We start from the raw sequence: 72,089 nt of genomic DNA, 5'->3' as shown, positions 1-72,089 counted from the left end.
TCCCCACCTAACTGGGTCAGAGATTTGAGAGCAGGGGCTGGAGGGAAGAGCTCCAAGGACATTTTTGTATACATGCTGATACCTTGCACGGGAACACTCTTCCCACACTTCCTGTGGCTAGCTCCTTTGTGTCATTTGGATTCAACTCATTGTTCTATATTTCCTGGTTCATCCAAGTTAAAATACATTCCATTTGTCACTCAACCTTTACTGTGTCCTGTTTTCTTTTTAGCTGTGATCACTATTCATTAATCACTATTTGATCACTGTTCATTAATATAATGTTTGTTTACATATTTATTTTCTCATTTCTGCATTCGAATATCTGCTCCTTAAAAGCAGAGACCTTGTCTTTTCTTTTCATGAATGTGTCCCCAGATCTTAGAGCAGAGCTGGAGTTGCATGATAAATATTTGAGGAATATTTATGGGTTATAAAGGAACATTTATTCATCTCTGTTGTCCATTGTTTTCAAGAATGGTTGGAAACAGACACATACGTGAGCTCACACAAACTTTCTATGTCTTTCAACCCCTATGTAGTGTGCAGATTAGTGCTTAACTATTTTGGTTTTTTGTCTCGATGAAATGGGACATATTTCAGGGCAGAGCTCATAAATTTCATATGCCCTCTTAGTACTTCTCATCATTACAGAGTGATGCTTCTGGGGGATTCTGCTTCGCGTGGAGATAGTATATAGTGATTTTATAAGTCCATGTATCTGGGAAGGAGTGTTTTACTTCTTGGCAGCTTAGAGAACTTCAATCTTTCCAAATTTCATGTAATTTTCATAGCATTAAAGCTACTAATTTCAGATTATTGTCAAGTTTTAAATGATTAATTCCCAGGTTACTTTGAATTAGTCTTTGTTTGCCATCCCTGATTACAGCTAGTTAGTAAAGTAGCTAAACTTTTAAACTCTACTTGGTTTTAATTTTGAGTGATGTCACTGCTTCTCTCATGGTTAGTTGTTCTTAATTACCTGCAGCTTGTCTGGTTTGCTCATTTATTTTCCTGTGTTCCAACACCTCATGTGATCTCCCAACTTCTGGCATTTTGGGGGATTTTTACTTGAACTGGGTTCAGATAGGAAATACCCCTGAGTACAAAGAGAAGATATTTTTCTTCTAACTTCACTATCTCCTATTATTAATGTATTACATTGTTGTGGTACATGTGTTACAACTGATTAACCAGCATTGATACAGTATTAATTAATAATCCATGGTTTACATTAGGGTTCACTCCTCTTTCTATAGTTCTGTGGGTTTTGACAAATGTATAATGTTATTTACCTATGATTGGTATCTTTCAGCCTAGTTTCATTGCCTTGAAAACCCATGTACCTCATCTATTTGTTTCTTCTCCTCTCTCTGCACCCTCCTCGCTCACCCCTCAGCCCGGGATCTTTTGACTGTCTAGAGTTTTACCTTTTCAGAGGCACCTGGCTGGCTTAGTTGCTAGGGCATCTGACTCTTGATCTCGGGGTTGTGAGTTCTAGCCACCACATTGGGTATAGAGATGACCTAAAAAATAAATAAAAATAAAAATGTTGGTTAATTTTTACCTTTTCCAGAATGCCATAGAGTTGGAATCATATAGTATTTAGCCTTTGAGACTGGTCTTTCACTTAGCAATATGCACTTAAGGTTCTTCGAAGTCTTGTGGCTTAATAATTCATCTTTTAATTGTCGAATAATCCGTTGTGTGGGTGTGGCACAGTGTACCTGTTCACCTACTGAAGGAGATTGGATTGCTTCCAAGTTTTGGCACTTCAGAGAATAAAGCTGCTATAAATATCCGTGTGCAGGTTTTTGTGTGGACACTAGTTTTAAGTTCTTTTGGGTAAATACAAAGGAGCACAATTACTGATCTTATAGTGAGAATGTGTTTAGTTCTGTGAGAAACTGCCAAGCTGTCTCACACAGTGCCTCCCATTTTGCATTCTGACCAAACAGTGAATGAGAGTTCGGTTGTCCCACATCCTTGCTAGCATTTGGTATTACTAGTGCTTTGGATTTTTTATATTCTACGTGATATGTAATAGCACCTTGTTTAAATTTGCAATTTCTTAATGACATACAAAGTTGAGCATCTTTACAGATCCTTTTTTTTTTTTCGTTTTTAAAGATTCTATTTATTTATTAACAGCACAAGCTCACGGAGAGGTAGCAGCAGGCAGCGGGAGAGGGAAAAAAGCAGGCTCCTCGCTGAGCCGGGGGCCCAGTGTGGATTTCAGTCCCAGGACCTGAGCTAAAGGCAGATGCTTAACTGACTGGGTTTCCCAGCCACCGCTCTTTTCACATTTTTAAATTAGGTTTGATTTCTTGTTGCTACTAAGACATCTTTAGATTATATTTCTTATTTTATGTCCTTTACCATGGATGTGTTTTGCAGATATTTTCTCTACTCTGTGACTGGTCTTTTCATTCTCTCTCTCTTTTTTTTTAAAGAATTTATTTATTTATTTGTCAGAGAAAGAGCGAGCGAGAGTGAGCACAGACAGACAGAGTGGAAGGCAGAGTCAGAGGGTGAAGCAGGCTCCCTGCGGAGCAAGGATCCCAATGTGGGACTCGATCCCAGGACGCTGGGATCATGACCTGAGCCGAAGGCAGATGCTTAACCAACTGAGCCACCCAGGTGTCCCGTCTTTTCATTCTCTTAACAGTGTCTTTTACAGAGAAGTTTAATTTTAACAAAGTCCCTCTCATCAATTTTTTTCTTTCGTAGATCATGCTTTTGGTTTTATATCTGAAAAGTCATTTCCAAATCCAAGGATCCCTACTTTTTTTCTTATGTCATCTTTAAGAAGTTTTGCATTTCACTTTTAGGTTTTGTGAAAGGTGTGAAGAGTTTGTTTTTATTTTTTTCATTTGTTTGTTTTTTCTTATCAATGTCCCATTGTTCGGTTCCATTTGTTGAAGACTGTCCTTGCCATTGAGTTGCCTTTGCCTGTGTGTGTGGATGTTGTTCTGGGCTCGACACTCTGTTCCAAGCACCTGTCTCTTTTGCCAGGCAACTTCTGTCTTAATCACTATAGCTTTAATAGTAAGTCTTGAGATTGGGTGGTGGCAATCCTCAATTTCCTTTTTTTCCCCGCTCTTTAATATTTTGTTGACTACTCTGGGACTCTTGGTTTTCCAGTTTTCCATCCAAATTTTAGAGTCAACATGTTGGTATCCACAGAATAACTTCCTGGCATTTTGATTGGGATTGCATTGAGTCTGTCGATCAGTTTGGGAAGAACTGACCTCTTAACAGTATTGAGTGTTCTTACCCAAGATTATAGACTTTCTTTCCACTTCACATCTTACCTTGCTTGTTATCTTTCATCAGAATTTTATACTTTTTCTCATATAGACCTTGTGCATATTTCGTTAGATTTGCACCTAAGTATTAATTTTTTTTTGGTATGCTAATGTAAATGGTCTTGTGTTTTTAACTTCAAATTCCACTTGTACATTGCTGGTATATACGAAAGCAATTGACTTTTTAAAATTTTTAATTAAAATTCAATCTCCTTAACATATAGTGTACTTTTAGTTTCATGGTTAGAATTTCGTGATTCATTGGTTGCATAAAAAACCCACAGCTCATCCCAACAAGTGCCCTCCTGACCCCGACCCAAGCAAAGACCCTAACCCTGACCCTCACAGTGACCCTGACACAGACCATGACCATAATAAACCTAACCCTGACCCTAAGAGTGACCCCAACCCTCACCAAAACACTCAACCTGACCCTGACTGTGAGCCTGACCCTAACTCTAACACTAAATGTAAACCTGACGCTGACACTAACACTGGCCCTCCCTCGAATCCTATCGCTGAACCTAACCTTAAACTAACCCCTAACCCTACCACGGACCCTGACCCTAACAAGTTCTAACCCAAACCATAAAACTAACGCTAACCCTAACACTAAGCCTAAACTTTAACAATAACCCTGACCCTAAACCGGACTATGACCATACACCAACCCCTGAAATTTGCCTACACCAGACCCTGAGACTAAACCTGACCCTGGACCTGACCCTAAACCTAACCATGACCCTAACAATGACCACTACATAACTCTGTCCCTGACACGAATGTGGAATTTAAACCAATACCTGATCCTGCCCGTAAACCTGACACTGGCCCTAGACTTCACCCTGACCCCGACCCAGGCAAAGACCCTAACCCTGACCCTCATAGTGACCCTGACCCTGACCCTAACATTAACTGTTACACTGAATGTGAGCCTGACCCTAACTCTATCCCTAAATGTAACCCTGACCGTGACACTAACACGGGCCCTGACTTGAAACCTAACGCTGAACCTAACCCTAAAACTAACCCCTAACATTATCCCTGACACTGACCCTAACATGGTCTAACCCTAAACCGCAACCTACCTCTAACCCTAACCCTAACCCTAACCCCACTTTAACAATAATCCTGCCCTCTACGGGACCCTGATCATAACCCTAACTCTGAACTTTGCCTATGTCAGACCTTAACCTTAAACCAGACCCTGGCCTTGACCTTAACACTGACCCTAACCCTGACTGTAAACCTAAATCTGACCCAATCCCTGATCATGAACAGAATCGTTACCCTAAAACTAATCCTGTTGCTGAACCTACTCATAAAACAGAGCCTAAACCTAAAGTTGACCTTACCATAACAATGAACCTAAACCTGACCCTGACCCTAACGCTGACACTAAACTTGTGCCAAACCATTCCTGAGCCTGACATGAACCTTGCCCCCAAACCAAAACATGAACCAGACCCTAAATCTGACCATGACCCTGCCTGACCCTAAATATAACCGTTACCGTAACACTGACCCTGACCCTGACTCTGACCGTAACGTTAACCGTGACCCTACTGTGAGCCTGACCCTAAACCTAACCATGAACCTAACACTAACCCTGACCCCTACCCTAAGCCTAAACCTAACCCTGACCCAAAGACGTCTAAACCTAACCGTGACCCTAAGTTTTTCTTAAACCTAACCCAAACACTAACCTGGTCTAAAGCCAGCTCTGTGCACTCTGGCAGGGACAACAGCTGCATCCAGGCCTCCCAGGGGTTTGGGGGAGGCTATATGGGGGTCACTGGATGGGCACTGCATTGAGTGGAGTGTAAGCCTTGAGCAGCTTGGATACCAGCGGCACAGCCAGCTCTGGTGGAACAGGAAGTTTGGTAAGGTGCCCCCAGGCTGAGGTGACCTCACTTCCCTGAAGACAGAGCCCAACGGATTTGGAACCCACGAATCCAGGCACCCCATAACAGAGAAAACACCCCTGCCCAGCTCATTTCCAGGCACATCCTAAAGGAAGCAACATGTTCTTCTGCTGTACTGAAGCAGAAAGGATGCAGGGAGAAGAGAGCTCGCCCACCAGACACGTCCCCTCCCTGGGTGGTCATATCTGGTTTCCCCAACGCCTCAGGCCCTTTGGCTAATAAAATCAAAAGGTGACACCAGGGGGCTCAGAGTCAGAGAGTCCCACACCTTCTGTTCCACTGGTGTAGCCCTAGGTGTCTTCCCAGTCTTTGTGTGTGTTTGTGTGTGTGTGTGTCTGTGTGTGTGTGTGTGTGCCTCTGGTGTCTGTGTCTCTGTGTGTAAAGAGGACCTGGCCATTCCATCGTGGGTGACATGCCCCAAGCAGGATCAGGCTGATGAGCGCTTAGACGTCTGGTGTGCAAGTCATGTTCACACCCCAATTTAAGTGTGGTTAAGTGGGATCGGGTGTAGGGTCTAAACCCTTCTGCCCAGGGTTTATCCTGAGACCCTGAAGGGATGGATCCATGACCGAAGTGAGGGGCTAACCCTAACAGTAACCACTAACACTGATCCTGACACTGACTGTGAAACATCCCCAAACCCTAACCCAAGCCATGAACCTGACCCTGATCCTGACCCTGTCTGTGATCCTGACCTTAACCGTAAACTTAAACCTAATCCTGACACTGACCCTGATGTGGACCCTGAACCTAAACTTAACTCTGACATTACCGTCACCATGACTCATACGTAAACATGACCCTGATCCTGAGCCTAATCCTAACCCTGACGCTGACCTAACCCTGAGCCTAACCATCATCCTGACCGTGACTGTGAGCCTGACCGTAACTTTAAACCTAATGGTAACTCTAACCATGAGCCTTATACAGACCCTGAATCTTCACCTCATGCTGACCCTGACCCTAACACTAACCCCTACCCTAAACCAAACAGTAACCCTGACCTTACGCTGTCTAACCCAAACCCTAGCCATAACCCTACTTCTAAATCTAACCCTAACCCTAATCCCAAACCCTACGGCCAAAACCTAACTGTGACACTGAACCGAACATTGACCCTAAAACAACGCCTGACCCTAAACCTGACCCTGGCCCTGAACTTCACCTGACCCTGACTCTGACCCTAATCCTAACCATGACACTAACACTGACCACTACAGAACCCTATCCCTGACCTGAATGTGGACTTTAAACCAATACCTGAACCTGACCCTAAACCGGACATTGGCGCTAAACTTCACCCTGACCCTGACCCAGACCATGACCATAATAAACCTAACCCTGACCCTAAGAGTGACCCCAACCCTCACCTGAACACTCAAACTGACCGTGACTGTGAGCCTGACCCTAAATCTAACACTAAATGTAACCCTGACCCTGACACTAACACGGGCCATCACCCGAATCCTATCGCTGAACCTCACCTTAACACTAACCCTTAACCCTACCACGGACCCTGACCCTAGTAAGTACTAACCCTAACCATCAACCTAACGCTAACCCTAACACTAAGCCTAAACTTTAACAATAACCGTGATTCTATACCTGACTATGACCATAACCCTAACCCTGAAATTTGCCTACACCAGACCCTGAGCCTAAACCTGACCCTGGCCCAACCCTAAACCTAACCATGACCCTAACAATGACCACTACATAACCCTGTCCCTGACACGAATGTGGACTTTAAACAAATACCTGATCCTGCCCGTAAACCTTACAAGGGCCCTAGACACCACCTTGACCCCGACCCAGGCAAAGACCCTATCCTGACCCAAACAGTGATCCTGATCCTGACTCTAACATTAACCGTTACACTGAATGTGAGCCTGACCCTAACTCTATCCCTAAACGTAATATGACCGTGAGACTAAAACGGGCCGTGACTAGAAACCTAATGATGAACCTAACCCTAAAACTAACCCCTAACATTATCCCTGACACTGACCCTAACCCGGTCTAACCCTAACCCGCAACCTACCTCTAACCCTAACCCTATCCCCACTTTAACAATAATCCTGCCCTCTATGGGACCCTGATCATAACCCTAACTCTGAACTTTGCCTATGTCAGACTTTAACCTTAAACCAGACCCTGGCCTTGACCTTAACACTGACCCTAACCCTGACTGTAAACCTCAATCTGACCCAATCCGTGATCATAAACACAATCGTAACCCTAAAGCTAACCCTGTTCCTGAACCTACTCATAAAACAGAACCTAAACCTAAAGGTTACCTTACCATAACCATGAACCTAACCCTGACCCTGACCCTAACCCTGACACTAAACCTGTGCCACACCTATCCCTGACCCTGACATGAAACTTGCCCCCAAACCAAAATTTGAACCTGACCCTAAATCTGGCCATGATCTTGCCTGACCATAAACCTAACCGTTACCCTAACACTGACCCTGACCCTGACTCTGACCGTTAGCTACCCGTGACCCTACTGTGAGCCTGACCCTAAAACTAACCATGAACCTAACCCCAAACCTGACCCCTACCTTAAGCCTAACGCTAACCCTGATCCAAAGACGTCTAACCCTAACCGTGACCCTAAGTCTTCTTAAACCTAACCCTAACACTAACCTGTTTTAAACCCAGCTCTGTTCCCTCTGGTGGGGACAACAGCTGCACCCAGGCCTCCCAGGGATTTGGGGGAGCTATATGGGGGTCACTGGATGGGCACGCATTGAGTGGAGTGTGATCCTTGAGAAGCTTGGGGACTAGCGGCTCAGGGAGCTCTGGAGAAACAGGAAGTTTGTTAAGGAGTCCCCAGGAAGTGGTGACCTCACTTCCCTGAAGACAGAGCCCAACGGAATTGGAAACCACGTATCCAGGCACCCCATAACAGAGAAAACACCCCTGCCCAGCTCATTTCCAGGCACATCCTAAAGGAAGCGACATTTTCTTCTGCTTTACTGAAGCCAAAAGGATGTAGGGAGAAGAGAGCTCGCCCGCAAGACACGTCCCCTCCCTGGCAGGTCATATCTGTTTTCCCCAAGCCTCAGGCCCTTTGGCTAATAAAATCAAAAGGTGAGACCAGGGGGCTCAGATCCAGAGAGCCCCACACCTTCTGAACAACTGGTGTAGCCCTAGGTGTCTTCCCAGGCTGTGTGTGTGTGTTTGTGTGTGTGTGTGTGCCTCTGGGTGTCTGTGTCTCTGTGTGTAAAGAGGACCTGGCCATGCCATCGTGGGTGGAGATGCCCCAAGCAGGATCAGGCTGATGAGGGGTTAGACGTCTGGTGCGCAAGTCATGTTCACACTCCAGTTTAAGTGTGGTTAATAGGGATCGCGTGTAGGTTCTACACCCTTCTGCCCAGCGTTTATCCTGAGACCCTGAAGGGATTGTTCCATGACCCAAGCGCGGGGCTAACCCTAACAGTAACCACTAACCCTGACACTGACACTGACTGTGAAACATCCCCAAAACCTAACCCAAGCCATGAACCTGACCCTGAGCCTGACTGTGATCCTGACCTTAACCCTAAACCTAAACCTAAGCCTGACACTGACCCTGATGTGGACCCTGAATCTAAACTTGACTCTGACATTACCGTCAGCATGACTCATACCTAAACATGACCCTGATCCTGAGCCTTTACCTAACCCTGACGCTGACCTAACCCTGACCCTAACCATCACCCTGACCGTGACTGTGAGCATGACCTTAACCTTAAAAATAATGGTAACTCTAACCATGACCCTTATACAGACCCTGAATCTTCACCTCATGCTGACCCTGACCCTAACACTAACCCCTACCCTAAACCAAACAGTAACCCTGACTTTACGCTGTCTAACCCTAACCCTAACCATAACCCTACTTCTATATCTAACCCTAACCCTAATCCCAAATGCTACCGCCAAAACCTAACTGTGACACTGAACCGAACATTGACCCTAAACCAAAGCCTGACCCTAAACCTGTCCCTGGCCCTGAACTTCACCTGACCCTGACTCTGACCCTAACCCTAACCATGACACTAACACTGACCACTACATAAACCTATCCCTGACCTGAATATGGACTTTAAACCAATACCTGAACCTGACCCTAAACAGGACATTGGCGCTAAATTTCACCCTGACCCTGACCCAGACCATGACCATAACCCTGACCCTACGAGTGTCCAGAACCTTCACCTAAACACTCAACCTGACCCTGTTAGCCTGACCCTAACTCTAACCCTAAATGTAACCCTGACCATGACACTAACACGGGCCCTCCCCCGATCCTATCGCTGAAACTAACCTTAACACTAACCCCTAACCCTACCACTGACCCTGACCCTAACAAGTTCTAACCCAAACCGTAAACCTAACGCTAACCCTAACACTAAGCCTAAACTTTACAATAACCCTGACCCTATACCTGACTATGACCATAACCCTAACCCTGAAATTTACCTACATCAGACCCTGAGCCTAAACCTGATCCTGGACCTGACCCTAAACCTAACCATGACCCTAACAATGACCACTACATAACTCTGTCCCTGACACGAATGTGGACTTTAAACCAATACCTGATCCTTCCCGTAAACCTGACACTGGCCCTAGAATTCACCGTGACCCCTACCCAGGCAAAGACCCTAACCCAGACCCTCACAGTGACCCTGACCTTGTCCCTATCATTAACCGTTACACTGAATGAGAGCCTGACCCTAACTCTATCCCTAAACGTAACCCTGTTCGTGACACTAATATGGGCCCTGACTCAAAACCTAACGCTGAACCTAACCCTAACACTAACCCCTTACATTATCCTTGACACTGACCCTAACCCGGTCTAACCCTATCCCGCAACCTACCTCTAACACTAACCGTAACCATAACCCCACTTTAACAATAATCCTGCCCTCTACGGGACCCTGATCATAACCCTAACTCTGAACTTTGCCTATGTCAGATCTTAACCTTAAACCAGACCCTGGCCTTGACCTTAACACTGACCCTAACCCTGACTGTAAACCTAAATCTGACCCAATCCGTGATCATAAACACAATCGTAACCCTAAAGCTAACCCTGTTCCTGAACCTACTCATAAAACAGAACCTAAACCTAGAGCCGACCTTACCATAACCATGAACCTAACCCTGACCCTGACCCAAGCCCTGACACTCAGCCTGTGCCAAACCTATCCGTGACCCTGACATGAACCTTGTCCTCAAACCAAAACATGAACCTGACCCTAAATCTGACCATGACCCTTCCTGACCCTGAACTTAACAGTTACCCTAACACTGATCCTGACCCTGACTATGACTGTAACGCTAACCGTGACCCTACTGTGAGCCTGATCCTAAACCTAACCATGAACCTAACCCTAACACTGACCCCTATCCTAAGCCTAAAGCTAACCCTGATCCAAATACGTCTAACCCTAACCATGACTGTAAGTCTTTCTTAAACCTATCCCTAACACTAACCTGGTCTAAACCAAGCTCTGTTGCCACTGATGGTGACAAAAGCTGCACCCAGGCCTCCCAGGGGTTTGGGGGAGGCTAAATGGGGGTCACTGGATGGGCACTGCATTGAGTGGAGTGTGAGCCTTGAGCAGCTTGGGGAACAGCGGCTCAGGGAGCTCTGGTGGAAAAGGAAGTTTGGTAAGGAGCCCCCAGGCTGTGGTGACCTCATTTCCTTGAAGACAGAGCCCAAAGGAATTGGAACCCACGTATCCAGGCACCCGATAACAGAGAAAACACACCTGCCCAGCTCATTTCCAGGCACATCCTAAAGGAAGCGACATGTCCTTCAGCTGTACTGAAACCGAAAGGATGCAGGGAGAAGAGAGCTCGCCCACAAGACACGTCCCCTCCCTGGCAGGTCATATCTGGTTTCCCCAACGCCTCAGGCCCTTTGGCTAATAAAATCAAAAGGTGACACCAGGGGGCTCAGAGTCAGAGTTTCCCTCACCTCCTGATCCACTGGTGTAGCCCTAGGTGTCTTCCCAGTCTCTGTGTATGTGTGTGTGTGTGTGTGCGTGTGTGTGTGTGTCCCTCTGGGTGTCTGTGTCTCTGTGTGTAAAGAGGACCTGGCCATGCCATCGTGGGTGGAGATGCCCCAAGCAGGATCAGGCTGATGAGGGGTTAGACGTCTGGTACGCAAGTCTTGTTCACACACCACTTTAAGTGTGGTTAAGTGGGATCGGGTGTAGGGTCTACACGCTTCTGCCCAGGGTTTATCCTGAGACCCTGAAGGGATGAGTCTATGACCCAAGCGCGGGGATAACACTAACAGTAACCACTAACCTGACCCTGACACTGACTGTGAAACATCACCAAACCCTAACCCAAGCCATGAACCTGACCCTGACCCTGACTGTGGTCCTGACCTAAACCCTAAAACTAAACCTAAGCCTGACTCTCACCATGATGTGGACCCTGAACCTAAACTTGACTCTGTCATTACCGTCACCATGACTAATACCTAAACATGACCCTGATCTTAAGCCTAATCCTAACCCTGCCACTGACTTAACCCTGACCCAAACCATCACCCTGACCGTGACTGTGAGCCTGACCGTAATCTTAAACCTAATGGTAACTCTAACCATGACCCTTAGACAGACCCTGAATCTTCACCTCATGCTGACCCTGACTCTAACACTAATCCCTACCCTAAACCAAACATTAATCCTGACCTAACGCTGTCTAACCCTAACACTAACCATAACCCTACTTCTAAATCTAACCCTAACCCTAATCCCAAACCCTACCGCCAAAACCTAACTGTGACACTGAAACGAACATTGACCCTAAACCAAAGCCTGACCCTAAACCTGACCCTGGCCCTGAACTTCACCTGACCCTGACTCTGACCCTAATCCTAACCATGACACTAACAGTGACCACTACATAAACCTATCCCTGACCTGAATGTGGACTTTAAAACAATACCTGAACCAGACCCTTAACCGGACATTGGGGCTAAACTTCACTTTGACCCTGACCGAGACCATGACCATAATAAACCTAACCCTGACCCTAAGAGTGATCCCAAACCTCACCTGAACACTCAACCTGACCCTGATTGTGAGCCTGACCCTAACTATAAACCTAAATGTAACCCTGACCTTGACACTAACACGTTCCCTCCCCCGAATCCTATCGCTGAAACTAACCTTAACACTAACCCCTAACCCTACCACGGACACTGACCCTAACAAATTCTAAACCAAGCCGTCAACCTAACGCTAACCCTAACTTAAGCCTAAACTTTAACAATAACTCTGACCCTATACCTGACTATGACCATAACCCTAACCCTGAAATTTGCCTAAACCTGACCCTGAGCCAACCTTGACACTGGCCCTGACCCTAAACCTAACCATGACCCTATCAATGACCACTACATAACACTGTCCCTGACACGAATGTGGACTTTAAACCAATACCTGATCCTGCCCGTAAATCTGACACTGGCCCTAGACTTCACCCTGACCCCGACCCAGGCAAAGACCCTACCCTGACCCTCACAGTGACCCTCACCCTGACCCTAACATTAACCGTTACTCTGAAAGTGAGCCTGACCCTAACTCTTTCCCTAAACGTAAACCTGACCCTGACACTAACACGGGCCCTGACTTGATACCTAACGCTGAACCTAACCCTAAAACTAACCCCTAGCATTATCCCTGTCACTGAACCTAACCAGGTCTAATCCTAACCCGCAACCTACCTCTAAGCCTAACACTAACTCCACTTTAACAATAATCCTGCCCTCTACGGGACCCTGATCATAACCCTAACTCTGAACTTTGCCTATGTCAGACCTTAACCTTAAACCAGACCCTGGCCTTGACCTTAACACTGACCCTAACGCTGACTGTAAACCTCAATCGGACCAAATACGTGATCATGAACAGAATCGTAACCCTAAAGCTAACCCTGTTCCTGAACCTACTCATAAAACAGAACCTAAACCTAGAGCTGACCTTACCATAACCATGAACCTAACCCTGACCCTGACCCTAGCCCTGACCCTCAGCCTGTGCCAAACCTATCCGTGACCCTGACATGAACCTTGCCCCCAAACCAAAACTTAAACCTGACCCTAAATCTGACCATGACCCTTCCTGACCCTGAACCTAACAGTTACCCTAACACTGATCCTGACCCTGACTCTGACCGTAACGCTAACCGTGACCCTACTGTGAGCCTGACCCTAAACCTAACCATGAACCTAACCCTAACCCTGACCCTACCCTAAGCCTAACGCTAACCTGACCCAAATACGTCTAACCCTAACCGTGACTGTAAGTCTTTCTTAAACCTAACCCTAACACTAACCTGGTCTAAAACCAGCTCTGTTGCCACTGATGGTGACAACACCTGGACCCAGGCCTCCCAGGGGTTTGGTGGAGGCTATATGGGGGTCACTGGATGGGCACTGCATTGAGTGGAGTGTGAGCCTTGAGCATCTTGGGGACCTGCGTCTCAGGGAGCTCTGGTGGAACAGGAAGTTTGGTAAGGAGCCGCCATGCAGTGGTGACTTTACTTCCCTGAAGACAGAGCCCAACGCAATTGGAACCCAAGTATCCAGGCACCCCATAACTGAGGAAACACCCCTGCCTAGCTCATTTCCAGACACATCCTAAAGGAAGCGACATATTCTTCTGCTCTACTGAAGCCGAAAGGATGCAGGGAGAAGAGAGCTCGCCCGCCAGACACGTCCCCTCCCAGGGTGGTTATATCTGGTTTCCCCAATGCCTCAGGCCCTTTGGCTAATAAAATCAAATGTTGAAACCAGAGGGCTCAGAGTCAGAGAATCCCACACCCTCTGATCCACTGGTGTAGCCCTAGGTGTCTTCCCAGTCTGTGTGTGTGTGTGTGTGTGAATGTGCGTGTGTGTGTGCCTCTGGGTGTCTGTGTCTCTGTGTGTAACGAGGACCTGGCCATGCCATCATGGTTGGAGATGCCCCAAGCATGATCAGGCTGATGAGGGGTTAGACGTCTGGTGCGCAAGTCATGATCACACCCCAGTTTAAGTGTGGTTAAGTGGGATCGGTTCAGGGTCTACACCCTCCTGCCCAGGATTTATCATGACACCCTGAAGGGATGCGTCCATGACTCAAGCGCGGGGCTAACCCTAACAGTAACCACTAACCTGACCCTGACACTGACTGTGAAACATCACCAAACCCTAACCCAAGCCATGAACCTGACCCAGACCCTGACTGTGATCCTGAACTTAACCCTAAAACTAAACCTAAGCCTCACTCTGACCATGATGTGGACCCTGAACCTAAACTTAACTCTGACATTACCGTCACCATGACTCATACCTAAACATGACCCTGATCCTAAGCCTAATCCTAACCCTGCCGCTGACTTAACCCTGACCCAAACCATCACCATGACCGCGACTGTGAGCCTGACCGTAACCTTAAACCTAATGGTAACACTAACCATGACCCTTACACAGACCCTGAATCTTCACCTCATGCTGACCCTGACCCTAACACTAACCCCTACCCTAAACCAAACAGTTACCCTGACCTTACGCTGTCTAACCCTAACACTAACCATAACCCTACTTTAAATCTAACCCTAACCCTAATCCCAAACCCTACCGCCAAAACCTAACTGTGACACTGAACCGAGCATTGACCCTAAAACAAAGCATGACCCTAAACATGACCCTCGCCCTGAACTTCACCTGACCCTGACTCTGACCCTAATCCTAACCATGACACTAACACTGACCACTACATAACCCTACCCTGACCTGAATGTGGACCTCAAAATAATACCTGAACCTGACCCTAAACCGGACATTGGTGCTAAACTTCACCCTGACGCTGACCGAGACCATGACCATAATAAACCTAACCCTGACCCTAAGCTAGACCCCAACCCTCACCTGAACACTCAACCTGACCCTGACTGTGAGCCTGACCCTAACTCTAACCCTAAATGTAACCCTGACCCTGACACTAACACGGGCCCTCCCCCGAATCCTATCGCTGAACCTAACCTTAACACTAACCACTAACCCTACCACGGACCCTGACCCTAACAAGTTCTAACCCAAACCGTCAAAATAACGCTAACCCTAACTTAAGCCTAAACTTTAACAATAACTCTGACCCTATACCTGACTATGACCATAACCCTAACCCTGAAAGTTGCCTACACCAGACCCTGAGCCTACCTTGACCTGGCCCTGACCCTAAACCTAACCATGACCCTAACAATGACCACTACATAACTCTGTCCCTTACACGAAGGTAGACTTTAAACCAATACCTGATCCTGCCCCGTAAACCTGACACTGGCCCTAGACTTCACCCTGACCCCAACCCAGGCAAAGACACAACCCTGACCCTCACAGTGACCCTGACACTGACCCTAACATTAACCGTTACTCTGAATGTGAGCCTGACCCTAACTCTATCCCTAAACGTAACCCTGACCCTGACACTAACACGGGCCCTGAATCGAAACTTAACGCTGAACCTAACCATAAAACTAACCCCTAATATTATCCCTGACACCGACCCTAACCCGGTCTAATGCTAACGCGCAACCTACCTCTAACCCTAACCCTAACCCCACTTTAACAATAATCCTGCCCTCTACGGGACCCTGATCATAACCCTAACTCTGAACTTTGCCTATGTCAGACTTAAACTTAAACCAGACCCTGGCCTTGACCTTAACACTGAAGCTAACCCTGACTGTAAACCTCAATCTGACTCAATCCGTGATCATGAACATAATCGTAACCCTAAAGCTAACACAGTTCCTGAACCTACACATAAAACAGAACCTAAACCTAAGCTGACCTTACCATAACCATGAACCCCACCCTGACCCTGACCCTAACCCTGACACTAAACCTGTGCCAAACCTATCCCTGACAATGACATGAACCTTGCCCCCAAACCAAAACTAGAACCTGACCCTAAATCTGACCATGATCCTGCCTGACCCTATACCTATGAGTTACCCTAACACTGACCCTGACCATGACTCTGACCGTAATGCTAACCGTGACCCTACTGTGAGCCTGACCCTAAACCTAACCATGAACCTAACCCTAATCCTTACCCCTACCCTAAGCCTTACGCTAACCCTGACCCAAAGACGTCTAAACATAACCGTGACCCTAAGTCTTTCTTAAACCTAACCCTAACATTAACCTGGTCTAAACCCAGCTCTGTTCCCTCTGGCAAGGACAACAGCTGCACCCAGGCCTCCCAGGGATTTGGGGGAGGCTATATGGGGGTCACTGGATTGGCACTGCATTGAGTGGAGTGTGAGCCCTGAGCAGCTTGCGAACAGGGGCTCAGGGAGCTCTGGTGGAAAAGGAAGTTCGGTAAGGAGCACCCAGGCTGTGGTGACCTCATTTCCCTGAAGAAAGAGCCTAACGGAATTGGAACCCACGTATCCAGGCTCCCCATAACAGAGAAAACAGCCCGGCCCAGCTCATTTCCAGGCACATCCTAAAGGAAGCGACATGTCCTTCAGCTGTACTGAAGCTGAAAGGATGCAGGGAGAAGAGAGCTCGCCCGCCAGTCACGTCCCCTCCCTGGAAGGTCATATCTGGATTTCCCCAACGCCTCAGGCCCTTTGGCTAATAAAATCAAAACGTGACACCAGGGGGCTCAGAGTCAGAGAGTCCCACACCTTCTGATCCACTGGTGTAGCCCTAGGTGTCTTCCCAGTCTCTGTGTATGTGTGTGTGTGTGAGTGCGTGTGTGTGTGCCTCTGGGTGTCTGTGTCTCTGTGTGTAAAGAGGACCTGGCCATGCCATCGTGGGTGGAGATGCCCCAAGCAGGATCAGGCTGATGAGGGGTTAGACGTCTGGTGCGCAAGTCTTGTTCACAACCCATTTTAAGTGTGGTTAATTGGGATCGGGTAAAGGGTCTACACCCTTCTGCCCAGGCTTAATCCTTAGACTCTGAAGGGATGGGTCCATGACCCAAGCACGGGGCTAACCCTAACAAAACCACTAACCTGACCCTGACACTGACTGTGAAACATTCCCAAACCCTAATCCAAGCCATGAACCTGACCCTGACCCTGACTGTGATCCTGACCTTAACCCTAAAACTAAACCTAAGCCTGACTCTGTCCATGATGTGGACCCTGAACCTAAACTAACAGAGAAAACAGCCCTGCCCAGCTCATTTCCAGGCACATCCTAAAAAAAGCGAAATGTCCTTCAGCTGTACTGAAGCTGAAAGGATGAAGGGAGAAGAGAGCTCGCCCGCCACACACATCCCCTCCCTGGCATGTCATATCTTGTTTCCCCAAGCCCTCAGGCCCTTTGGCTAATAAAATCAAAAGGTGACACCAGGAGGCTCAGAGTCAGAGAGTCCAACAATTTCTGATCCACTTGTGTAGCCCTAGGTGACTGCCCAGTCTCTGTGTGGGTGTCTGTGTGTGTGTGTGTGTGTGTGCGTGTGTGGGTGTGCCTATGGGTGTCTGTGTCTCTGTGTGTAAAGAGGACCTGGCCATGCCATCGTGGGTGGAGATGCCCCAAGCAGGATCAGGCTGATGAGGGGTTAGACGTCTGGTGCTCATGTCATGTTCACACCCCAGTTTAATTGTGGTTAAGTGGGATCGGGTGTAGGGTCTACACCCTTCTGCCCAGGGTTTACCCTGAGACGCTGGAAGGATGGGTCCATGGCACAAGCGCGGGGCTAACCCTAACAGTAACCACTAACCCTGACCCTGACACTGATTGTGAAACATCCCCAAACACTAACCCAAGCCATGAACATGACCCTGACCCTGACCCTGACTGTGATCCTGACCTTAACCCTAAACCTAAACCTAAGCCTGACACTGACCCTGATGTGGACCCTGAACTTAAACTTGACTCTGACATTACCGTCACCTTGACTCATACCTAAAAACGACCCTGATCCTGAGCCTAATCCTAACCCTGACGCTGACCTAAACCTGGCCCTAACCATCACCCTGACCGTGACTGTGAGCGTGACCGTAACCTTAAACCTAATGGTAACACTAACCATGACCCTTATACAGACCCTGAATCAATGTCCCTAAACCGGACATTGGCCCTAAACTTCACCCTAACCCTGTCGCAAACCATGACCATAATAAACCTAACCCTGACCTTAAGCTAGACCCAAACCCTCACCTGAACACTCAACCTGACTCTGACTGTGAGCCTGACCCTAACTCTAACACTAAATGTAACCCTGACCCTGACACTAACACGGGCCCTCCCCCGAATCCTATCGCTGAACCTAACCTTAACACTAACCCCTAACCCTACCACGGACCCTGACCCTAACAAGTTCTAACCCTAACCGTCAACCTAACGCTAACCCTAACTTAAGCCTAAACTTTAACAATAAACCTGACCCTATACCTGACTATGACCATAACTCTAACACTGAAATTTGCCTACACCAAACCCTGAGCCTAAACCTCACCTGGCCCTGACCCTAAACCTAACCATGACACTAAAAATGACCACTACATAACACTGTCCCTGACACGATGCGGACTTTAAACCAATACCTGATCCTACCCGTAAACCTGACATTGGCCCTAGTCTTCACCCTGACCCCGACCCAGGCAAAGACCCTAACCCTACCCTCACAGTGACCCTGACCTTACCCTAACATTAACCGTTACACTGAATGTGAGCCTGACCCTAACTCTATCCCTAACTGTAACCCTGACCCTGACACTAACACGGGCCCTGAATAGAAACCTAACGCAGAACCTAACCCTATAACTAAACCCTAACATTATCCCTGACACTGACCCTAACCCAGTCTAAACCTAACCCGCAACCTACCTCTAACTCTAACCCTAACACCACTTTAACAATAATCGTGCCCTCTACGGGACCCTGATCATAACCCTAACTCTGAACTTTTCCTATGTCACACCTTAACCTTAAACCATACCCTGGCCTTGACCTTAACACTGACCCTAGCCCTGACTGTAAACCTAAATCTGACCCAATCCGTGATCATGTACAGAATCGTAACCCTAAAGCAAACCCTGTTCCTGAACCTACTCATAAAACAGAACCTAAACCTAAAGCTGACCTTACCATAACCATGAACATAACCCTGACCCTGACCCTAACCCTGACACTCAACCTGTGCCAAACCTATCCCTGACCCTGACATGAACCTTGCCCCTAAACCAAAACTTGAACCTGACCCTAAATCTGACCATGACCCTGCCCGACCCTAAACCTAACCGTTACCCTAACACTGACCCTGACCCTGACTCTGACGGTAACGCTAACCGTGACCCTACTGTGAGCCTGACCCTAAATCTAACCATGAACCTATCCCTAACCCTGACCCCCACCCTAAGCCTAACGCTAACCCTGACCCAAAGACGTCTAAACCTAACCGTGACACTAAGACTTTCTTAAACCTAACCCTAACACTAACCTGGTCTAAACCCAGCTCTGTTCCCTCTGGCGGGGACAACAGCTGCACCCAGGCCTCCCAGGGGTTTGGGGGAGGCTATATGGGTGTCACTGGATGGGCACTGCATTGAGACGAGTGTGAGCCTTGAGCATCTTGGGGACCAGCGGCTCAGGGAGCCCCCAGGCAGTGGTGACCTCACTTCCCCGAAGTCAGAGCCCAAGGGAATTGGATCCGACGTATACAGGCACCTCATAACAGAGAAAACACCTCTGCCCAGCACATTTCCAGGCACATCCTAAAGGAAGCGACAAGTTCTTCTGCTGTACTTAAGCCGAAAGGATGCAGGGATAAGAGAGCTCGCCCGCCAGACATGTCCCCTCCCTGGCAGGTCATATCTGGTTTTCCCCAATGCCTCAGGCCCTTTGGCTAATAAATCAAAAAGTGACACTAGGGGGCCCAGAGTTAAAGAGTCCCACACCTTCTGATCCACTGGTGTAGCCTGAGATGTCTTCCCAGTCTGTGTGTGTGTGTGTGTGTGTGTGTGTGTGTGTGCGTGTGTGTGTCCCTCTGGGTGTCTGTGTCTCTGTGTGTAAAGAGGACCTCTCCATGCCATCCTGGGTGGAGATGCCCTAAGCAGGATCAGGCTGATGAGGGGTTAGACGTCTGGTGTGCAAGTTATATTCACACACCAGTTTTAGTGTGGTTAAGAGGCATCAGGTGTAGGGTCGACACTCCCTTGCCCAGGGTTTATTATGAGACCCTGAATGGATGGGTCCATGACTGGAGCGCGGGGCTAGCCCTAACAGTAACCACTAACCCTGACCCTGACACTGACTGTGAAACATCCCCAAACCCTAACCTACCCATGAACCTGACCATGACCCTGAAACTGACTGTGATCCTCACCTTAACCGTAAACGTAAACCTAAGCCTGACACTGACCCTGATGTGGACTCTGAATTTAAACTTGACTCTTACATAACCGTCACCATGTCTCATACCTAAACATGACCCTGATATTGAGCCTAATCCTAACCCTGACGCTGACCTATTCCTGACCCTTAACATCACCCTGACCGTGACTGTGAGTCTGACCGTAACCTTAAATCTAATGGTAACTCTAACCATGACTCTTAAATAGACCCACAATCTTCACCTCATGCTGACCCTGTCCCTAACACTAACCCCTACCCTAAACCAAACAGTAACCCTGACTTTACGCTGTCTAACCCTAACCCTAACCATAACCCTACTTCTAAATCTACCCCTAACCCTAATCCCAAACCCTACCGCCAAAACCTAACTGTGACACCGAACCGAACATTGACCCTAAACCAAAGCCTGACCCTAAACCTGACCCTGGCCCTGAACTTCACCTGACCCTGACTCTGACCCCAATCCTAACCATGACACTAACACTGACCACGACATAACCCTATCCCTGACCTGAATGTGGACTTTAACCAATACCTGAACCTGACCCTAAACCGGACATTGGCGCTAAACTTCACCCTGACCCTGACACAGACCATGACCATAATAAACCTAACCCTGACCCTAAGAGTGACCCCAAACCTCACCTGAACACTCAACCTGACCCTGACTGTGAGCCAGACCCTACCTCTAACCCTAAATGTAACCCTGACCCTGACACTAACAATGGGCCCTACCCCGAATCCTATCGCTGATCCTAACCATAACACTAACCACTAACCCTACCACGGACCCTGACCCTAACAAGTTCTAACCCTAACAGTCAACCTAACGCTAAACCTAACACTAAGCCTAAACTTTAACAATAACCCTGACCCTATACCTGAATATGACCATAACCCCAACCCTGAAATTTGCCTACAACAGACCATGAGCCTAAACTTGACCCTGGCCCTGACCCTAAACCTAACCATGACTAACAATTACTACTACAAAACTCTGTCCCTGACACGAATATGGACTTTAAACCAATACCTGATCCTGCCCGTAAACGTGACACTGGCCCTAGACTTCACCCTGACCCCGACCCAGGCAAAGACTCAAACCCTGACCCTAACAGTGACCCTGACCCTAACATTAACAGTTACACTGAATGTGAGCCTGACCCTAACTCTATCCCTAAACGTAACCCTGGCCCTGACACTAACTCGGGCCCTGACTTGAAACCTAACCCTGAATCTAACCCTAAAACTAACCCCTAACATTATCCCTGACTCTGACCTCACCTGTCTAACCCTAACCCGCAACCTACCTCTAAGCCTAACCCTAACCCCACTTTAAAAATAATCCTGCCTTCTACGGGACCCTGATCATAACCCTAACTCTGAAATTTGCCTATGTCAGACCTTAACCTTAAACCAGACCCTAGCCTTGAGCTTACACTGACCCTAACCCTGACTGTGAACCTAAATCTGACCCAATCCGTGATCATGAACAGAATCGTACCCTACAGCTCACCCTGTTCCTGAACCTAATCATAAAACAAAACCTAAACCTAAAGCTGACCTTACCAAAACCATGAACCTAACGCTGACCCTGACCCTAACCCTGACACTAAACCTGTGCCAAACCTATCCCTGACACTGACATGAACCTTGCCCCCAAACAAAAACTTGAACCTGACCCTAAATCAGACCATGACCCTGCCTGACCCTAAAACTAACCGTGACACTAACACTGACCCTGACCCTGACCCTGACCGTAACGCTAACCGTGACACTACTGTGAGCCTGACCCTAAACCTAACCATGAACCTAACCCTAACCCTAACCTAACGCTAAACCTAACGCTAAACCCTGATCACCCTGTTTGAACCTACTCATAAAACAGAACCTACACCTAAAGATGACCTTACCATAACCATGAACCTAACCCTGACCCTTACCCTAACCCTGACACTGAACCTGTGCCAAACCTATCCCTGACCCTGACATGAACCTTGCCCCCAAACCAAAACTTGAACCTGACCCTAAATCTGACCATGACCCTGCCTGACCCTAAACCTAACCGTTAACCTAACACTGACCCTGACACTGACTCTGACCATAACGCTAACCGTTACCCTACTGTGAGCCTGACCCTAAACCTTACCATGAACTTAAACCTAAACCTGACCCCTACCCTAAGACTAACGCTAACCCTGACCCAAAGACTTCTAACCCAAACCGTGACTCTAAGACTTTCTTAAACCTAACCCTAACACTAACATGGTCTAAACCAGGCTCTTTTCACCATGGCGGGGATAACAGCTACACTCAAGCCTCCCAGGGGTATGGGGGAGGCTATATGGGGGTCACTGGATGGGCACTGCATTGAGTGGAGTGTGAGCCTTGAGCAGCTTGGAGACCAGCGGCTCAGGGAGCCCCCAGGCAGTGGTGACCTCCCTTCCCTGAAGACAGAGCCTAACGGAATTGGATCCGACTTATACAGGCACCCCATAACATGTTCTTCTGCTGTACTGAAGCCGAAAGGATGCGGAGAGAAGAGAGCTCGCCCGACAGACATGTCCCCTCCCTGGCAGGTCATATCTGGATTTCCCCAACGCCTCAGGCCCTTTGGCTAATAAAATCAAAAGGTGACACCAGGGGGCTCAGAGTCAGAGAGTCCCACACCTTCTGATCCACTGGTGTAGCCCTAGGTGTCTTCCCAGTCTGTGTGTGTGTGTGTGTGTGTGTGTGTGCGTGTGTGTGTGCCCCGGGGTGACTGTGTCTCTCTGTGTAAAGAGGACCTAGCCATGCAATCGTGGGTGGAGATGCCCCAAGCAGGAACAGGCTGATGAGGGGTTAGACGTCTGGTGCGCAAGACATGTTCACACCCCAGTTTAAGTGTGGTTAAGTGGGATCGCGTGTAGGGTCTACACCCTTCTGCCCAGGGTTTATCCTGAGAAACGGAAGGGAAGGGTCCATGACCCAAGCGCGGGACTAACCCTAAGAGTAACCACTAACCCTTACCCAACACTGACTGTGAAACATCCCCAAACCCTAACCCAAGCCTTGAACCTGACCCTGACCCTGACCCTGACTGTGATCCTGACCTTAACCCTAAACCTAAACCTAAGCCTGACACTGACCCTGATGTGGACCCTGAACCTAAACTAGACTCTGACATTCCCGTCACCTTGACTCATATCTAAACATGACCCTGATCATGAGCCTAATCCTAACCCTGACGCTGACCTAAACCTGACCCTAACCATCACCCTGACCGTGACTGTGAGCCTGACCGTAACCTTAAGCATAAGGGTAACTCTAACCATGACGCTTATACAGAGCCTGAATCTTCACCTCATGCTGACCCTGACCCTAACACTAACCCCTACCCTAAACCAAACAGTAACCCTGTCCTTTCGCTGTCTAACCCTAACACTAACCATAACCCTACTTCTAAATAAACCCTAACCCTAATCCCAAACCCTACCGCCAAAACCTAACTGTGACACTGAACCGAACATTGACCCTAAACCAAAGCCTGACCCTAAACCTGACCCTGGCCCTGAACTTCACCTGACCCTGACTCTGACCCCAATCCTAACCATGACACTAACACTGACCACGACATAACCCTATCCCTGACCTGAATGTGGACTTTAACCAATACCTGAACCTGACCCTAAACCGGACATTGGCGCTAAACTTCACCCTGACCCTGACACAGACCATGACCATAATAAACCTAACCCTGACCCTAAGAGTGACCCCAAACCTCACCTGAACACTCAACCTGACCCTGACTGTGAGCCAGACCCTACCTCTAACCCTAAATGTAACCCTGACCCTGACACTAACAATGGGCCCTACCCCGAATCCTATCGCTGATCCTAACCATAACACTAACCACTAACCCTACCACGGACCCTGACCCTAACAAGTTCTAACCCTAACAGTCAACCTAACGCTAAACCTAACACTAAGCCTAAACTTTAACAATAACCCTGACCCTATACCTGAATATGACCATAACCCCAACCCTGAAATTTGCCTACAACAGACCATGAGCCTAAACTTGACCCTGGCCCTGACCCTAAACCTAACCATGACTAACAATTACTACTACAAAACTCTGTCCCTGACACGAATATGGACTTTAAACCAATACCTGATCCTGCCCGTAAACGTGACACTGGCCCTAGACTTCACCCTGACCCCGACCCAGGCAAAGACTCAAACCCTGACCCTAACAGTGACCCTGACCCTAACATTAACAGTTACACTGAATGTGAGCCTGACCCTAACTCTATCCCTAAACGTAACCCTGGCCCTGACACTAACTCGGGCCCTGACTTGAAACCTAACCCTGAATCTAACCCTAAAACTAACCCCTAACATTATCCCTGACTCTGACCTCACCTGTCTAACCCTAACCCGCAACCTACCTCTAACCCTAACCCTAACCCCACTTTAAAAATAATCCTGCCTTCTACGGGACCCTGATCATAACCCTAACTCTGAAATTTGCCTATGTCAGACCTTAACCTTAAACCAGACCCTAGCCTTGAGCTTACACTGACCCTAACCCTGACTGTGAACCTAAATCTGACCCAATCCGTGATCATGAACAGAATCGTACCCTACAGCTCACCCTGTTCCTGAACCTAATCATAAAACAAAACCTAAACCTAAAGCTGACCTTACCAAAACCATGAACCTAACGCTGACCCTGACCCTAACCCTGACACTAAACCTGTGCCAAACCTATCCCTGACACTGACATGAACCTTGCCCCCAAACAAAAACTTGAACCTGACCCTAAATCAGACCATGACCCTGCCTGACCCTAAAACTAACCGTGACACTAACACTGACCCTGACCCTGACCCTGACCGTAACGCTAACCGTGACACTACTGTGAGCCTGACCCTAAACCTAACCATGAACCTAACCCTAACCCTAACCTAACGCTAAACCTAACGCTAAACCCTGATCACCCTGTTTGAACCTACTCATAAAACAGAACCTACACCTAAAGATGACCTTACCATAACCATGAACCTAACCCTGACCCTTACCCTAACCCTGACACTGAACCTGTGCCAAACCTATCCCTGACCCTGACATGAACCTTGCCCCCAAACCAAAACTTGAACCTGACCCTAAATCTGACCATGACCCTGCCTGACCCTAAACCTAACCGTTAACCTAACACTGACCCTGACACTGACTCTGACCATAACGCTAACCGTTACCCTACTGTGAGCCTGACCCTAAACCTTACCATGAACTTAAACCTAAACCTGACCCCTACCCTAAGACTAACGCTAACCCTGACCCAAAGACTTCTAACCCAAACCGTGACTCTAAGACTTTCTTAAACCTAACCCTAACACTAACATGGTCTAAACCAGGCTCTTTTCACCATGGCGGGGATAACAGCTACACTCAAGCCTCCCAGGGGTATGGGGGAGGCTATATGGGGGTCACTGGATGGGCACTGCATTGAGTGGAGTGTGAGCCTTGAGCAGCTTGGAGACCAGCGGCTCAGGGAGCCCCCAGGCAGTGGTGACCTCCCTTCCCTGAAGACAGAGCCTAACGGAATTGGATCCGACTTATACAGGCACCCCATAACATGTTCTTCTGCTGTACTGAAGCCGAAAGGATGCGGAGAGAAGAGAGCTCGCCCGACAGACATGTCCCCTCCCTGGCAGGTCATATCTGGATTTCCCCAACGCCTCAGGCCCTTTGGCTAATAAAATCAAAAGGTGACACCAGGGGGCTCAGAGTCAGAGAGTCCCACACCTTCTGATCCACTGGTGTAGCCCTAGGTGTCTTCCCAGTCTGTGTGTGTGTGTGTGTGTGTGTGTGTGCGTGTGTGTGTGCCCCGGGGTGACTGTGTCTCTCTGTGTAAAGAGGACCTAGCCATGCAATCGTGGGTGGAGATGCCCCAAGCAGGAACAGGCTGATGAGGGGTTAGACGTCTGGTGCGCAAGACATGTTCACACCCCAGTTTAAGTGTGGTTAAGTGGGATCGCGTGTAGGGTCTACACCCTTCTGCCCAGGGTTTATCCTGAGAAACGGAAGGGAAGGGTCCATGACCCAAGCGCGGGACTAACCCTAAGAGTAACCACTAACCCTTACCCAACACTGACTGTGAAACATCCCCAAACCCTAACCCAAGCCTTGAACCTGACCCTGACCCTGACCCTGACTGTGATCCTGACCTTAACCCTAAACCTAAACCTAAGCCTGACACTGACCCTGATGTGGACCCTGAACCTAAACTAGACTCTGACATTCCCGTCACCTTGACTCATATCTAAACATGACCCTGATCATGAGCCTAATCCTAACCCTGACGCTGACCTAAACCTGACCCTAACCATCACCCTGACCGTGACTGTGAGCCTGACCGTAACCTTAAGCATAAGGGTAACTCTAACCATGACGCTTATACAGAGCCTGAATCTTCACCTCATGCTGACCCTGACCCTAACACTAACCCCTACCCTAAACCAAACAGTAACCCTGTCCTTTCGCTGTCTAACCCTAACACTAACCATAACCCTACTTCTAAATAAACCCTAACCCTAATCCCAAACCCTACCGCCAAAACCTAACTGTGACACTGAACCGAACATTGACCCTAAACCAAAGCCTGATCCTAAACCTGACCCTGGCCCTGAACTTCAGCTGACCCTGACTCTGACCCTAATCCTAACCATGACACTAACACTGACCACGACATAACCCTATCCCTGACCTGAATGTGGACTTTAACCAATACCTGAACCTGACCCTAAACCGGACATTGGCGCTAAACTTCACCCTGACCCTGACACAGACCATGACCATAATAAACCTAACCCTGACCCTAAGAGTGACCCCAAACCTCACCTGAACACTCAACCTGACCCTGACTGTGAGCCAGACCCTACCTCTAACCCTAAATGTAACCCTGACCCTGACACTAACAATGGGCCCTACCCCGAATCCTATCGCTGATCCTAACCATAACACTAACCACTAACCCTACCACGGACCCTGACCCTAACAAGTTCTAACCCTAACAGTCAACCTAACGCTAAACCTAACACTAAGCCTAAACTTTAACAATAACCCTGACCCTATACCTGAATATGACCATAACCCCAACCCTGAAATTTGCCTACAACAGACCATGAGCCTAAACTTGACCCTGGCCCTGACCCTAAACCTAACCATGACTAACAATTACTACTACAAAACTCTGTCCCTGACACGAATATGGACTTTAAACCAATACCTGATCCTGCCCGTAAACGTGACACTGGCCCTAGACTTAACCCTGACCCCGACCCAGGCAAAGACTCAAACCCTGACCCTAACAGTGACCCTGACCCTAACATTAACAGTTACACTGAATGTGAGCCTGACCCTAACTCTATCCCTAAACGTAACCCTGGCCCTGACACTAACTCGGGCCCTGACTTGAAACCTAACCCTGAATCTAACCCTAAAACTAACCCCTAACATTATCCCTGACTCTGACCTCACCTGTCTAACCCTAACCCGCAACCTACCTCTAAGCCTAACCCTAACCCCACTTTAAAAATAATTCTGCCTTCTACGGGACCCTGATCATAACCCTAACTCTGAAATTTGCCTATGTCAGACCTTAACCTTAAACCAGACCCTAGCCTTGAGCTTACACTGACCCTAACCCTGACTGTGAACCTAAATCTGACCCAATCCGTGATCATGAACAGAATCGTACCCTACAGCTCACCCTGTTCCTGAACCTAATCATAAAACAAAACCTAAACCTAAAGCTGACCTTACCAAAACCATGAACCTAACGCTGACCCTGACCCTAACCCTGACACTAAACCTGTGCCAAACCTATCCCTGACACTGACATGAACCTTGCCCCCAAACAAAAACTTGAACCTGACCCTAAATCAGACCATGACCCTGCCTGACCCTAAAACTAACCGTGACACTAACACTGACCCTGACCCTGACCCTGACCGTAACGCTAACCGTGACACTACTGTGAGCCTGACCCTAAACCTAACCATGAACCTAACCCTAATTCTGACCCCTACCCTAAGCCTAACGCTAACCCTGACCCAAAGACTTCTAACCCTAACCGTGACTCTAAGTCTTTTTTAAACTAACCCTAACACTACCCTGGTCTAAACCATCTGTCGGGGAAAACAGCTGCACCCAGGCCTCCCAGGGGATTGGGGGAGGTAATTGGGGGTCACTGGATGGGCAATGCATTGAGTGGAGTGTGAGCCTTGAGCAACGTAGGGACCAGCGGCTCAGGGAGCCCCCAGGCAGTGGTGACCACACTTCCCTGAAGACAGAGCCCAACGGAATTGGATCCGACGGATACAGGCACCCCATAACAGAGAAAACACCCATGACCAGCTCATTTCCAGGCACATCCTAAAGGATGCGATATGTTCTTCTGCTGTACTGAATCCGAAAGGATGCAGGGAGAAGAGAGCTCGCCCCACAGACACGTTCCCTACCTGGCAGGTCATATCTGGATTTCCCCAACTCCTCAGGCCCTTTGGCTTATAAAATCAAAAGGTGACAGGAGGGGCTCAGAGTCAGAGAGTCCCACACCTTCTGATCCACTGGTGTAGCCCTAGGTGTCTTCCCAGTCTGTGTGTGTGTGTTTGTGTATGTGTGTGTGCCTCTGGGTGTCTGTGTCTCTGTGTGTAAAGAGGACCTGGCCATGCCATCCTGGGTGGAGATGCCCCAAGCAGATCAGGCTGATGAGGGGTTAGACGTCTGGTGCGCAAGTTCTGTTCACACCCCAGTTTAAGTGTGGTTAAGAGGGATCAGGTGTAGGGTCTACACCCTTCTGCCCAGGGTTTATCCTAAGACCCTGAAGGGATGGGTCCATGGCACAAGCTCGGGGCTAACCCTAACAGTAACCACTAACCCTGACCCTGACACTGATTGTGAAACATCCCCAAACACTAACCCAAGCCATGAACATGACCCTGACCCTGACCCTTACTGTGATCCAGACCTTAACTGTAAACCTAAACCTAATCCTGACACTTATCCTAAGTGGACCCTGAACCTAAACTTGACTCTGACATTACCGTCACCTTGACTCAAACCTAAAAATGACCCTGATCCTGAGCCTAATCCTAACGGTGACGCTGACCTAAACCTGGCCCTAACCATTACCCTGACCGTGACTGTGAGCCTGACCGTAAACTTAAACCTAATGGTAACTCTAACCATGTCCGTTATACAGAACCTGAATCTTCACCTCATGCTGACGCTGACCCTAACAGTAACCCCTACCCTAAACCAAACACTAACCCTGAACTTACGCTGTCTAACCTTAACCCTAAACATAACCCTACTTCTAAATCTAACCCTAACCCTAATCCCAAACCCTACCGCCAAAACCTAACTGTGACACTGAACCGAACATTGACCCTAAACCAAAGCCTGACCCTAAACTTGACCCTGGCCCTGAACTTCACCTGACCCTGACTCTGATCCTAATCCTAACCATGACACTAACACTTACCACGACATAACCCTATTCCTGACCTGAATGTGGACTTTAAACCAATACCTGAACCTGACAATTTACCGGACATTGGCGCTAAACTTCACCCTGACCCTGACCCAGACCATGACCATAATAAACCTAACCCTGACACTAAGAGTGACCCCAAACCTCACCTGAACACTCAAACTGACCCTGACTGTGAGCCTGACCCTACCTCTAACCCTAAATGTAACCCTGACCCTGACACTAACACGGGCCCTCCCCCGAATCCTATCCCTGAACCTAACCTTAACACTAACCCCTAACCCTACCAAGGACCCTGACCCTACAAGTCTAACTCTAACCGTCAAATGAACGCTAACCCTAAAACTAAGCCTAAACTTTAACAATAACCCTGACCCTATACCTGACTATGACCATAACCCTAACCCTGAAATTTGCCTTCACCAGAACCTGAGCCTAAACCTGACCCTGGCCCTACCCTAAACCTAACCATGACACTAACAATGACTACTACATAACCCTGTCCCTGGACTTTAAACCAATACCTGATCCTGCCCGTAAACGTGACACTGGCCCTAGACTTCACCCTGACCCCGACCCAGGCAAAGACCCAAGCCCTGACCCTAACAGTGACCCTGACCCTGACCCTAACTTTAACTGTTACACTGAATGTGAGCCTGACCCTAACTCTATCCCTAAACGTAACCCTGGCCCTGACACTAACACGGGCCCTGACTCAAAACTTAATGCTGTACCTAACCATAAAACTGAACCCTAACATTATCTCTGACACTGACCCTAACCTTTCAAACCCTAACCCACAACCTACCTCTAACCCTAACCCTAACCACACTTTAACATAATCCTCCCCTCTTAGGAACCTTGATCATAACCCTAACACTGAACTTTGCCTATGTCAGACCTTAACCTTAAACCAGACACTGGCCTTGACCTTAACACTGACCCTGCCCTGATTGTAAACCTAAATCTGACCCAATCCGTGATCATGAACAGAATCGTACCCTAAAGCTAACCCTGTTCCTGAACCTACTCATAAAACAAAACCTAAGCATAAAGCTGACCTTACCATAACCATGTACCTAACCCTGACCCTGGCCCTAACCCTGACACTAAACCTGTGCTAAACCTATCCCTGACACTGACATGAACCTTGCCCCCAAACCAAAACTTGAAACTGACCCTAAATCTGACCATGACCCTGCCTGACCCTAAACCTAACCGTTACCCTAACACTGACCCTGACCCTGACTCTGACCGTAACGCTATCCGTGTCCCTACTGTGAGCCTGACTCTAAACCTAACCATGACCTAACCCTAACACTGACCCATACCCTAATCCTAACGCAAACCCTGACCCAAAGATGTCTAACCCTAACCGTGACCCTAAGTCTTTCTTAAACCTAACCTTAACACTAACCTTGTCTAAAACCAGCTCTGTTCCCCCTGCCGGGGACAACAGCTGCACCCAGGCCTCCCAGGGGTTTGGGGGAGGGTATATGGGGGTCACTGGACGGGCACTGCATTGAGTGGAGTGTGAGCCTTGAGCAGGTTGGGGACAAGAGGCTCAGGGAGCCCCCAGGCACTGGTGACATCACTTCCCTGAAGACAGAGCCCAACGGAATTGGATCCGACGTATACAGCCACCCCATAACAGAGAAAACACCCCTGCCCAGCTCATTTACAGGCACATCCTAAAGGAATCGACATGTTCCTCTCCTGTACTGAAGCCGAAAGGATGCAGGGAGAAGAGAGCTCGCCCGCCAGACACGTCCCCTCCCTGGCAGGTCATATCTGGATTTCCCCAACACCTCAGGCCCTTTTGCTAATAAAATCAAAAGGTGACACCAGTGGGCTCAGAGTCAGAGAGTCCCACACCTTCTGATCCACTGGTGTAGCCCTAGGTGTCTTGCCAGTCAGTGTGTGTGTGTGTGTGTGTAGGTGTGTGCGTGTGTGTGTGCCTCTGGGTGTCTGTGTCTCTGTGTGTAAAGAGGACCTGGCCATGCCATCGTGGGTTGAGATGCCCCAAGCAGGATCAGGCTGATGAGGGGTTATACGTCTGGAGCGCAACACATGTTCACACCCCAGTTTAAGTGTGGTTAAGTGGGAACGGATGTAGGGTCTACACCCTTATGCCCAGGGTTTAACCTGGGACACTGATGGGATGGGTCCATGACCCAAGCGCAGGGCTAACCCTAACAGTAACCACTAACCCTGACCCTTACCCTGACTGTGATCCTGACCTTAACCCTAAATCTAAACCTAAGCCTGACACTGACCCTGATGTGGATCCTGAACCTAAACTTGACTCTGACATTACCGTCACCTTGACTCATACCTAAAAACGACCCTGATCCTGAGCCTAATCCTAACCCTGACGCTGACCTAAACCTGGCCCTAACCATCACCCTGACCGTGACTGTGAGCCTGACCGTAACCTTAAACCTAATGGTAACTCTAACCATGACCCTTATACAGACACTGAATCTTCACCTCATGCTGCCCCTGACCCTAACACTAACCCCTACTTTAAACCAGACAGTAACCCTGACCTTACGCTGTCTTACCCTATCCTTAACCATAATCCAACTTCTAAATCTAACCCTAACCCAAATCCCAAACCCTACCGCAAAAACCTAACTGTGACACTGAACCGAACATTGACCCTAAACCAAAGCCTGACCCTAAAGCTGACCCTGGCCCAGGACTTCACCTGACCCTGACTCTGACCCAAATCCTAACCATGACACTAACACTGACCACGACATAACCCTATTCCTGACCTGAATGTGGACTTTAAACCAATACCTGAACCTGACCCTAAACCGGACATTGGCGTTAAACTTCACCCTGATCCTGACCAAGACCATGACCATAATAAACCTAACCCTGACCCTAAGAGTGATCCCAACACTCACCTGAACACTCAACCTGACCCTGAATGTGAGCCAGACCCTAACTCTAACCCTAAATGTAACCCTGACCCTGACACTAACACGGGCCCTCCCCCGAATTCTTTCGCTGAACCTAACCTTAACACTAACCACTAACACTACCACGGACCTTGACCCTAACAAGTTCTAACCCTAACCGTCAACCTAATGCTAACCCTAATACTAAGCCTAAACTTAACAATAACCCTGACCCTATACCTGACTATGACCATAACCCTAACCCTGATATTTGCCTACACAAGACCGTGAGCCTAAATTTGACTCTGACCCTGACCCTAAACCTATCCATTACACTAATAATGACTACTACATAACCCTGTCCCTGAAACAAATGTGGACTTTAAACCAATACCTGATCCTGCCCGTAAACCTGACACTGGCCCTAGACTTCACCCTGACCCCGACCCAGGCAAAGACCCAAACCCTGACCCTAACAGTGACCCTGACCCTGACCCTAACATTAACTGTTACACTGAATGTGAGCCTGACCCTAACTCTATCCCTAAACGTAACCCTGGCCCTGACACTAACACGGGCCCTGACTCGAAAACTAACGCTGAACCTAACCGTAAAACTAACCCCTAACATTATCCCTGACACTGACCCTAACCCGGTCTAACCCTAACCCGCAACCTACCTCTAACCCTTACCCTAACCCCACTTTAACAATAATCCTGCCCTCTACGGGACCCTGATCATAACCCTAACTCTGAACTTTGCCTATGTCAGACCTTACACTTAAACCAGACCCTGGCCTTGATCTTAACACAGACCCTAGCCCTGACTGTAAACCTAAATCTGACCCAATCCGTGATCATGAACAGAATCGTAACCCTAAAGCAAACCCTGTTCCTGAACCTACTCATAAAACAGAACCTACACCTAAAGCTGACCTTACCATAACCATGAACCTAACCCTGACCCTGACCCTAACCCTGACACTAAACCTGTGCCAAACCTATCCCTGACCCTGACATGAAACTTGCCCCCAAACCAAAACTTGAACCGGACCCTAAATCTGACCATGACCCTGCCTGAACCTAAACCTAACCGTTACCCTAACACTGACCTTGAACCTGACTCTGACCGTAACGCTAACCGTGACCCTACTGTGAGCCTGACCCTAAACCTAACCATGAACCTAACCCTAACACTGACCCCTACCCTAAGACTAACGCTAACCCTGACCCAAAGACGTCTAACCCTAACCGTGACCCTAAGTCTTTCTTAAACCTAACCCTAACACTAACCTGGTCTAAACCCAGCTCTGTTCCCTCTGTCAGGGACCACAGCTGCACCCAGGCCTCCAAGGAGTTTGGGGGAGGCTATATGGGGGTCATTGGATGGGCACTGCATTGAGTGGAGTGTGAGCCTTGAGCAGCTTAGGGACCAGCGGCTCAGGGAGCCCCCAGGCAGTGGTGACCACACTTCCCTGAAGACAGAGCCCAACGGAATTGGATCCGACGTATACAGGCACCCCATAACAGAGAAAACACCCCTGCCCAGCTCATTTCCAGGCACATCCTAAAGGAAGCGACATGTTCTTCTGCTGTACTGAAGCCAAAAGGATGCAGGGAGAAGAGAGCTCGCCCGCCAGACACGTCCCCTCCCTGGCAGGTCATATCTTGATTTCCCCAACGCCTCAGGCCCTTTGGCTAATAAAATCAAAAGGTGACACCAGGGGGCTCAGAGTCTGAGAGCCCCACAACATCTGATACAATGGTGTAGCCCTAGGTGTCTTCCCAGTCTCTCTGTGTGTGTGTGTGTGTGTGTGTGTGTGTGTGTGCGCGCGTGTTTGTGTACCTCTGGGTGTCTGTGTCTCTGTGTGTAAAGAGGACCTGGCCATGCCATCGTGGGTGGAGATGCCCCAAGCAGGATCAGGCTGATGAGGGGTTAGACGTCTGGTGCGCAAGTCATGTTCACACCCCAGTTTAAGTGTTGTTAAGAGGGATCAGGTGTAGGGTCTACACCCTTCTGCCCAGGCTTTACCCTGAGACGCTGGAAAGATGGGTCCATGGCACAAGCCGGGGCTAAACCTAACAGTAACCACTAACCCTGACACTGACACTGATTGTGAAACATCCCCAAACACTAACCCAAGCCATGAACATGACCCTGACCCTGACCCTGACTGTGATCCTGACCTTAACCCTAAACCTAAACCTAAGCTTGACACTGAACCTGATGTGGACCCTGAACTTAAACTTGACTCTGACATTACCGTCACCTTGACTCATACCTTAAAAGGACCCTGATCCTGAGCCTAATCCTACCCCTGACGCTGACCTAAACCTGGCCCTAACTATCACCCTGACCGTGACTGTGAGCGTGACCGTAACCTTAAACCTAATGGTAACAATAACCATGACCCTTATACAGACCCTGAATCTTCACCTCATGCTGACCCTGACCCTAACACTAACCGCTACCCTAAACCAAACACTAACCCTGAACTTATGCTGTCTAACCCTAACCCTAACCATAACGCTATTTCTAAGTCTAACCCTAACCCTAATCCCACACCCTACCGCCAAAACCTACCTGTGACACTGAACCGAACATTGACCCTAAACCAAAGCCTGACCCTAAACATGACCCTGGCCCTGAACTTCCCCTGACCCTGACTCTGATCCTAATCCTAACCATGGCACTAACACTTACCACTACATAACCCTATCCCTGACTTGAATGTGGACTTTAAATCCAATACCTGAACCTGACCCTAAACCGGACATTGGCGCTTAACTTTACCCTGACCTTGACCCAGACCATGACCATAATAAACATAACCCTGACGCTAAGAGTGACCCCAACCCTCACCTGGACACTCAATCTCACCCTGACTTTGAGCCTGACCCTAACTCTAACCCTAAATGTAACCCTGACCCTGACACTAACACGGGCCCTCCCCCGAATCCTATCCCTGAACCTAACCTTAACACTAACCCCTAACCCTACCACGGACCCTGACCCTACAAGTCTAATCCTAACCGTCAAACTAACGCTAACCCTAACACTAAGCCTAAACTCTAACAATAACCCTGACCCTATACCTGACTATGACCATAACCCTATCACTGATTATTGCCTACACCAGACCCTGAGCCTAAACCTGACCCTGGCCCTGACCCTAAACCTAACCATGACACTAACAATGACTACTACATAACCCTGTCCCTGACACGAATGTGGACTTTAAACCAATACCTGATCCTGCCCGTAAACCTGACACTGGCCCTAGACTTCACCCTCACCCTGACCCAGGCAAAGACCCAAACCCTGACCCTAAAAGTGACCCACACCCTGACCCTAACATTAACTGTTACACTGAATGTGAGCCTGACCCTAACTCTATCCCTAAACGTAACCCTGACCCTGACACTAATACGGGCCCTGACTCGAACCCTAACGCTGAACCTAACTCTAAAACTAACTGCTAACATTATCCCTGACACTGACCCTAACCCGGTCTAAACCTAACCCGCAACCTACCTCTAACCCTAATCCTAACCCTAACCCTAACCCATATTTAACAATAATCCTGCCCTCTACGGGACCCTGATCATAACCCTAACTCTGAACTTTGCCTATGTCAGACCTTAACCTTAAACCAAACCCTGGCCTTGACCTTAACACTGACCCTAACTTTGACTGTAAACCTAAATCTGACCCAATACCTGATCATGAACAGATTCGTAACCCTAAGGCTCACCCTGTTCCTGAACCTACTCATAAAACAGAACCTACACCTAAAGCTGACCTTACCATAACCATGAACCTAACCCTGACCCTGACCCTAACCCTGACACTAAACCTGTGCCAAACCTATCCCTGACCCTGACAGGAAACTTGCCCCCAAATCAAAACTTGAACCGGACCCTAAATCTGACCATGACCCTGCCTGAACCTAAACATAACCGTTGCCCTAACACTGACCTTGATTCTGACTCTGACCGTAATGCTAACCGTGACCCTACTGTGAGCCTGACCCTAAACATAACCATGAACCTAACCCTAACCCTGACCCCTACCCTAAGCCTAACGCTAACCCTGACCCAAAGACGTCTAACCCTAACCGAGACCCTAAGTCTTTCTTAAACCTAACCCTAACACTAACCTGGTCTAAACCCAGCTCTGTTCCCTCTGTCAGGGACAACAGCTGCACCCAGGCCTCCCAGGGGTTTGGGGGAGGCTATATGGGGGTCACTGTATGGGCACTCATTGAGTGGAGTGTGAGCCTTAAGCAGCTTAGGGACCAGCGGCTCAGGGAGCCCCCAGGCAGTGGTGACCACACTTCCCTGAAGACAGAGCCCAACGGAATTGGATCCGACGTATACAGGCACCCCATAACAGAGAAAACACCCCTGCCCAGCTCATTTCCAGGCACATCCTAAAGGAAGCGACATGTTCTTCTGCTGTACTGAAGCCAAAAGGATGCAGGGAGAAGAGAGCTCGCCCGCCAGACACGTCCCCTCCCTGGCAGGTCATATCTGGATTTCCCCAACGCCTCAGGCCCTTTGGCTAATAAAATCAAAAGGAGACACCAGGGGGCACAGAGTCAGAGAGTCCCACACCTTCTGATCCACTGGTGTAGCCCTAGGTGTCTTCCCAGTCTCTCTGTGTGTGTGTGTGTGTGTGTGTGTGTGTGTGCCTCTGGGTGTCTGTGTCTCTGTGTGTAAAGAGGACCTGGCCATGCCATCGTAGGTGGAGATGCCCCAAGCAGGATCAGACTGATGAGGGGTTAGACGTCTGGTGCGCAAGTCATGTTCACACCCCAGTTTAAGTGTGGTTAAGTGGGATCAGGTGTAGGGTCTACACCCTTCTGCCCAGGGTTTATCCTGAGACCCTGAAAGGATGGGTCCTTGGCACAAGCGCGGGGCTAACCCTAACAGTAACCACTACCCCTGACTCTGACACTGATTGTGAAACATCCCCAAACACTAACCCAAGCCATGAACATGACTCTGACCCTGACCCTGACTGTGATCCAGACCTTAACCCTAAACCTAAACCTAAGCCTGACACTGACCCTGATGTGGACCCTGAACCTAAACTTGACTCTGACATTACCGTCATCTTGACTCATACCTAAAAACGACCCTGATCCTGAGCCTTATCCTAACCCTGACGCTGACCTAAACCTGGCCTTAACCATCACCCTGACCGTGACTGTGAGCCTGACCGTAACCTTAAACCTACTGGTAACTCTAACCATGACCCTTATACAGACCCTGAATCTTCACCTCATGCTGACCCTGACCCTAACACTAACCCCTACCCTAAACCAAACAGTAACCCTGACCTTAAGTTGTCTTACCCTATCCCTAACCATAACCCTACTTCTAAATCTAACCCTAACCCTAATCCCAAACCCTACCACCAAAACCTAACTGTGACACTGAACCGAACATTGACCCTAAACCAAAGCCTGACCCTAAACCTGACATTGGCCCAGGTCTTCACCTGACCCTGACTCTGACCCAAATCCTAACCATGACACTAACACAGACCACGACATAACCCTATCCCTGACCTGAATGTGGACTTTAAACCAATACCTGAACCTGATTCTAAACCGGACATTGGCGCTAAACTTCACCCTGACCCTGACCCAGACCATGACCATAATAAACCTAACCCTGACCCTAAGAGTGATCCCAACCCTCACCTGAACACTCAACCTGACCCTGACTGTGAGCCAGACCCTAACTCTAACCCTAAATGTAACCCTGACCCTGACACTAACACGGGCCCTCCCCCGAATCCTTTCGCTGAACCTAACCTTAACACTAACCACTAACCCTACCACGGACCTTGACCCTAACAAGTTCTAACCCTAACCGTCAACCTAATGCTAACCCTAATACTAAGCCTAAACTTAACAATAACCCTGACCCTATACCTGACTATGACCATAACCCTAACCCTGATATTTGCCTACACAAGACCGTGAGCCTAAATTTGACTCTGGCCCTGACCCTAAACCTAATATTGACACTAACAATGACTACTACATAACCCTGTCCCTGACACGAATGTGGACTTTAAACCAATACCTGATCCTGCCCGTAAAACTGACACTGGCCCTAGACTTCACCCTGACCCCGACCCAGGCAAAGACCCAAACACTGAACCTAACAGTGACCCTTACCCTGACCCTAACATTAACTGTTACACTGAATGTGAGCCTGACCCTAACTCTATCCCTAAACGTAACCCTGGCCCTGACACTAACACGGGCCCTGACTCGAAACCTAATGCTGAACCTAACCCTAAAACTAACACCTAACATTATCCCTGACACTGACCCTAAACCGGTCTAACCCTAACCCGCAACCTACCTCTAACCCTAACCCTAACCCCATTTAAACAATAATCCTGCCCTCTACGGGACCCTGATCATAACCCTAACTCTGAACTTTGCCTATGTCAGACCTTAAACTTAAACCAGACCCTGGCCTTGACCTTAACACTGACCCTAGCCCTGAATGTAAACCTAAATCTGACCCAATCCGTGGTCACGAACAGAATCGTAACCCTAAAGCTCACCCTGTTTGAACCTACTCATAAAACAGAACCTACACCTAAAGCTGACCTTACCATAACCAAGAACCTAACCCTGACCCTGACCCTAACCCTGACACTAAACCTGTCCCAAACCTATCCCTGACCCTGACATGAAACTTGCCCCCAAACCAAAACTTGAACCGGACCCTAAATCTGACCATGACCCTGCCTGAACCTAAACCTATCCGTTACCCTAAAACTGACCCTGACCCTGAATCTGACCGTAACGCTAAACGTTACCCTACTGTGAGCCTGACACTAAACCTAACCATGAACCTAACCCTAACCCTGACCCCTACCCTAAGCCTTACGATAACCCTGACCCAAAGAAGTCTAACCCTAACCGTGACCCTAAGTCTTTCTTAAACCTAACCCTAACACTAACCTGGTCTAAACCCAGCTCTGTTCCCTCTGTCAGGGACAACAGCTGCACCCAGTCCTCCCAGGGGTTTGGGGGAGGCTATATGGGGGTCCACTGCATTGAGTGGAGTGTGAGCCTTGAGCAGCTTAGGGACCAGCGGCTCAGGGAGCCCCCAGGCAGTGGTGACCACACTTCCCTGAAGACAGAGCACAACGGAATTGGATCCGACGTATACAGGCACCCCATAACAGAGAAAACACCCCTGCCCAGCTCATTTCCAGGCACATCCTAAAGGAAGCGACATGTTCTTCTGCTGTACTGAAGCCAAAAGGATGCAGGGAGAAGAGAGCTCGCCCGCCAGACACGTCCCCTCCCTGGCAGGTCATATCTGGATTTCCCCAAGGCCTCCGGCCCTTTGGCTAATAAAGTCAAAAGGTGACACCAGGGGGCACAGAGTCAGAGAGTACCACACCTTCTGATCCACTGTTGTAGCCCTAGGTGTCTTCCCAGTCTGTGTGTGTGTGTGTGTGTGTGTGTGTGTGTGTGCCTCTGGGTGTCTGTGTCTCTGTGTGTAAAGAGGACCTGGCCATGCCATCGTGGGTGGAGATGCCCCAAGCAGGATCAGGCTGATGAGGAGTGAGACGTCTGGTGCGCAAGTCATGTTCACACCCCAGTTTAAGTGTGGTTAAGAGGGATCAGGTGTAGGGTCTGCACCCTTCTGCCCAGGGTTTATCCTGAGACCCTGAAAGGATGGGTCCATGGCACAAGCGCGGGGCTAACCCTAACAGTAACCACTAACCCTGACTCTGACACTGATTGTGAAACATCCCCAAACACTAACCCAAGCCATGAACATGACCCTGACCCTGACCCTGACTGTGCTCCTGACCTTAACCCTAAACCTAAACCTAAGCCTGACACTGACCCTGATGTGGACCCTGAACCTAAACTTGACTCTGACATTACCGTCACCTTGACTCATACCTAAAAACGACCCTGATCCTGAGCCTAATCCTAACCTTGACGCTGACCTAAACCAGGCCCGAACCATCACCCTGACCGTGACTGTGAGCCTGACCGTAACCTTAAACCTAATGGTAACTCTAACCGTGAACATTATACAGACCCTGAATCTTCACCTCATGCTGCCCCTGACCCTAACACTAACCCCTACCCTAAACCAGACAGTAACCCTGAACTTACGCTGTCTTACCCTATCCCTAACCATAACCCTACTTCTAAATCTAACCCTAACCCTAATCCCAAACCCTACCTCCAAAACCTAACTGTGACACTGAACCGAACATTGACCCTAAACCAAAGCATGACCCTAAACCTGACCCTGGCCCAGGACTTCACCTGACCCTGACTCTGACCCAAATCCTAACCATGACACTAACAGTGACCACGACATAACCCTTACCCTGACCTGAATGTGGACTTTAAACCAATACCTGAACCTGACCCTAAACCGGACATTGGTGCTAAACTTCACCCTGACCCTGACCCAGACCATGACCATAATAAACCTAACCCTGACCCTAAGAGTGATCCCAACCCTCACCTGAACACTCAATCTGACCCTGACTGTGAGCCAGACCCTAACTCTAACCCTAAATGTAACCCAGACCCTGACACTAACCGCGGGCCCTCCCCCGAATCCTTTCGCTGAACCTAACCTTAACACTAACCACTAACCCTACCACGAACCTTGACCCTAACAAGTTCTAACCCTAACCGTCAACCTAATGCTAACCCTAACACTAAGCCTAAACTTAACAATTACCCTGACCCTATACCTGACTATGACCATAACCCTAACCCTGATATTTGCCTACACAAGACCGTGAGCCTAAATTTGACTCTGGCCCTGACCCTAAACCTCACCATGACACTAACAATGACTACTACATAACCCTATCCCTGACACGAATGTGGACTTTAAACCAATACCTGATCCTGCCCGTAAACCTGACACTGGCCCTAGACTTCACCCTGACCCCGACCCAGGCAAAGACCCAAACCCTGACCCTAACAGTGACCCTTACCCTGACCCTAACATTAACTGTTACACTGAATGTGAGCCTGACCCTAACTCTATCCCTAAACGTAACCCTGGCCCTGACACTAACACGGGCCCTGACTCAAAACCTAACGCTGAACCTAACCCTAAAACTAACCCCTAACATTATCCCTGACACTGACCCTAACCTGGTCTAACCCTAACCTGCAACCTACCTCTAACCCTAACCCTAACCACACTTTAACAATAATCCTGCCCTCTACGGGACCCTGATCATAACCCTAACTCTGAACTTTGCCTATGTCAGAACTTAACCTTAAACCAGACCCTGGCCTTGACCTTAACACTGACCCTAGCCCTGACTGTAAACCTAAATCTGACCCAATCCGTGATCAAGAACAGAATCGTAACCCTAAAGCTCACCCTGTTCCTGAACCTACTCATAAAACAGAACCTACACCTAAAGCTGACCTTACCATAACCATGAACCTAACCCTGACCCTAACCCTGACACTAAACCTGTGCCAAACCTATCCCTGACCCTGACATGAAACTTGCCCCCAAACCAAAACTTGAACCGGACCCTAAATCTGACCATGACCCTGCCTGAACCTAAACCTAACCGTTACCCTAACACTGACCCTGACCCTGACTCTGACCGTAACGCTAACCGTGACCCTACTGTGAGCCTACCCTAAACCTAACCATGAACCTAACCCTAACCCTGACACCTACCCTAAGCCTAACGCTAACCCTGACCCAAAGACCTCTAACCCTAACCATGACCCTAAGTCTTTCTTAAACCTAACCCTAACACTAACCTGGTCTAAACCCAGCTCTGTTCCCTCTGTCAGGGACAACAGCTGCACCCAGGCCTCCCAGGGGTTTGGGGGAGGCTGTATGGGGGTCACTGGATGGGCACTGCATTGAGTGGAGTGTGAGCCTTGAGCAGCTTAGGGACCAGCGGCTCAGGGAGCCCCCAGGCAGTGGTGACCACACTTCCCTGAAGACAGAGACCAACGGAATTGGATCCGACGTATACAGGCACCCCATAACAGAGAAAACACCCCTGCCCAGCTCATTTCCAGGCACATCCTAAAGGAAGCGACATGTTCTTCTGCTGTACTGAAGCCAAAAGGATGCAGGGAGAAGTGAGCTCGCCCGCCAGACACGTCCCCTCCATGGCAGGTCATATCTGGATTTCCCCAACGCCTCAGCCCTTTGGCTAATAAAATCAAAAGGTGACACCAGGAGGCACAGAGTCAGAGAGTCCCACACCTTCTGATCCACTGGTGTAGCCATAGGTGTCATCCCAGTCTCTCTCTCTGTGTGTATGTGTGTGTGTGTGTGTGTGCGTGTGTGTGTGTGTGTGTGTGTGTGTGTGTGTGCCTCTGGGTGTCTGTGTCCCTGTGTGTAAAGAGGACCTGGCCATGCCATCGTGGGTGGAGATGCCCCAAGCAGGATTAGGCTGATGAGGGGTTAGACGTCTGGTGCGCAAGTCATGTTCACACCCCAGTTTAAGTGTGGTTAAGAGGGATCAGGTGTAGGGTCTACACCCTTCTGCCCAGGGTTTATCCTGAGACCCTGAAAGGATGGGTCCATGGCACAAGCGCGGGGCTAACCCTAACAGTAACCACTAACCCTGACTCTGACACTGATTGTGAAACATCCCCAAACACTAACCCAAGCCATGAACATGACCCTGACCCTGACCCTGACTGTGATCCTGACCTTAACCCTAAACCTAAACCTAAGCCTGACACTGACCCTGATGTGGACCCTGAACCTAAACTGACTCTGACATTACCGTCACCTTGACTCATACCTAAAAACGACACTGATCCTGAGCCTAATACTAACCCTGACGCTGACCTAAACCTGGCCCTAACCATCACCCTGACCGTGACTCTGAGCCTGACCGTAACCTTAAACCTAATGGTAACTCTAACCGTGACCCTTATACAGACCCTGAATCTTCACCTCATGCTGCCCCTGACCCTAACACTAACCCCTACCCTAAACCAGACAGTAACCCTGACCTTACGCTGTCTTACCCTATCCCTAACCATAACCCTACTTCTAAATCTAACCCTAACCCTAATCCCAAACCCTACCTCCAAAACCTAACTGTGACACTGAACCGAACATTGACCCTAAACCAAAGCCTGACCCTAAACCTGACCCTGGCCCAGGACTTCACCTGACCCTGACTCTGACCCAAATCCTAACCATGACACTAACAGTGACCACGACATAACCCTTACCCTGACCTGAATGTGGACTTTAAACCAATACCTGAACCTGACCCTAAACCGGACATTGGTGCTAAACTTCACCCTGACCCTGACCCAGACCATGACCATAATAAACCTAACCCTGACCCTAAGAGTGATCCAAACCCTCACCTGAACACTCAATCTGACCCTTACTGTGAGCCAGACCCTAACTCTAACCCTAAATGTAACCCAGACCCTGACACTAACCGCGGACCCTCCCCTGAATCCTTTCGCTGAACCTAACCTTAACACTAACCACTAACCGTACCACGGACCTTGACCCTAACAAGTTCTAACCCTAACCGTCAACCTAATGCTAACCCTAACACTAAGTCTAAACTTAACAATAACCCTGACCCTATACCTGACTATGACCATAACCCTAACCCTGATATTTGCCTACACAAGACCGTGAGCCTAAATTTGACACTGGCCCTGACCCTAAACCTAACCATGACACTAACAATGACTACTACATAACCCTATCCCTGACACGAATGTGGACTTTAAACCAATACCTGATCCTGCCCGTAAACCTGACACTGGCCCTAGACTTCACCCTGACCCCGACCCAGGCAAAGACCCAAACCCTGACCCTAACAGTGACCCTGACCCTGACCCTAACATTAACTGTTACACTGAATGTGAGCCTGACCCTAACTCTATTTCTGAACGTAACCCTGGCCCTGACACTAACACGGGCCCTGACTCAAAACCTAACGCTGAACCTAACCCTAAAACTAACCCCTAACATTATCCCTGACACTGACCCTAACCTGGTCTAACCCTAACCCGCAACCTACCTCTAACCCTAACCCTAACCACACTTTAACAATAATCGTGCCCTCTACGGGACCCTGATCATAACCCTAACTCTGAACTTTGCCTATGTCAGACCTTAACCTTAAACCAGACCCTGGCCTTGACCTTAACACTGACCCTAGCCCTGACTGTAAACCTAAATCTGACCCATTCCGTGGTCATGAACAGAATCGTAACCCTAAAGCTCACCCTGTTCCTGAACCTACTCATAAAACAGAACCTACACCTAAAGCTGACCTTACCATAACCATGAACCTAACCCTGACCCTGACCCTAACCCTGACACTAAACCTGTCCCAAACCTATCCCTGACCCTGACATGAAACTTGCCCCAAACCAAAACTTTAACCGGACCCTAAATCTGAACATGACCCTGCCTGAACCTAAACCTAACCGTTACCCTAACACTGACCCTGACCCTGAAGCTGACCGTAACGCTAACTGTGACCCTACTGTGAGCCTGACCCTAAACCTAACCATGAACCTAACCCTAACCCTGACCCCTACCCTAAGCCTAACGCTAACCCTCACCCAAAGACGTCTAACCCTAACCGTGACCCTAAGTCTTTCTTAAACCTAACCCTAACAGTAACCTGGTCTAAACCCAACTCTGTTCCCTCTGTCAGGGACAACAGCTGCACCCAGGCCTCCCAGGGGTTTGGGGGAGGCTATATGGGGGTCACTGGATGGGCACTGCATTGAGTGGAGTGTGAGCCTTGAGCAGCTTAGGGACCAGCGGCTCAGGGAGCCCCCAGGCAGTGGTGACCACACTTCCCTGAAGACAGAGCCCAACGGAATTGGATCCGACGTATACAGGCACCCCATAACAGAGAAAACACCCCTGCCCAGCTCATTTCCAGGCACATCCTAAAGGAAGCGACATTTTCTTCTGCTGTACTGAAGCCAAAAGGATGCAGGGAGAAGAGAGTTCGCCCGCCAGACACATCCCCTCCCTGGCAGGTCATATCTGGATTTCCCCAACGCCTCAGGCCCTTTGGCTAATAAAATCAAAAGGTGACACCAGGGGGCACAGAGTCAGAGAGTCCCACACCTTCTGATCCACTGGTGTAGCCCTTGGTGTCTTCCCAGTCTCTGTGTGTGTGTGTGTGTGTGTGTGTGTTTGTGTGTGTGTGTGCCTCTGGGTGTCTGTGTCTCTGTGTGTAAAGAGGACCTGGCCATGCCATCGTGGGTGGAGATGCCCCAAGCAGGATCAGGCTGATGAGGGGTTAGACGTCTGCTGCGCAAGTCATGTTCACACACCAGTTTAAGTGTGGTTAAGAGGGATCAGGTGTAGGGTCTACACCCTTCTGCCCAGGGTTTATCCTGAGACCCTGAAAGGATGGGTCCATGGCACAAGCGCGGGGCTAACCCTAACAGTAACCACTAACCCTGACTCTGACACTGATTGTGAAACATCCCCAAACACTAACCCAAGCCATGAACATGACCCTGACCCTGACCCTGACTGTGCTCCTGACCTTAACCCTAAACCTAAACCTAAGCCTGACACTGACCCTGATGTGGACCCTGAACCTAAACTTGACTCTGACATTACCGTCACCTTGACTCATACCTAAAAACGACCCTGATCCTGAGCCTAATCCTAACCCTTATGCTGACCTAAACCTGGCCCTAACCATCACCCTGACCGTGACTGTGAGCCTGACCGTAACCTTAAACCTAATGGTAACTCTAACCGTGACCCTTATACAGACCCTGAATCTTCACCTCATGCTGCCTTTGACCCTAACACTAACCCCTACCCTAAACCAGACAGTAACCCTGACCTTACGCTGTCTTACCCTATCCCTAACCATAACCCTACTTCTAAATCTAACCCTAACCCTAATCCCAAACCCTACCTCCAAAACCTAACTGTGACACTGAACCGAACATTGACCCTAAACCAAAGCCTGACCCTAAACCTGACCCTGGCCCAGGACTTCACCTGACCCTGACTCTGACCCAAATCCTAACCATGACACTAACAGTGACCACGACATAACCCTTACCCTGACCTGAATGTGGACTTTAAACCAATACCTGAACCTGACCCTAAACCGGACATTGGTGCTAAACTTCACCCTGACCCTGACCCAGACCATGACCATAATAAACCTAACCCTGACCCTAAGAGTGATCCAAACCCTCACCTGAACACTCAATCTGACCCTGACTGTGAGCCAGACCCTAACTCTAACCCTAAATGTAACCCAGACCCTGACACTAACCGCGGACCCTCCCCTGAATCCTTTCGCTGAACCTAACCTTAACACTAACCACTAACCGTACCACGGACCTTGACCCTAACAAGTTCTAACCCTAACCGTCAACCTAATGCTAACCCTAACACTAAGCCTAAACTTAACAATAACCCTGACCCTATACCTGACTATGACCATAACCCTAACCCTGATATTTGCCTACACAAGACCGTGAGCCTAAATTTGACTCTGGCCCTGACCCTAAACCTAATATTGACACTAACAATGACTACTACATAACCCTGTCCCTGACACGAATGTGGACTTTAAACCAATACCTGATCCTGCCCGTAAAACTGACACTGGCCCTAGACTTCACCCTGACCCCGACCCAGGCAAAGACCCAAACACTGAACCTAACAGTGACCCTTACCCTGACCCTAACATTAACAGTTACACTGAATGTGAGCCTGACCCTAACTCTATCCCTAAACGTAACCCTGGCCCTGACACTAACACGGGCCCTGACTCGAAACCTAATGCTGAACCTAACCCTAAAACTAACACCTAACATTATCCCTGACACTGACCCTAAACCGGTCTAACCCTAACCCGCAACCTACCTCTAACCCTAACCCTAACCCCATTTAAACAATAATCCTGCCCTCTACGGGACCCTGATCATAACCCTAACTCTGAACTTTGCCTATGTCAGACCTTAAACTTAAACCAGACCCTGGCCTTGACCTTAACACTGACCCTAGCCCTGAATGTAAACCTAAATCTGACCCAATCCGTGGTCATGAACAGAATCGTAACCCTAAAGCTCACCCTGTTTGAACCTACTCATAAAACAGAACCTACACCTAAAGCTGACCTTACCATAACCAAGAACCTAACCCTGACCCTGACCCTAACCCTGACACTAAACCTGTGCCAAACCTATCCCTGACCCTGACATGAAACTTGCCCCCAAACCAAAACTTGAACCGGACCCTAAATCTGACCATGACCCTGCCTGAACCTAAACATATCCGTTACCCTAAAACTGACCCTGACCCTGACTCTGACCGTAACGCTAACCGTTACCCTACTGTGAGCCTGACACTAAACCTAACCATGAACCTAACCCTAACCCTGACCCCTACCCTAAGCCTTACGGTAACCCTGACCCAAAGAAGTCTAACCCTAACCGTGACCCTAAGTCTTTCTTAAACCTAACCCTAACACTAACCTGGTCTAAACCCAGCTCTGTTCCCTCTGTCAGGGACAACAGCTGCACCCAGTCCTCCCAGGGGTTTGGGGGAGGCTATATGGGGGTCCACTGCATTGAGTGGAGTGTGAGCCTTGAGCAGCTTAGGGACCAGCGGCTCAGGGAGCCCCCAGGCAGTGGTGACCACACTTCCCTGAAGACAGAGCACAACGGAATTGGATCCGACGTATACAGGCACCCCATAACAGAGAAAACACCCCTGCCCAGCTCATTTCCAGGCACATCCTAAAGGAAGCGACATGTTCTTCTGCTGTACTGAAGCCAAAAGGATGCAGGGAGAAGAGAGCTCGCCCGCCAGACACGTCCCCTCCCTGGCAGGTCATATCTGGATTTCCCCAAGGCCTCAGGCCCTTTGGCTAATAAAGTCAAAAGGTGACACCAGGGGGCACAGAGTCAGAGAGTCCCACACCTTCTGATCCACTGTTGTAGCCCTAGGTGTCTTCCCAGTCTGTGTGTGTGTGTGTGTGTGTGTGTGTGTGTGTGCCTCTGGGTGTCTGTGTCTCTGTGTGTAAAGAGGACCTGGCCATGCCATCGTGGGTGGAGATGCCCCAAGCAGGATCAGGCTGATGAGGGGTTAGACGTCTGGTGCGCAAGTCATGTTCACACCCCAGTTTAAGTGTGGTTAAGAGTGATCAGGTGTAGGGTCTGCACACTTCTGCCCAGGGTTTATCCTGAGACCCTGAAAGGATGGGTCCATGGCACAAGCGCGGGGCTAACCCTAACAGTAACCACTAACCCTGACTCTGACACTGAATGTGAAACATCCCCAAACACTAACCCAAGCCATGAACATGACCCTGACCCTGACCCTGACTGTGCTCCTGACCTTAACCCTAAACCTAAACCTAAGCCTGACACTGACCCTGATGTGGACCCTGAACCTAAACTTGACTCTGACATTACCGTCACCTTGACTCATACCTAAAAACGACCCTGATCCTGAGCCTAATCCTAACCTTGACGCTGACCTAAACCAGGCCCGAACCATCACCCTGACCGTGACTGTGAGCCTGACCGTAACCTTAAACCTAATGGTAACTCTAACCGTGAACCTTATACAGACACTGAATCTTCACCTCATGCTGCCCCTGACCCTAACACTAACCCCTACCCTAAACCAGACAGTAACCCTGACCTTACGCTGTCTTACCCTATCCCTAACCATAACCCTACTTCTAAATCTAACCCTAACCCTAATCCCAAACCCTACCTCCAAAACCTAACTGTGACACTGAAACGAACATTGACCCTAAACCAAAGCATGACCCTAAACCTGACCCTGGCCCAGGACTTCACCTGACCCTGACTCTGACCCAAATCCTAACCATGACACTAACAGTGACCACGACATAACCCTTACCCTGACCTGAATGTGGACTTTAAACCAATACCTGAACCTGACCCTAAACCGGACATTGGCGCTAAACTTCACCCTGACCCTGACCCAGACCATGACCATAATAGACCTTACCCTGACCCTAAGAGTAAGCCCAACCCTCACCTGAACACTCAACCTGACCCTGACTGTGAGCCAGACCCTAACTCTAACCCTAAATGTAACCCTGACCCTGACAATAACACGGGCCCACCCCCGATTCCTTTCGCTGAACCTAACCTTAACACTAACCACTAACCCTACCAAGGACCTTGACCAAAACGATTTCTAACCCTAACCGTCAACCTAATGCTAACCCTAACACTAAGCCTAAACTTAACAATAACCCTGACCCTATACCTGACTATGACCATAACCCTAACCCTGATATTTGCCTACACAAGAACTTGAGCCTAAACTTGACTCTGGCCCTGACCATAAACCTAATATTGACACTAACAATGACTACTACATAACCCTGTCCCTGACACGAATGTGGACTTTAAACCAATACCTGATCCTGCCCGTAAACCTGACACTGGCCCTAGACTTCACCCTCACCCTGACCCAGGCAAAGACCCAAACCCTGACCCTAACAGTGACCCACACCCTGACCCTAACATTAACTGTTACACTGAATGTGAGCCTGACCCTAACTCTATCCCTAAACGTAACCCTGACCCTGACACTAATACGGGCCCTGACTCGAACCCTAACGCTGAACCTAACTCTAAAACTAACTGCTAACATTATCCCTGACACTGACACTAACCCGGTCTAAACCTAACCCGCAACCTACCTCTAACCCTAATCCTAACCCTAACCCTAACCCATATTTAACAATAATCCTGCCCTCTACGGGACCCTGATCATAACCCTAACTCTGAACTTTGCCTATGTCAGACCTTAACCTTAAACCAGACCCTGGCCTTGACCTTAACACTGACCCTAACTTTGACTGTAAACCTAAATCTGACCCAATACCTGATCATGAACAGATTCGTAACCCTAAAGCTCACCCTGTTCCTGAACCTACTCATAAAACAGAACCTACACCTAAAGCTGACCTTACCATAACCATGAACCTAACCCTGACCCTGACCCTAACCCTGACACTAAACCTGTGCCAAACCTATCCCTGACCCTGACAGGAAACTTGCCCCCAAATCAAAACTTGAACCGGACCCTAAATCTGACCATGACCCTGCCTGAACCTAAACATAACCGTTGCCCTAACACTGACCTTGATTCTGACTCTGACCGTAATGCTAACCGTGACCCTACTGTGAGCCTGACCCTAAACATAACCATGAACCTAACCCTAACCCTGACCCCTACCCTAAGCCTAACGCTAACCCTGACCCAAAGACGTCTAACCCTAACCGAGACCCTAAGTCTTTCTGAAACCTAACCCTAACACTAACCTGGTCTAAACCCAGCTCTGTTCCCTCTGTCAGGGACAACAGCTGCACCCAGGCCTCCCAGGGGTTTGGGGGAGGCTATATGGGGGTCACTGGATGGGCACTCATTGAGTGGAGTGTGAGCCTTAAGCAGCTTAGGGACCAGCGGCTCAGGGAGACCCAGGCAGTGGTGACCACACTTCCCTGAAGACAGAGCCCAACGGAATTGGATCCGACGTATACAGGCACCCCATAACAGAGAAAACACCCCTGCCCAGCTCATTTCCAGGCACATCCTAAAGGAAGCGACATGTTCTTCTGCTGTACTGAAGCCAAAAGGATGCAGGGAGAAGAGAGCTCGCCCGCCAGACACGTCCCCTCCCTGGCAGGTCATATCTGGATTTCCCCAACACCTCAGGCCCTTTGGCTAATAAAATCAAAAGGTGACACCAGGGGGCTCAGAGTCAGAGAGTCTCACAACTTCTGATCCACTGGTGTAGCCCTAGGTGTCTTCTCACTCTCTGTGTGTGTGTGTGTGTGTGTGTGTGTGCGCGCGCGCCTCTGGGTGTCTGTGTCTCTGTGTGTAAAGAAGACCTGGCCATACCATCATGGGTGGAGATGCCCCAAGCAGGATCAGGCAGATGAGGGGTTAGACGTCTGGTGCGCAAGTCATGTTCACACCCCAGTTTAAGTGTGGTTAAGCGGGATCAGGTGTAGGGTCTACACCCTTCTGCCCAGGGTTTATCCTGAGACCCTGAAAGGATGGGTCCATGGCACAAGCGCGGGGCTAACCCTAACAGTAACCACTAACCCTGACTCTGACACTGATTGTGAAACATCCCCAAACACTAGCCCAAGCCATGAACATGACCCTGACCCTGACCCTGACTGTGCTCCTGACCTTAACCCTAAACCTAAACCTAAGCCTGACACTGACCCTGATGTGGACCCTGAACCTAAACTTGACTCTGACATTACCGTCACCTTGACTCATACCTAAAAACGACCCTGATCCTGAGCCTAATCCTAACCCTGACGCTGACCTAAACCTGGCCCTAACCATCACCCTGACCGTGACTGTGAGCCTGACCGTAACCTTAAACCTAATGGTAACTCTAACCATGACCCTTATACAGACCCTGAATCTTCACCTCATGCTGCCCCTGACCCTAACACTAACCCCTACTTTAAACCAGACAGTAACCCTGACCTTACGCTGTCTTACCCTATCCTTAACCATAATCCAACTTCTAAATCTAACCCTAACCCAAATCCCAAACCCTACCGCAAAAACCTAACTGTGACACTGAACCGAACATTGACCCTAAACCAAAGCCTGACCCTAAACCTGACCCTGGCCCAGGACTTCACCTGACCCTGACTCTGACCCAAATCCTAACCATGACACTAACACTGACCACGACATAACCCTATTCCTGACCTGAATGTGGACTTTAAACCAATACCTGAACCTGACCCTAAACCGGACATTGGCGTTAAACTTCACCATGATCCTGACCAAGACCATGACCATAATAAACCTAACCCTGACCCTAAGAGTGATCCCAACACTCACCTGAACACTCAACCTGACCCTGACTGTGAGCCAGACCCTAACTCTAACCCTAAATGTAACCCTGACCCTGACACTAACACGGGCCCTCCCCCGAATTCTTTCGCTGAACCTAACCTTAACACTAACCACTAACACTACCACGGACCTTGACCCTAACAAGTTCTAACCCTAACCGTCAACCTAATGCTAACCCTAATACTAAGCCTAAACTTAACAATAACCCTGACCCTATACCTGACTATGACCATAACCCTAACCCTGATATTTGCCTACACAAGACCGTGAGCCTAAATTTGACTCTGACCCTGACCCTAAACCTATCCATTACACTAATAATGACTACTACATAACCCTGTCCCTGACACAAATGTGGACTTTAAACCAATACCTGATCCTGCCCGTAAACCTGACACTGGCCCTAGACTTCACTCTGACCCCGACCCAGGCAAAGACCCAAACCCTGACCCTAACAGTGACCCTGACCCTGACCCTAACATTAACTGTTACACTGAATGTGAGCCTGACCCTAACTCTATCCCTAAACGTAACCCTGGCCCTGACACTAACACGGGCCCTGACTCGAAAACTAACGCTGAACCTAACCGTAAAACTAACCCCTAACATTATCCCTGACACTGACCCTAACCCGGTCTAACCCTAACCCGCAACCTACCTCTAACCCTTACCCTAACCCCACTTTAACAATAATCCTGCCATCTACGGGACCCTGATCATAACCCTAACTCTGAACTTTGCCTATGTCAGACCTTACCCTTAAACCAGACCCTGGCCTTGATCTTAACACAGACCCTAGCCCTGAATGTAAACCTAAATCTGACCCAATCCGTGATCATGAACAGAATCGTAACCCTAAAGCAAACCCTGTTCCTGAACCTACTCATAAAACAGAACCTACACCTAAAGCTGACCTTACCATAACCATGAACCTAACCCTGACCCTGACCCTAACCCTGACACTAAACCTGTGCCAAACCTATCCCTGACCCTGACATGAAACTTGCCCCCAAACCAAAACTTGAACCGGACCCTAAATCTGACCATGACCCTGCCTGAACCTAAACCTAACCGTTACCCTAACACTGACCTTGAACCTGACTCTGACCGTAACACTAACCGTGACCCTACTGTGAGCCTGACCCTAAACCTAACCATGAACGTAACCCTAACCCTGACCCCTACCCTAAGCCTAACGCTAACCCTGACCCAAAGACTTCTAACCCTAACCGTGACCCTAAGTCTTTCTGAAACCTAACCCTAACACTAACCTGGTCTAAACCCAGCTCTGTTCCCTCTGTCAGGGACAACAGCTGCACCCAGGCCTCCCAGGGGTTTGGGGGAGGCTGTATGGGGGTCACTGGGTAGGCACTGCATTGAGTGGAGTGTGAGCCTTGAGCAGCTTTGGGACCAGCGGCCCAGGGAGAACCCAGGCAGTGGTGACCACACTTCCCTGAAGACAGAGCCCAACGGAATTGGATCCGACGTATACAGGCACCCCATAACAGAGAAAACACCCCTGCCCAGCTCATTTCCAGGCACATCCTAAAGGAAGCGACATGTTCTTCTGCTGTACTGAAGCCAAAAGGATGCAGGGAGAAGAGAGCTCGCCCGCCAGACACGTCCCCTCCCTGGCAGGTCATATCTGGATTTCCCCAACGTCTCAGGCCCTTTGGCTAATAAAATCAAAAGGAGACACCAGGGGGCACAGAGTCAGAGAGTCCCACACCTTCTGATCCACTGGTGTAGCCCTAGGTGTCTTCCCAGTCTCTCTCTCTGTGTGTGTGTGTGTGTGTGTGTGTGTGTGTGTGTGTGTGCCTCTGGGTGTCTGTGTCTCTGTGTGTAAAGAGGACCTGGCCATGCCATCGTAGGTGGAGATGCCCCAAGCAGGATCAGACTGATGAGGGGTTAGACGTCTGGTGCGCAAGTCATGTTCACACCCCAGTTTAAGTGTGGTTAAGTGGGATCAGGTGTAGGGTCTACACCCTTCTGCCCAGGGTTTATCCTGAGACCCTGAAAGGATGGGTCCATGGCACAAGCGCGGGGCTAACCCTAACAGTAACCACTACCCCTGACTCTGACACTGATTGTGAAACATCCCCAAACACTAACCCAAGCCATGAACATGACTCTGACCCTGACCCTGACTGTGATCCAGACCTTAACCCTAAACCTAAACCTAAGCCTGACACTGACCCTGATGTGGACCCTGAACCTAAACTTGACTCTGACATTACCGTCACCTTGACTCATACCTAAAAATGACCCTGATCCTGAGCCTTATCCTAACCCTGACGCTGACCTAAACCTGGCCCTAACCATCACCCTGACCGTGACTGTGAGCCTGACTGTAACCTTAAACCTACTGGTAACTCTAACCATGACCCTTATACAGACCCTGAATCTTCACCTCATGCTGACCCTGACCCTAACACTAACCCCTACCCTAAACCAAACAGTAACCCTGACCTTAAGTTGTCTTACCCTATCCCTAACCATAACCCTACTTCTAAATCTAACCCTAACCCTAATCCCAAACCCTACCGCCAAAACCTAACTGTGACACTGAACCGAACATTGACCCTAAACCAAAGCCTGACCCTAAACCTGACACTGGCCCAGGTCTTCACCTGACCCTGACTCTGACCCAAATCCTAACCATGACACTAACACAGACCACGACATAACCCTATCCCTGACCTGAATGTGGACTTTAAACCAATACCTGAACCTGACCCTAAACCGGACATTGGCGCTAAACTTCACCCTGACCCTGACCCAGACCATGACCATAATAAACCTAACCCTGACCCTAAGAGTGATCCCAACCCTCACCTGAACACTCAACCTGACCCTGACTGTGAGCCAGACCCTAACTCTAACCCTAAATGTAACCCTGACCCTGACACTAACACGGGCCCTCCCCCGAATCCTTTCGCTGAACCTAACCTTAACACTAACCACTAACCCTACCACGGACCTTGACCCTAACAAGTTCTAACCCTAACCGTCAACCTAATGCTAACCCTAATACTAAGCCTAAACTTAACAATAACCCTGACCCTATACCTGACTATGACCATAGCCCTAACCCTGATATTTGCCTACACAAGACCGTGAGCCTAAATTTGACTCTGGCCCTGACCCTAAACCTAATATTGACACTAACAATGACTACTACATAACCCTGTCCCTGACACGAATGTGGACTTTAAACCAATACCTGATCCTGCCCGTAAAACTGACACTGGCCCTAGACTTCACCCTGACCCCGACCCAGGCAAAGACCCAAACACTGAACCTAACAGTGACCCTTACCCTGACCCTAACATTAACTGTTACACTGAATGTGAGCCTGACCCTAACTCTATCCCTAAACGTAACCCTGGCCCTGACACTAACACGGGCCCTGACTCGAAACCTAATGCTGAACCTAACCCTAAAACTAACACCTAACATTATCCCTGACACTGACCCTAAACCGGTCTAACCCTAACCTGCAACCTACCTCTAACCCTAACCCTAACCCCATTTAAACAATAATCCTGCCATCTACGGGACCCTGATCATAACCCTAACTCTGAACTTTGCCTATGTCAGACCTTAAACTTAAACCAGACCCTGGCCTTGACCTTAACACTGACCCTAGCCCTGAATGTAAACCTAAATCTGACCCAATCCGTGGTCATGAACAGAATCGTAACCCTAAAGCTCACCCTGTTTGAACCTACTCATAAAACAGAACCTACACCTAAAGCTGACCTTACCATAACCAAGAACCTAACCCTGACCCTGACCCTAACCCTGACACTAAACCTGTCCCAAACCTATCCCTGACCCTGACATGAAACTTGCCCCCAAACCAAAACTTGAACCGGACCCTAAATCTGACCATGACCCTGCCTGAACCTAAACCTATCCGTTACCCTAAAACTGACCCTGACCCTGACTCTGACCCTAACGCTAACAGTGACCCTACTGTGAGCCTGACACTAAACCTAACCATGAACCTAACCCTAACCCTGACCCCTACCCTAAGCCTTACGATAACCCTGACCCAAAGAAGTCTAACCCTAACCGTGACCCTAAGTCTTTCTTAAACCTAACCCTAACACTAACCTGGTCTAAACCCAGCTCTGTTCCCTCTGTCAGGGACAACAGCTGCACCCAGTCCTCCCAGGGGTTTGGGGGAGGCTATATGGGGGTCCACTGCATTGAGTGGAGTGTGAGCCTTGAGCAGCTTAGGGACCAGCGGCTCAGGGAGCCCCCAGGCAGTGGTGACCACACTTCCCTGAAGACAGAGCACAACGGAATTGGATCCGACGTATACAGGCACCCCATAACAGAGAAAACACCCCTGCCCAGCTCATTTCCAGGCACATCCTAAAGGAAGCGACATGTTCTTCTGCTGTACTGAAGCCAAAAGGATGCAGGGAGAAGAGAGCTCGCCCGCCAGACACGTCCCCTCCCTGGCAGGTCATATCTGGATTTCCCCAAGGCCTCCGGCCCTTTGGCTAATAAAGTCAAAAGGTGACACCAGGGGGCACAGAGTCAGAGAGTACCACACCTTCTGATCCACTGTTGTAGCCCTAGGTGTCTTCCCAGTCTGTGTGTGTGTGTGTGTGTGTGTGTGTGCCTCTGGGTGTCTGTGTCTCTGTGTGTAAAGAGGACCTGGCCATGCCATCGTGGGTGGAGATGCCCCAAGCAGGATCAGGCTGATGAGGGGTGAGACGTCTGGTGCGCAAGTCATGTTCACACCCCAGTTTAAGTGTGGTTAAGAGGGATCAGGTGTAGGGTCTGCACCCTTCTGCCCAGGGTTTATCCTGAGACCCTGAAAGGATGGGTCCATGGCACAAGCGCGGGGCTAACCCTAACAGTAACCACTAACCCTGACTCTGACACTGATTGTGAAACATCCCCAAACACTAACCCAAGCCATGAACATGACCCTGACCCTGACCCTGACTGTGCTCCTGACCTTAACCCTAAACCTAAACCTAAGCCTGACACTGACCCTGATGTGGACCCTGAACCTAAACTTGACTCTGACATTACCGTCACCTTGACTCATACCTAAAAACGACCCTGATCCTGAGCCTAATCCTAACCTTGACGCTGACCTAAACCAGGCCCGAACCATCACCCTGACCGTGACTGTGAGCCTGACCGTAACCTTAAACCTAATGGTAACTCTAACCGTGAACATTATACAGACCCTGAATCTTCACCTCATGCTGCCCCTGACCCTAACACTAACCCCTACCCTAAACCAGACAGTAACCCTGACCTTACGCTGTCTTACCCTATCCCTAACCATAACCCTACTTCTAAATCTAACCCTAACCCTAATCCCAAACCCTACCTCCAAAACCTAACTGTGACACTGAACCGAACATTGACCCTAAACCAAAGCATGACCCTAAACCTGACCCTGGCCCAGGACTTCACCTGACCCTGACTCTGACCCAAATCCTAACCATGACACTAACAGTGACCACGACATAACCCTTACCCTGACCTGAATGTGGACTTTAAACCAATACCTGAACCTGACCCTAAACCGGACATTGGTGCTAAACTTCACCCTGACCCTGACCTAGACCATGACCATAATAAACCTAACCCTGACCCTAAGAGTGATCCCAACCCTCACCTGAACACTCAATCTGACCCTGACTGTGAGCCAGACCCTAACTCTAACCCTAAATGTAACCCAGACCCTGACACTAACCGCGGGCCCTCCCCCGAATCCTTTCGCTGAACCTAACCTTAACACTAACCACTAACCGTACCACGGACCTTGACCCTAACAAGTTCTAACCCTAACCGTCAACCTAATGCTAACCCTAACACTAAGCCTAAACTTAACAATTACCCTGACCCTATACCTGACTATGACCATAACCCTAACCCTGATATTTGCCTACACAAGACCGTGAGCCTAAATTTGACTCTGGCCCTGACCCTAAACCTCACCATGACACTAACAATGACTACTACATAACCCTATCCCTGACACGAATGTGGACTTTAAACCAATACCTGATCCTGCCCGTAAACCTGACACTGGCCCTAGACTTCACCCTGACCCCGACCCAGGCAAAGACCCAAACCCTGACCCTAACAGTGACCCTTACCCTGACCCTAACATTAACTGTTACACTGAATGTGAGCCTGACCCTAACTCTATCCCTAAACGTAACCCTGGCCCTGACACTAACACGGGCCCTGACTCAAAACCTAACGCTGAACCTAACCCTAAAACTAACCCCTAACATTATCCCTGACACTGACCCTAACCTGGTCTAACCCTAACCTGCAACCTACCTCTAACCCTAACCCTAACCACACTTTAACAATAATCCTGCCCTCTACGGGACCCTGATCATAACCCTAACTCTGAACTTTGCCTATGTCAGAACTTAGCCTTAAACCAGACCATGGCCTTGACCTTAACACTGACCCTAGCCCTGACTGTAAACCTAAATCTGACCCAATCCGTGATCAAGAACAGAATCGTAACCCTAAAGCTCACCCTGTTCCTGAACCTACTCATAAAACAGAACCTACACCTAAAGCTGACCTTACCATAACCATGAACCTAACCCTGACCCTAACCCTGACACTAAACCTGTGCCAAACCTATCCCTGACCCTGACATGAAACTTGCCCCCAAACCAAAACTTGAACCGGACCCTAAATCTGACCATGACCCTGCCTGAACCTAAACCTAACCGTTACCCTAACACTGACCCTGACCCTGACTCTGACCGTAACGCTAACCGTGACCCTACTGTGAGCCTGACCCTAAACCTAACCATGAACCTAACCCTAACCCTGACCCCTACCCTAAGCCTAACGCTAACCCTGACCCAAAGACGTCTAACCCTAACCATGACCCTAAGTCTTTCTTAAACCTAACCCTAACACTAACCTGGTCTAAACCCAGCTCTGTTCCCTCTGTCAGGGACAACAGCTGCACCCAGGCCTCCCAGGGGTTTGGGGGAGGCTGTATGGGGATCACTGGATGGGCACTGCATTGAGTGGAGTGTGAGCCTTGAGCAGCTTAGGGACCAGCGGCTCAGGGAGCCCCCAGGCAGTGGTGACCACACTTCCCTGAAGACAGAGCCCAACGGAACTGGATCCGACGTATACAGGCACCCCATAACAGAGAAAACACCCCTGCCCAGCTCATTTCCAGGCACATCCTAAAGGAAGCGACATGTTCTTCTGCTGTACTGAAGCCAAAAGGATGCAGGGAGAAGAGAGCTCGCCCGCCAGACACGTCCCCTCCATGGCAGGTCATATCTGGATTTCCCCAACGCCTCAGCCCTTTGGCTAATAAAATCAAAAGGTGACACCAGGAGGCACAGAGTCAGAGAGTCCCACACCTTCTGATCCACTGGTGTAGCCATAGGTGTCTTCCCAGTCTCTCTCTCTGTGTGTATGTGTGTGTGTGTGTGTGTGCGTGTGTGTGTGTGTGTGTGTGTGTGTGTGTGCCTCTGGGTGTCTGTGTCCCTGTGTGTAAAGAGGACCTGGCCATGCCATCGTGGGTGGAGATGCCCCAAGCAGGATTAGGCTGATGAGGGGTTAGACGTCTGGTGCGCAAGTCATGTTCACACCCCAGTTTAAGTGTGGTTAAGAGGGATCAGGTGTAGGGTCTACACCCTTCTGCCCAGGGTTTATCCTGAGACCCTGAAAGGATGGGTCCATGGCACAAGCGCGGGGCTAACCCTAACAGTAACCACTAACCCTGACTCTGACACTGATTGTGAAACATCCCCAAACACTAACCCAAGCCATAAACATGACCCTGACCCTGACCCTGACTGTGCTCCTGACCTTAACCCTAAACCTAAACCTAAGCCTGACACTGACCCTGATGTGGACCCTGAACCTAAACTTGACTCTGACATTACCGTCACCTTGACTCATACCTAAAAACGACCCTGATCCTGAGCCTAATACTAACCCTGACGCTGACCTAAACCTGGCCCTAACCATCACCCTGACCGTGACTGTGAGCCTGACCGTAACCTTAAACCTAATGGTAACTCTAACCGTGACCCTTATACAGACCCTGAATCTTCACCTCATGCTGCCCCTGACCCTAACACTAACCCCTACCCTAAACCAGACAGTAACCCTGACCTTACGCTGACTTACCCTATCCCTAACCATAACCCTACTTCTAAATCTAACCCTAACCCTAATCCCAAACCCTACCTCCAAAACCTAACTGTGACACTGAACCGAACATTGACCCTAAACCAAAGCCTGACCCTAAACCTGACCCTGGCCCAGGACTTCACCTGACCCTGACTCTGACCCAAATCCTAACCATGACACTAACAGTGACCACGACATAACCCTTACCCTGACCTGAATGTGGACTTTAAACCAATACCTGAACCTGACCCTAAACCGGACATTGGTGCTAAACTTCACCCTGACCCTGACCCAGACCATGACCATAATAAACCTAACCCTGACCCTAAGAGTGATCCAAACCCTCACCTGAACACTCAATCTGACCCTTACTGTGAGCCAGACCCTAACTCTAACCCTAAATGTAACCCAGACCCTGACACTAACCGCGGACCCTCCCCTGAATCCTTTCGCTGAACCTAACCTTAACACTAACCACTAACCGTACCACGGACCTTGACCCTAACAAGTTCTAACCCTAACCGTCAACCTAATGCTAACCCTAACACTAAGTCTAAACTTAACAATAACCCTGACCCTATACCTGACTATGACCATAACCCTAACCCTGATATTTGCCTACACAAGACCGTGAGCCTAAATTTGACACTGGCCCTGACCCTAAACCTAACCAAGACACTAACAATGACTACTACATAACCCTATCCCTGACACGAATGTGGACTTTAAACCAATACCTGATCCTGCCCGTAAACCTGACACTGGCCCTAGACTTCACCCAGACCCCGACCCAGGCAAAGACCCAAACCCTGACCCTAACAGTGACCCTGACCCTGACCCTAACATTAACTGTTACACTGAATGTGAGCCTGACCCTAACTCTATCCCTGAACGTAACCCTGGCCCTGACACTAACACGGGCCCTGACTCAAAACCTAACGATGAACCTAACCCTAAAACTAACCCCTAACATTATCCCTGACACTGACCCTAACCTGGTCTAACCCTAACCCGCAACCTACCTCTAACCCTAACCCTAACCACACTTTAACAATAATCCTGCCCTCTACGGGACCCTGATCATAACCCTAACTCTGAACTTTGCCTATGTCAGACCTTAACCTTAAACCAGACCCTGGCCTTGACCTTAACACTGACCCTAGCCCTGACTGTAAACCTAAATCTGACCCATTCCGTGGTCATGAACAGAATCGTAACCCTAAAGCTCACCCTGTTCCTGAACCTACTCATAAAACAGAACCTACACCTAAAGCTGACCTTACCATAACCATGAACCTAACCCTGACCCTGACCCTAACCCTGACACTAAACCTGTCCCAAACCTATCCCTGACCCTGACATGAAACTTGCCCCAAACCAAAACTTGAACCGGACCCTAAATCTGAACATGACCCTGCCTGAACCTAAACCTAACCGTTACCCTAACACTGACCCTGACCCTGAAGCTGACCGTAACGCTAACCGTGACCCTACTGTGAGCCTGACCCTAAACCTAACCATGAACCTAACCCTAACCCTGACCCCTACCCTAAGCCTAACGCTAACCCTCACCCAAAGACGTCTAACCCTAACCGTGACCCTAAGTCTTTCTTAAACCTAACCCTAACAGTAACCTGGTCTAAACCCAGCTCTGTTCCCTCTGTCAGGGACAACAGCTGCACCCAGGCCTCCCAGGGGTTTGGGGGAGGCTATATGGGGGTCACTGGATGGGCACTGCATTGAGTGGAGTGTGAGCCTTGAGCAGCTTAGGGACCAGCGGCTCAGGGAGCCCCCAGGCAGTGGTGACCACACTCCCCTGAAGACAGAGCCCAACGGAATTGGATCCGACGTATACAGGCACCCCATAACAGAGAAAACACCCCTGCCCAGCTCATTTCCAGGCACATCCTAAAGGAAGCGACATGTTCTTCTGCTGTACTGAAGCCAAAAGGATGCAGGGAGAAGAGAGTTCGCCCGCCAGACACATCCCCTCCCTGGCAGGTCATATCTGGATTTCCCCAACGCCTCAGGCCCTTTGGCTAATAAAATCAAAAGGTGACACCAGGGGGCACAGAGTCAGAGAGTCCCACACCTTCTGATCCACTGGTGTAGCCCTAGGTGTCTTCCCAGTCTCTGTGTGTGTGTGTGTGTGTGTGTGTGTGTGTGTGTGTGTGTGTGCCTCTGGGTGTCTGTGTCTCTGTGTGTAAAGAGGACCTGGCCATGCCATCGTGGGTGGAGATGCCCCAAGCAGGATCAGGCTGATGAGGGGTTAGACGTCTGGTGCGCAAGTCATGTTCACACCCCAGTTTAAGTGTGGTTAAGAGGGATCAGGTGTAGGGTCTACACCCTTCTGCCCAGGGTTTATCCTGAGACCCTGAAAGGATGGGTCCATGGCACAAGCGCGGGGCTAACCCTAACAGTAACCACTAACCCTGACTCTGACACTGATTGTGAAACATCCCCAAACACTAACCCAAGCCATGAACATGACCCTGACCCTGACCCTGACTGTGCTCCTGACCTTAACCCTAAACCTAAACCTAAGCCTGACACTGACCCTGATGTGGACCCTGAACCTAAACTTGACTCTGACATTACCGTCACCTTGACTCATACCTAAAAACGACCCTGATCCTGAGCCTAATCCTAACCCTTATGCTGACCTAAACCTGGCCCTAACCATCAACCTGACCGTGACTGTGAGCCTGCCCGTAACCTTAAACCTAATGGTAACTCTAACCGTGACCCTTATACAGACCCTGAATCTTCACCTCATGCTGCCTTTGACCCTAACACTAACCCTTACCCTAAACCAGACAGTAACCCTGACCTTACGCTGTCTTACCCTATCCCTAACCATAACCCTACTTCTAAATCTAACCCTAACCCTAATCCCAAACCCTACCTCCAAAACCTAACTGTGACACTGAACCGAACATTGACCCTAAACCAAAGCCTGACCCTAGACCTGACCCTGGCCCAGGACTTCACCTGACCCTGACTCTGACCCAAATCCTAACCATGACACTAACAGTGACCACGACATAACCCTTACCCTGACCTGAATGTGGACTTTAAACCAATACCTGAACCTGACCCTAAACCGGACATTGGTGCTAAACTTCACCCTGACCCTGACCCAGACCATGACCATAATAAACCTAACCCTGACCCTAAGAGTGATCCAAACCCTCACCTGAACACTCAATCTGACCCTGACTGTGAGCCAGACCCTAACTCTAACCCTAAATGTAACCTAGACCCTGACACTAACCGCGGACCCTCCCCTGAATCCTTTCGCTGAACCTAACCTTAACACTAACCACTAACCGTAACACGGACCTTGACCCTAACAAGTTCTAACCCTAACCGTCAACCTAATGCTAACCCTAACACTAAGCCTAAACTTAACAATAACCCTGACCCTATACCTGATTATGACCATAACCCTAACCCTGATATTTGCCTACACAAGACCGTGAGCCTAAATTTGACACTGGCCCTAAACCTAACCATGACACTAACAATGACTACTACATAACCCTATCCCTGACACGAATGTGGACTTTAAACCAATACCTGATCCTGCCCGTAAACCTGACACTGGCCCTAGACTTCACCCAGACCCCGACCCAGGCAAAGACCCAAACCCTGACCCTAACAGTGACCATGACCCTGACCCTAACATTAACTGTTACACTGAATGTGAGCCTGACCCTAACTCTATCCCTAAACGTAACCCTGGCCCTGACAGTAACACGGGCCCTGACTCAAAACCTAACGCTGAACCTAACCCTAAAACTAACCCCTAACATTATCCCTGACACTGACCCTAACCTGGTCTAACCCTAACCCGCAACCTACCTCTAACCCTAACCCTAACCACACTTTAACAATAATCCTGCCCTCTACGGGACCCTGATCATAACCCTAACTCTGAACTTTGCCTATGTCAGACCTTAACCTTAAACCAGACCCTGGCCTTGACCTTAACACTGACCCTAGCCCTGACTGTAAACCTAAATCTGACCCAATCTGTGATCATGAACAGAATCGTAACCCTAAGGCTCACCCTGTTCCTGAACCTACTCATAAAACAGAACCTACACCTAAAGCTGACCTTACCATAACCATGAACCTAACCCTGACCCTGACCCTAACCCTGACACTAAACCTGTGCCAAACCTATCCCTGACCCCGACATGAAACTTGCCCCCAAACCAAAACTTGAACCGGACCCTAAATCTGACCATGACCCTGCCTGAACCTAAACCTAACCGTTACCCTAACACTGACCCTGACCCTGACTCTGACCGTAACGCTAACCGTGACACTACTGTGAGCCTGACCCTAAACCTAACCATGAACGTAACCCTAACCCTGACCCCTACCCTAAGCCTACGCTAACCCTGACCCAAAGACGTCTAACCCTAACCGTGACCCTAAGTCTTTCTTAAACCTAACCCTAACACTAACCTGGTCTAAACCCAGCTCTGTTCCTTCTGTCAGGGACAACAGCTGCACCCAGGCCTCCCAGGGGTTTGGGGGAGGCTGTATGGGGGTCACTGGATGGGCACTGCATTGAGTGGAGTGTGAGCCTTGAGCAGCTTAGGGTCCAGCGGCTCAGGGAGCCCCCAGGCAGTGGTGACCACACTTCCCTGAAGACAGAGCCCAACGGAATTGGATCCGACGTATACAGGCACCCCATAACAGAGAAAACACTCCTGCCCAGCTCATTTCCAGGCACATCCTAAAGGAAGCGACATGTTCTTCTGCTGTACTGAAGCCAAAAGGATGCAGGGAGAAGAGAGCTCCCCCGCCAGACACGTCCCCTCCATGGCAGGTCATATCTGGATTTCCCCATCGCCTCAGCCCTTTCGCTAATAAAATCAAAAGGTGACACCAGGAGGCACAGAGTCAGAGAGTCCCACACCTTCTGATCCACTGGTGTAGCCATAGGTGTCTTCCCAGTCTCTCTCTCTGTGTGTATGTGTGTGTGTGTGTGTGTGCGTGTGTGTGTGTGTGTGTGTGTGTGTGTGTGTGCCTCTGGGTGTCTGTGTCCCTGTGTGTAAAGAGGACCTGGCCATGCCATCGTGGGTGGAGATGCCCCAAGCAGGATTAGGCTGATGAGGGGTTAGACGTCTGGTGCGCAAGTCATGTTCACACCCCAGTTTAAGTGTGGTTAAGAGGGATCAGGTGTAGGGTCTACACCCTTCTGCCCAGGGTTTATCCTGAGACCCTGAAAGGATGGGTCCATGGCACAAGCGCGGGGCTAACCCTAACAGTAACCACTAACCCTGACTCTGACACTGATTGTGAAACATCCCCAAACACTAACCCAAACCATAAACATGACCCTGACCCTGACCCTGACTGTGCTCCTGACCTTAACCCTAAACCTAAACCTAAGCCTGACACTGACCCTGATGTGGACCCTGAACCTAAACTTGACTCTGACATTACCGTCACCTTGACTCATACCTAAAAACGACCCTGATCCTGAGCCTAATACTAACCCTGACGCTGACCTAAACCTGGCCCTAACCATCACCCTGACCGTGACTGTGAGCCTGACCGTAACCTTAAACCTTATGGTAACTCTAACCGTGACCCTTATACAGACCCTGAATCTTCACCTCATGCTGCCCCTGACCCTAACACTAACCCCTACCCTAAACCAGACAGTAACCCTGACCTTACGCTGTCTTACCCTATCCCTAATCATAGCCCTACTTCTAAATCTAACCCTAACCCTAATCCCAAACCCTACCTCCAAAACCTAACTGTGACACTGAACCGAACATTGACCCTAAACCAAAGCCTGACCCTAAACCTGACCCTGGCCCAGGACTTCACCTGACCCTGACTCTGACCCAAATCCTAACCTTGACACTAACAGTGACCATGACATAACCCTTACCCTGACCTGAATGTGGACTTTAAACCAATACCTGAACCTGACCCTAAACCGGACATTGGTGCTAAACTTCACCCTGACCCTCACCCAGACCATGACCATAATAAACCTAACCCTGACCCTAAGAGTGATCCAAACCCTCACCTGAACACTCAATCTGACCCTGACTGTGAGCCAGACCCTAACTCTAACCCTAAATGTAACCCAGACCCTGACACTAACCGCGGACCCTCCCCTGAATCCTTTCGCTGAACCTAACCTTAACACTAACCACTAACCGTACCACGGACCTTGACCCTAACAAGTTCTAACCCTAACCGTCAACCTAATGCTAACCCTAACACTAAGCCTAAACTTAACAATAACCCTGACCCTATACCTGACTATGACCATAACCCTAACCCTGATATTTGCCTACAGAAGACCGTGAGCCTAAATTTGACACTGGCCCTGACCCTAAACCTAACCATGACACTAACAATGACTACTACATAACCCTATCCCTGACACGAATGTGGACTTTAAACCAATACCTGATCCTGCCCGTAAACCTGACACTGGCCCTAGACTTCACCCAGACCCCGACCCAGGCAAAGACCCAAACCCTGACACTAACAGTGACCCTGACCCTGACCCTAACATTAACTGTTACACTGAATGTGAGCCTGACCCTAACTCTATCCCTGAACGTAACCCTGGCCCTGACACTAACACGGGCCCTGACTCGAAACCTAACGCTGAACCTAACCCTAAAACTAACCCCTAACATTATCCCTGACACTGACCCTAACCTGGTCTAACCCTAACCCGCAACCTACCTCTAACCCTAACCCTAACCACACTTTAACAATAATCCTGCCGTCTACAGGACCCTGATCATAACCCTAACTCTGAACTTTGCCTATGTCAGACCTTAACCTTAAACCAGACCCTGGCCTTGACCTTAACACTGACCCTAGCCCTGACTGTAAACCTAAATCTGACCCATTCCATGGTCATGAACAGAATCGTAACCCTAAAGCTCACCCTGTTCCTGAACCTACTCATGAAACAGAACCTACACCTAAAGCTGACCTTACCATAACCATGAACCTAACCCTGACCCTGACCCTAACCCTGACACTAAACCTGTCCCAAAACTATCCCTGACCCTGACATGAAACTTGCCCCAAACCAAAACTTGAACCGGACCCTAAATCTGAACATGACCCTGCCTGAACCTAAACCTAACCGTTACCCTAACACTGACCCTGACCCTGAAGCTGACCGTAACGCTAACCGTGACCCTACTGTGAGCCTGACCCTAAACCTAACCATGAACCTAACCCTAACCCTGACCCCTACCCTAAGCCTAACGCTAACCCTGACCCAAAGACGTCTAACCCTAACCGTGACCCTAAGTCTTTCTTAAACCTAACCCTAACACTAACCTGGTCTAAACCCAGCTCTGTTCCCTCTGTCAGGGACAACAGCTGCACCCAGGCCTCCCAGGGGTTTGGGGGAGGCTATATGGGGGTCACTTGATGGGCACTGCATTGAGTGGAGTGTGAGCCTTGAGCAGCTTAGGGACCAGCGGCTCAGGGAGCCCCCAGGCAGTGGTGACCACACTCCCCTGAAGACAGAGCCCAACGGAATTGGATCCGACGTATACAGGCACCCCATAACAGAGAAAACACCCCTGCCCAGCTCATTTCCAGGCACATCCTAAAGGAAGCGACATGTTCTTCTGCTGTACTGAAGCCAAAAGGATGCAGGGAGAAGAGAGTTCGCCCGCCAGACACATCCCCTCCCTGGCAGGTCATATCTGGATTTCCCCAACGCCTCAGGCCCTTTGGCTAATAAAATCAAAAGGTGACACAAGGGGGCACAGAGTCAGAGAGTCCCACACCTTCTGATCCACTGGTGTAGCCCTAGGTGTCTTCCCAGTCTCTGTGTGTGTGTGTGTGTGTGTGTGTGTGCCTCTGGGTGTCTGTGTTTCTGTGTGTAAAGAGGACCTGGCCATGCCATCGTGGGTGGAGATGCCCCAAGCAGGATCAGGCTGATGAGGGGTTAGACGTCTGGTGCGCAAGTCATGTTCACACCCCAGTTTAAGTGTGGTTAAGAGGGATCAGGTGTAGGGTCTACACCCTTCTGCCCAGGGTTTATCCTGAGACCCTGAAAGGATGGGTCCATGGCACAAGCGCGTGGCGAACCCTAACAGTAACCACTAACCCTGACTATGACACTGATTGTGAAACATCCCCAAACACTAACCCAAGCCATGAACATGACCCTGACCCTGACCCTGACTGTGATCCTGACCTTAACCCTAAACCTAAAACTAAGCCTGACACTGACCCTGATGTGGACCCTGAACCTAAATTTGACTCTGACATTACCGTCAACTTGACTCATACCTAAAAACGACCCTGATCCTGAGCCTAATCCTAACCCTGACACTGACCTAAACCTGGCCCTAACCATCACCCTGACCTTGACTCTGAGCCTGACCGTAACCTTAAACCTAATGGTAACTCTAACCATGACCCTTATACAGACCCTTAATCTTCACCTCTTTCTGACCCTGACCCTAACACTAACACCTACCCTAAACCAAACATTAACCCTGACCTTACGCTGTCTTACCCTATCACTAACCATAACCCTACTTCTAAATCTAACCCTAACCCTAATCCCAAATCCTACCGCCAAAACCTAACTGTGACACTGAACCGAACATTGACCCTAAACCAAAGCCTGACCCTAAACCTGACCCTGGCCCAGGACTTCACCTGACCCTGACTCTGACCCTAATCCTAACCATGACACTAACACTGACCACGACATAACCCTATCCCTGACCTGAATGTGGACTTTAAACCAATACCTGAACCTGACCCTAAACCGGACATTGGTGCTAAACTTCACCCTGACCCTGACCCAGACCATGACCAAAATAAACCTAACCCTGACCCTAAGAGTGATCCCAACCCTCACCTGAACACTCAACCTGACCCTGACTGTGAGCCAGACCCTAACTCTAACCCTAAATGTAACCCTGACCCTGACACTAACACGGGCCCTCCCCCGTATCCTTTCGCTGAACCTAACCTTAACACTAACCACTAACCCTACCACGGACCTTGACCCTAACAAGTTCTAACCCTAACCGTCAACCTAATGCTAACCCTAACACTAAGCCTAAACTTAACAATAATCCTGACCCTATACCTGACTATGACCCTAGCCCTAACCCTGATATTTGCCTACACAAGACCGTGAGCCTAAATTTGACTCTGGCCCTGACCCTAAACCTAACCATGACACTAACAATGACTACTACATAACCCTGTCCCTGACACGAATGTGGACTTTAATCCAATACCTGATCCTGCCCGTAAACCAGACACTGGCCCTAGACTTCACCCTGACCCCGACCCAGGCAAAGACCCAAACCCTGACCCTAACAGTGACCCTGACCCTGACCCTAACTTTAACTGTTACACTGAATGTGAGCCTGACCCTAACTCTATCCTTAAACGTAACCCTGTCCCTGACACTAACACGGGCCCTGACTCGAAACCTAACGCTGAACCTAACCCTAAAACTAACCCCTAACATTATCCCTGACACTGACACTAACCTGGTCTAACCCTAACCCGCAACCTAACTCTAACCCTAACCCTAACCCCACTTTAACAATAATCCTGCCCTCTACGGGACCCTGATCATAACCCTAACTCTGAACTTTGCCTATGTCAGACCTTAACCTTAAACCAGACCCTGGCCTTGACCTTAACACTGACCCTAGCCCTGACTGTAAACCTAAATCTGACCCAATCCGTGGTCATGAACAGAATCGTAACCCTAAAGCTCACCCTGTTCCTGAAACTACTCATAAAACAGAACCTACACCTAAAGCTGACCTTACCATAACCATGAACCTAACCCTGACCCTGACCCTAAACCTGACACTAAACCTGTGCCAAACCTATCCCTGACCCTGACATGAAACTGGCCCCCAAACCAAAACTTGAACCGGACCCTAAATCTGACCATGACCCTGCCTGAACCTAAACCTAACCGTTACCCTAACACTGACCCTGACCCTGACTCTGACCGTAACGCTAACCGTGACCCTACTGTGAGCCTGACCCTAAACCTAACCATGAACCTAACCCTAACCCTGACCCCTACCCTAAGCCAAAGCTAACCCTGACCCAAAGACGTCTAACCCTAACCGTGACCCTAAGTCTTTCTTAAACCTAACCCTAACACTAACCTGGTCTAAACCCAGCTCTATTCCCTCTGTCAGGGACAACAGCTGCACCCAGGCCTCCCAGGGGTTTGGGGGAGGCTATATGGGGGTCACTGGATGGGCACTGCATTGAGTGGAGTGTGAGCCTTGAGCAGCTTAGGGACCAGTGGCTCAGGGAGCCCACAGGCAGTGGTGAACACACTTCCCTGAAGACAGAGCCCAACGGAATTGGATCCGACGTATACAGGCACCCCATAACAGAGAAAACACCCCTGCCCAGCTCATTTCCAGGCACATCCTGAAGGAAGCGACATGTTCTTCTGCTGTACTGAAGCCAAAAGGATGCAGGGAGAAGAGAGCTCGCCCGCCAGACACGTCCCCTCCCTGGCAGGTCATATCTGGATTTCCCCAACGCCTCAGGCCCTTTGGCTAATAAAATCAAAAGGTGACACCAGGAGGCACAGAGTCAGAGAGTCCCACACCTTCTGATCCACTGGTGTAGCCCTAGGTGTCTTCCCAGTCTCTCTCTCTGTGTGTATGTGTGTGTGTGTGTCTGTGCGTGTGTGTGTGTGTGTGTGTGCCTCTGGGTGTCTGTGTCCCTGTGTGTAAAGAGGACCTGGCCATGCCATCGTGGGTGGAGATGCCCCAAGCAGGATAAGGCTGATGAGGGGTTAGACATCTGGTGCGCAAGTCATGTTCACACCCCAGTTTAAGTGTGGTTAAGAGGGATCAGGTGTAGGGTCTACACCCTTCTGCCCAGGGTTTATCCT

The sequence above is a fragment of the Mustela nivalis genome, assembly GCF_964662115.1.
Source record: "Mustela nivalis genome assembly, chromosome: 4".
NCBI classification, from domain to species: Eukaryota; Metazoa; Chordata; class Mammalia; order Carnivora; family Mustelidae; genus Mustela; species Mustela nivalis.
The sequence above is the reverse complement of the archived record's forward strand: the minus strand, read 5'-3'. Positions refer to the sequence as shown.